This window comes from Echiichthys vipera (genome assembly GCF_963691815.1).
Source record: "Echiichthys vipera genome assembly, chromosome: 17".
Lineage (NCBI taxonomy): Eukaryota > Metazoa > Chordata > Actinopteri > Perciformes > Trachinidae > Echiichthys > Echiichthys vipera.
Genome location: NC_139842.1, coordinates 17346777 through 17407724, shown reverse-complemented (window position 1 = coordinate 17407724; position 60948 = coordinate 17346777). Strand labels below are relative to the sequence as shown.

General features: G+C 41.4%; 1 protein-coding gene across 1 annotated transcript; it reads right to left on the bottom strand.

Annotated features, from left to right (window-relative positions):
- Nucleotides 1-4882: 4882 nt before the first annotated feature.
- srcin1a (SRC kinase signaling inhibitor 1a) lies at nt 4883-36180 on the bottom strand (the record flags this gene model as incomplete). The annotated part of the gene is made up of 15 exons (XM_083931471.1): nt 4883-5148; nt 5879-6018; nt 6350-6611; nt 6770-7076; nt 8335-8482; nt 8803-8933; nt 9837-10012; nt 13684-13844; nt 16121-16248; nt 16667-16768; nt 17458-18281; nt 20033-20328; nt 21349-21544; nt 29392-29418; nt 35854-36180. 15 exons carry the CDS (start codon nt 36178-36180, stop codon nt 4963-4965), a joined length of 3411 nt encoding a protein of 1136 aa, XP_083787597.1. The 3' UTR covers nt 4883-4962.
- Nucleotides 36181-60948: the final 24768 nt, after the last annotated feature.

Genomic DNA, 60948 nt, shown 5'->3' with positions numbered 1-60948 from the left:
AATACAGAGGGGCTGCACTGCATGGCTAATCTGGAGACATTCTTGCTGGAGGTGTGTGAAGGTGCCACCACCTTTCTAACAAATCATGCTTCAAAAATAAGGACATCAAAAATGCCGGTAGATGTGGAAAAAAACGTTTCTTGATTTATAGCAGGCACAGGTCATTGACTCTCCTTGCCCCGGTTTCTTTTTTCAAAATGTTCACCATCTTCACTTTTAGGATTCTTACACTCCTCTTCTGTGCAAGTCTGTATTTTTAAATTCATGAAAAAAATGATGGTATGACCTTGGCTGCCACCACCGCAAAAGGCAAGAAGGAGAAAATACTGTATAGCCTGTCTACACAGGCGCTGCCAGATCAAGCATGCATTGGCCTTAACCGAACTAAATATAAAGATAATACCTGGTGCTGGCCCTGGATCTTCATGAAGTCCTCTCTTCTGCCACTTTTAATCTTGTCTGTGCTGTTCTGCTGCAGGTGCTTCAGTTTGGAGGCGGCTGAGGAGTGGAGCATCTTACCAACGCTTGAACTATTCCCTCCCTGAAAAGAGAGGAGAGACGTGTGAATCAGACCTTGGACACACAGAACATGCCCATACATTTCATTTCTCCTCTTCAGTGCCTTCAGTTTATGCATCACATACACATCAGACACACATCAACTTTGAACAGAGTTTGATTCCAGCAAGTCTCCCAAGACCAATGAGGCTTTTAAGATCAGAACTTGTAGCTGACACAACTCAACAATACACTTCACAGGGTTTCACCATCTATCAGTACAAAATGACAAAGACGAGAATATAGAAACACAGCATCAAAACTGACGTGGCGTAGCCTAGCCTCACCGCAGGATCCACGAGGCGGTGTGCTTAATGATCTTTCTTGCTGAGTTACTCTGTAGACTGTAATACTCACAAAACCAAATACACTTTCAGATAAATTCCCATCCAACTGTGCCTCTTCTGCACACACAGACATTTAGCTGAAAGGAAAGCTAATAAATGAACTGTAAATAATAGCCAATCCTTCTCAGTTATGGTAATTCTAAATTCTTCTTCTGAGCATATTCTTCCTTGATGTGAAGCTGAATTTTGAAATGCACACTTAAAATATACTGCATACTTAATGCTTTATTTAATATGCTAACTCAACTGTAATGGGTATTAAAAGGAGACTGCATGTGTGAATATGGCGCACAAGCAGCAAACGTTGGACAAGAGTAGGAGGAAGGGTCATGTTGAAACGTTGAATGTGGTTGTGGTTGAAGTTGGAGTGATGAAATATTGTGTGAAGACGCTGTAATCCTCAGCCTTGCCTATGGGAATGCACCCAGGCTCTACATCAGAGGGACGAAACTCACCATGACAGAGTGACTGTCAATTACGGTAGTCCTGCCCTGATTGAGGGCTACATACAGAGCAATAGGGAATACGACGCAAGCTGTCAAGACACCTCACAGATGTGGCAGCTGACACAGGAACGCAATACGTCTTTTGATTATCGTTAATCTTTTGTTTTGTTACGGTCAACTGGAGGTGAAGAAGGCTACTCTCAATGTCTGGTTATAGAGTTCAACTTGTGGTCATAATATATTAACAAGAAGTGTATTAGAAGCTACATTTGGCTTTCGCATAAGATATTTCTGTCCTCATACAGGTTCCGGAGTAGTAAGATTGACTTATAAAGTTGCTTGCTTCACATCTCTAAGTAATGACCTAAAATCTACTTCTGTCTGGGTTCTGGAAACACAAATTCACCAAGTAATTTTTGGTGTGTGTATGATAATGTGACACAGTAGATCAAATATGCCTTTAAGCTTGTTTCAATACAGCATGATGCACCTTGACACATCATTATTTTGTTTTAAACTACTTCTGTGGGAAAGACAGCTTATTTCAAGACAGATCTAGGGTGGGAAGGTTAAGATGATGAGGAGATAACAAGAAGAGAAAATGTAAGATATTTGCTTTATCTTTACATTTGTTTTTATTGTCCGTTTGGCGTAACAGATGGTGGAATTGCCCAGATTTATAGAGAGAGAAAACAGATGCTAAGATAGATCTATAAAGAAACAATTAACAACCCGTAGCTCAGCAGGATAGCAGCTCCGTCACTAATCACAGAAAAGACAATTAGGGAAGGAGTCTGTTGTCTGTCCCCTACTATGTATTTTTGATTTCAAATACAATTGGATGCTGATTTAGTCAGGGAGCAGCCATCAGAAGCTTGAAAGTGAAGCTCCAACAGTCACCCAGAGAGACGCAGTGAAGGAAGAAAATGAGAGCATGCTGCTTCAGAGCAGGAATCTGCACAGCAGGTGCAAGCAATGAACCTGGATTGATGCTGGGCTGAAAGAGGGCGGCTTGGGTGGTACCGGTGGCTTCTTGGTCTCTGTGGTCGGACAGCCAGTCATCTGTACAGGAGTGCTTTGGGCAGTCGTGTCACCGTAGAGCTGCTCTGCAGTTGGATGGCCACTGATCTCTATCAAGGTGTTCTCCAGCTCACGAATAGTCTCCTCCAAGCTGTCCAGCCTCCTGTAGGTGCTGTGTCGGATATCTTCTCTCTGGCTCTGGTTGGATTGTCTGTCGGCAGAGGTAGCTGACCCACTGGACTTAAGAGTGATGCTTACTGATTCCTGCTGTACCTCAGGAATCTTCGTTTCAGTGTTGGGCTGAAGTTTCAGCACTTTATCCCCTGTCTCTATCCCTCTCCTCAGAGCCTCCACCAGAGAGCTCTGCTGACCCAAATGGAGGGAGGATTTTATTCTGGGTTTGGGCACCATCTTGGATGACTCCAAAAGGGAATGCAGCAGCCTGTAGGCATCCCTGACTGTTTTTTCCTCTCTGAGGAGCACTAGGAGAGGTCGGACACTAAGCTGGACCTTAGGGACCTCATTAGTCTGCGGGGAGATGATCATTGTCTGCAGAGCTTCACCTCTAATCCTGCTGAGCTCCTGGGCCTCAATAGGAGACACCACCCTCACCTCCAGCTCTGTCAACAGAAGGGTAACTTCCTGTTTTAACTCTATGTCCTCCTTCGTACAACACTGCTCTCCCATTTGCTGAGGAGGGCTTCTAAATGAATCCCTTTCTTTTGAAAGTTTCGTCTGGTAGAGCGTGTGATGAACAGTGCAATCTCGTGATGGAGTCTCTTCTGCTGTGTCATTTGCTGAATCTCTGACAGGATCCTCTGAGGTGGTGGGCAAAGCTGGCAAACACTCTGTCAACACGATGTGGGGGACAGGAGACAAGCGTCTTCCCTATAAATGAGGAAAGCACTTGAGGTTTAAATTTAAACATACTGAACATGTCTTAGCTTCAGCACAATCCAACAACTTGCTGCATGAGATTGCAGCATACTCAAAAGAAAAAAAAGTGATCCAGAGAACTTCTAAACATAAGTAGCAGTATTTAAACATGTTTTGGCTCCTTATTGTTGTATCTGGTTTTAATTATGTGTGGTCTGTCCCATGCAGCTCTCTCTCAAGTCTAGAGCAGTCCAGTGAGACATACTAAGGCTCTCATACACAATAAAATCCAACAACGTCAACTGTAAGCCCAGTGCAGAAAACACAGAATGTCCCTCATGTGGTTGTGAAGGACATTCATACTGTATAAAGGAACTCAAAGTAAAGGTCTGTGTCCAAATGATGCTTCCTGAGACAAAATTGTTACTAAATAACACTATGGGTTTTTAATTTCATGCAAAGTTAAGTATTAAGTATTACGTGTTAAATATTCTAGCCACAACGACCATTTTAGCTTAACCTTTTAACTTATTTAGTTAACTGTTTTGGCTTTACAGTACAATTGCTTTATGGTTGAGTCTCTAAGCTATAATCAACATAGGAAGCTATATTTACAGGAAAGAAAACTCTGTACACTACCATCCTATCTACAAATGACAAAATGAGCAATCAGCTATTGAAGAAAGTTGAGCACCTAGCAGACGAAGGACCTGGATACTTTTCTCAGGAAGATCAAACCAGATCAGAATACTGATCTTATGTTCATAAAGTGTAGCGAAACATAACTGGATGTGTAAGTATGACACTTTCTGCTAAATTTATAAGCCTGTGATATGCTGACATACAGTATGTATACCTACCGGTTTTAAAGTTTTTCTGCCCCTGAGTGGCCAAAAAATGAATAATTCAACTTTAACTTCAAGTTGTGTGTGTACAAATGATCACACTGTCAAATGAGAACCTTCGGTATATGGTGCTTATACATGGTTGTTCAGTCTAAACACCAGTATTACACACATCGTTGCTTTGGTGTGTTTTGCATATTTTTTGGTTGGGATTCCAGAAACACAGCAAGACGAGTGGCGAATAAGATATTATTCTTAGAAACTATAGAGACAGAGGTTTAAGAGGGCAGCAATTCACAGCACTCAGGGTCAGCCAGAATATTACCTCAGTGCCCGGGGCCTTAGAGGGCCACAGGTCCAGTCTGCAGGGAGGTACACTTTTCCTGCTACGAGGGCTAACAGGAAGGGAGAGGGGAGTGGGAAGAGCGAGCCTGAGCGGGACTCTCTCAAACAGCTGGGGAGGGAAATGGGAGGTTCAAAGTGGTCGTAAATTGCGGGATAAAAACACAACTGCCTCTGAATAATCAAAAATCGTTTTTCATTGACTCCATGTTCCATCAAATTTCAGGCAGGCCATCTCAAACACAGTCCAAGCAGCAATCAGGGTCCATCTGTCTGGTTGTGATCTGTGAGCCCTGGGTGATGATGTGTGTGACTGAGCAGTGTGTGATCTTTGGGCTCTCCCAGTGCCAGGGGCAGGGGGGGACATATGGCACCTGCTGCTTGAACATGTGGTAATGTTGGTGATGAGCATGTCTGCTTGTGAGAATACGTGCATGCAAAAGTCAGCAGCAGATTGTGGACGAAACATAAATGATAAAAAGAGTGTCGTTTTCCAAGTCATTGAACAACGGTTTATTGAGTGTATAATCAACATAATGCACAACCCATGTTTGAGTTTACCTCCAATTCTGCAGCAATTTTCTCCTCCTCTCCTTCCTCCTTGTCCCCAGAGGCAAGTGTGGGGGGTGTAGACGCAGGGCGGGGGTTTTCAGACACAGCCCTCCTGAGTTTCACATGAGGCTTCTGGCCTTCAGTCTCTTCAGATTCAGACTTCTACAATTGCAAAAAAAGAAGGCTTTTAAAAGTTTTAACATATCTTAGGCTTACAGTGTCAACAAACACAAAAATATTCCTCAGGTCTACAAAACAATAGATTAGCACTGATAACCTTCTCTCTAAATGGGAAAAATAATCTGTTGATATTTACCTCTGAGAGAGATCTTTGAGAAATTAAACATTGTCAATTTGATGAATAATTGTTTTTAATTGCACAATCCCTACTTTATGCACATAAAATGTCGATGCACTTTGATGCACATTCATAATACAACTCAGATATTAAAGTGGGCCAGAATGATCTGGAACTGTGTTCCGGCACCAAAGTCAGTCTAACAGAAGTAGTGGTTTACTGGTTAAAAACAGGCTCGGTAGAGTACGGCATGCTAATGGTGCTGACGGATTCAGTGTTTTTGTGCTTTTAGCTGTGCTAAACCAGAAGAATGTTACATTAAAACAGAACAGATATACAGTTTTGCCCTCTTTGTTCTCCGTGAAGTTTGCTGGAAGTGATGCGCTATTCACACACAAGTCCTAATTTAGATGCGAAGGTGATTTATGTGATGTCCAAAAGTAACTGATGAACTCTAAAGAAACTTTAAAATGTTAAATTTGAGAATGGAATTTAGTGTGGTGGTGGAAGGAGTTTTAACAGGATTCTCCCACTTGCCGAATCCCCCTTTAACACTTGTTAGAACTGTACGCCTGTGAATTTCATCTGTCTTACTTTTATGCTTTTTCCAGGAATGAGGGGCTCTCCGCTGCGGCTGGTTATTCCTGGAGAAGATGGGAAACTGCGTCTAGGTGGTGGAGGAGGAGGAGACTTGGAGGGTTTCTCTGTGCGATACCGCGGCACTGTCAACTCGTCTGCAAAGAAACGAATTCAGGCAGGTTGAGAAAGGATTCATACAGTGACAGTGATTTTAGAGCTAGCTATGAGGCGTTTGCAGGCATTTATACTGTATCTCCAGTTTTCATGATTTTCATATTTTATTTAAGTTTAGGGAAAAAATGTTCTTAAGAAAATCTAATGACCTGCAGTTTACAAAACTAAAACTTATTTCATTTTAAAATGCCTACCCTGAAAACAAAACTGTATTTCTTAGCTCTTGAAAAGCTGACAATTTGAAGGGGCAAGGTTTTCGCTTGACAATGATGCATGATAATGATGTAGAATGAAGCACTGAACCCAACTCACCAGAGCCACGCCTCGATCCTCCCTCTTTCCCAGAGAGCTTGTGCTGGGGCTTGCTGACTCGGTGCTCTGCGATTCCTACCCCACTTTGGGGGTTCTGGGAAGAGGGTGTGTTGGTGGAGGGCTTGATCTGCTTGGCAGCAAAGTCCAGGTCGGGAATAGCTTTCAGTAACTCAGCCTGGGTCTCCTCCAGCAACCGGTTGATGTCCTGGGCGCTGTACTGGGTCAGACTGGCTCGCTTCTCCTCCCAGTCCCTCTCTGCTGCCTGTGAAGAGCAGAGATTTATCTAAACTAATCAAAAAACGCACAGCCAATGTGCTGTTGCAGTACTGCTGTGAACTATGTTGTGACATGATTTGTTATGCAGTCTAAGTGAGCAGTGAAAACAGAGGAAAGGTGAAAAGAAGCAAAAATAATTCCTACCAGTCGGACTTCCACAGACAAAGCTTTGTCAGCTAAAGCGCGGCGTTCCAGCTCCTCCAGGGCTTTGCCTTTGTGGGGAACAGGAGGATGATTGTCCTTGTGAGAGCCAGACAGGTTCCCGTGGACACGACTCAGGCTGGTGTGGGGGCTCCAGTTAGACAAGCTGTTGCCTCCCCCGAGGTCATTGATGGTGAGTGGAGGGCTGGTGGGGATGTCAAAGTCTGAAAACTTTCGCAAGTCGTCGTTGTGCTTTAATGAAGGACTAGAGTAGTCCTCCTGTTTCTTCCACACCCCCTCATTGGCTTGTCTGGAGGAAGATGAATGAATTAATCAACTCTCTGGAATGTAACACAAACTAAAACATGAATGATACGTGTCATGAAACGAAAACAATTGTTGCTCAAAGCCCAAAACATTAAAAACACTGTGAGGGGTGAAAACCTCTGCAAGAACTAAACCATTCTCCAATTATCTCTCTTTTACCCAAAAAGAAGAGAGAGAAATAATAATGTGATAAGCTCTTTTTGATCAGTGAGGTTAATTAAACTGGAGAGTTAGTTTTTTTTGGGCACAAGGCTGATTAGGCGATAGACGACAGAATGCTGAAGGGTACATTTTAAAAGTCCAAGTCCACACTTACCATAAAATTAAAAAGTATTTATTCATGTGGCTGAAAAGAGCCTTCATTAGGGTGGTAGGCAGAGAGCCAAGCGGTCACATAACGCTAGCTGCTTGAATGCATCCTTCAGGGCATCTTTTTTTTATGATTTCATCTCTCTGTCTCTGCCGGTTTTAAAAGCTTTGGCTTAAAACAATAAATGTTTAATGGCGGAAATCTCTGATCTGATTCAACAGCAATATCTAATCAATTTTCCTTGGTCCAAGGCCTGTCTGTCCACTACATTTTATGAAAATCCATAATGTTCTGCTGACACACAAACAAAGAGGGGTGAAAACATAATCCCTTTGGCAGAGGTACAAACGGAAAAGCCTTCCCTGAATTGATTACAATGGGTACGTTTCCCTGTCAGCTAATGTCGGTCATATTTCACTGTGTGTCACTATGTAAGAATTTGACCACAAATGCACTTTCATCAGCATTTATAAGATTTTATAGGACTTAAAAACTTTTCCATCTCCATATCAATGTAAGGACTAGGTAATAAAAAATTTTTTTACATTCTGCTCTTTTTAATCCAACAATAAAGCCTCTCTCGCATACAGTACAAACCTTAAATCACTAGTTTCGGGAACTTCTGACGGTAAGGGCAGACCCCAAAATTGTCAGACAAACTTAAGGAATGGCAACAAACTTGGTTGTTTATGACCAAGTTATGAACGGGCTATGTGACCATGGTGTAATCTGCATCATGTCCTGCCTCCTGCAAGCTCTACCCAGGCACCACCCTCGTGTAGATCAGTATACACGGAGTATTTACAGTAACTGAGAATGCTTCAGACACGGAGAATTTTCTGTTGTGTGCAACATGTATGAAAGAGAAACTTTGGAAAACGGCTAGAAAGGTACTGATGTACTGTTGCTCTCAGTCGAAGCAGGCTCATACTTGCGCATGGTGGCGAGGGTGTCAGTTACAGTCTTGCAGCGTTTTAACAGGGCATCAAGCCTGTGTGGCTCTTCTTTCAGGAATTTGACGGCCTCCACCTCCACCCTGAGCACCACCCGCATCTTACTCTGCAGGCCTGGGAACTGATCTGCAGGGAAAGAAGAGAAGTAACACAGGAAGCAAACCTTGTTCCTCCAAACAAATCAATTCCACTTGTGAAATGTGCTGAAAGCCTTTTGTGGTAATTAAACACAACATTTTTGAACTGCTGTAAATGGTAAGGGAGTTCATTAAGACTATGAGCAAACTGAGAGTGATTAAATGTTTGATTGGTTGTGGGTGACTAAAGGATACTCAGTTCTTTGGTGAGTAATTAGTGTTTTATAAACTGTCTGCCTGAGTTGAGTTAAAGACTGTTTTCTGTTTTGTGCCTGTGCACAGAATGTGAAATGTGCCAGCGTGACTCACTTTTCAGTTCTGTGAGTGTTTCCCCCAACTTTCTCAGAACGGTGGCCTTCTCCTCCAGCTCCTGCACTGTCACCAGCTTGTGGTTGACAGACGACTCCTTCTGGATCTCCTCCACTGACTTCTCCAGGTCGCTGAGATGGAACAGACAGAAGGCTGAACACCAGAGATTCCGCCGCTTCACTTAAATTGGACTGAATATTTATCTAAGAATTATGCTAGTTGGGTTTCAGGGGAAAAAATAACTTCAGCCAATAAACTGTCTCTCAGTTAATTGGCTGCGAGATCAACAGATCTGGACAGCTGAACTGGAGGAGTGTGGATCAGTCTTCAAAAGTTTAGAAACAACTGAGGTAAAAAGTGGAAAAGAGTCAAATCAGTTTGTTCAGCTCTAATATCCAGTAAGTGTCTGGTCTGGTCATAGGTGGTCATATGTCATATAAATCCGCCTTAAATTACGTAAGGAATGAAAGTTTAATGTATAATTAAGCAACAATAAATTGGCCATTAGCCAGACTGAATAACCAACATTGATTAGCAGAGATCAGCTAACAGTTCAACCAATTAGTCTGCAATCAAAATGCTGCTCAGAGTGAGATTCAGGAAGTCTTGTGCTGCTCACGGAGAGATCCAGGACTTATATCCACATATGAGACAGAAGCAACTTATCTGATTAATAAATCTTTGCTCCGGTTTTGCAGTCACTTCAATTAGTTGCTGGATCGTCTTATACCTCCGATCTTAATAAGCATCTTGCTCTATGCCGGGCTTAATTACAGTTACAATTTCATCCTATCACTGTGTCACCCTGTGAGTCATCTAATTATAAAACAGATATGAACTGTGTCATGTTTGAAGCGATTATGAAATCCGTGATAATCGTACACGGCATACTGTAACTGTCATTTTATATATCCCATATACAGAGGAGATCACTAATATTGGTACTGTGGAAGAATCATACTAACGTTAGGCTTATTATTGATTAAAAAACTCGAGATTTACGGAGGGGACATTATTCTTATCCTGTTACTCACTGGAGCTGCTGGATGATGAGCTCCTCCTCATTGAGGTACTTGAGTCTCTCCTCCTCCACCAGAAGGCGCTGTCTCTGCAGAGGATCCTCCTGCTTCCTTAGGGCGTCGGCCACGCGCACGTTAAGCTCCGCCTCTGTCCGCTTTAACAGAGTCCGCACTGAATCCTGGTTCTCCATCTGCACACACATTCAAATGCAATGTTAACACATAGTGCTCTCACGTCTGCAGTGCATGCTGTGCACTCAGCGACTACTTGGAAATGAATTGTATCAATGTTAGCCTCGCTTCCCTCATGAGCAGAGGTGGCCTAGGCTGCAGCCTACTGTAGGGGCCCCAAGTGTGCAGGGGCCCCAGATTGGCCAGACTATTTTAAACATTTTTAATTTACTACAATGGGGGAAAAACAATTGCTTTCTATTGGGGCCCTTAGAAACATTACAAAAAAATTAAGTCACTAATTGGATATATACGGGACATATTTACCCAATTAGCTTCCATCATGTGGCCGGGTTCATAAGTTTGTTGTCAAATCCCTCACTGTTACTGAGTATAGCGGCAAAATGTCAGAAAGGAAATGTGATAGCGGAGCACGAAAAAAGGAAAGCACAACGTCTGAAAGAACAACAGGACAAAGATCTACAAAAGAAAATTCCAATTTTGAATGTTGCAGACTCTTCTTCTGTTCTAGTGGGATTTTTCTGATAAAGCATGATTAATAACGTGGGGGGCCGAAACAAACAGTAGCCTAGGGGCCCATGACCACCTTAATCCAGCACTGCTTATGAAATAGCTTTTTGAGGTTGTGAAATTTGCTATCACTGCCACTGTGGCATAACAACAGGACAGCGTGGAGGAGAATTGCTGTCGCCTAGGCTTTTCAAAACAAAGACCTCAGGGATTTACAGCAACTATAGATTTGGTTTTGTTCTGTCTTATTAGGGGACAGGTGGTGGCCTCTTGTTTTACTACAAGACCTTCTCTGTCTTGTTATGCCAGAAGAACATTTAGCTCTATCCTTGACCGTGTATGTGTTTAAAAGTCATTGTTTGTGAGTGCAGCAAGTAGTTATCTCTGTGTAATGTGTGTGTGTTTGTGTATCAGCATATGCATGTAATGTTTCTCCTAACACAGACAGCCGAGATGCCCCGAGGAGAACAAAGGTTGTCCACGACAGACGCACTGAGCGTGAACTCAGCTCCCTCTCAGTGTTATAAATGGAATATTCTACAGGACTTCTGCATGTAATACAACTCCCTGAGATGAAGACACCTGGTAAGCAAGAAAAATGAATAATTGATCAGCCTCATGTTCCAGGAAGTGAAGCAAGACAACAATATATCACTAACATTTTCAATTTCTCAGTATTCCCCATTAAACTGCCAAAACTGATCCTGCGGATGCATCAGTCTAAATTCAGTGTATTTTAAAATATCCAGAAAAACCCATTTGTAGACTTTTTGTTTTCATTTTGCAAGTTGCCTGCCCCCCCCCCCCAAGTTGCCTGTCTCTTCTGCACGCTCCGTCTGTATAATTCATGAGCCACATGTAAAATTTAAGCTACTGGCCATCGCCATGGGCAACAATATGGGTCTGGGTGAAGAGGTCACACATGCAGGTAAACAGCAAAACTGTCCTCTCAGGGTACAGCACAGCCTTGGTTGTTTGGCTCCCAAAAAACCTTGCGAACAAATAGAAGCACTACACAAAAGGGATGTCACAATATGATTTCAAATCATGATTATTGTCAGAGGAGATATCACGGCTCGCACGATTATTAATCAGGGAATTTCTTATTGGACTCTATGGAAGTAAAAAGACACAAGATGTTTCCAATTTAAAACCCCAGTCCTTGTTTTACTGTATTTTTCACACAACATTCTTTTGGTCCTCCACATAAAACATGTAAGATAACTTTATATTACAAACAGAGGGTTCTGCATAGAACTGGAGTTACATACAGGTAACTACTACGTATTCCTGCAAGATTCATAAAGTAAACAATAACACATTGTGAACTACTCCAGGAGTGTTTAAACAGTTTTTTCTCAGCTTGGTAGCGTTACATTCATTCGTTAAAAAAATGTTTTTAATTGACTTGGACATTAACAGGTGTTAAAGGGGTGGGTTATTATCTCAAAGATGTTTCAGAATCAGAAATACTTCAATAATCCCAGAGGGAAATTGTTCGACAGCAGTCTTGGATGTGCATCTTCTACAACAACTCCCTCATCATTTGGTTAGATATCCAAAATGCTCCCACACTGCTGATTTAATGCTTTTTGGTGGAAATAAGGCTGTGTAAAGTGTACATCTTTACAGCTTTTCCTCTCAACGCTTCAGGTGAGTGGCAAGACTCAAAACAAACAAACTGCGCATGCATACGGTACATTACGTGAGGAGATTTCAGCTCACACACAAACTACTTGACTCGCGGGATTTATTTTCACAAGGCAACAATAGAAGAATCAAGACACCATAGATATTGCAGATTCTAAAATTCTTACCATTATGAATCTGTGATGTTATGTAACCGAGGTTACGGCAAAACCGGTTAGTCCCCACTTCCCTACTGCATACCCATCATCTATTGCTCCCATTACTCCTTCTTTCTCTTTTCCCCTGCAAGAGACTTCAATCCTCTCCTACTGCCTCTGAGAGCATTTAACTCATCATCTCTTCCTGCAGTAACCATGGCATCGCTGGCATCAGCGATAAATGGAATAAATGAGGACGTCATCTCCACATTTAATTTAACCCTTCTTTGTGGCATTTCATCTGATTCTGCATCCATTGTGGCATTCTGTGTCTCTGTAGAATACAATGCCACTGAGCTTGTATCTGCCACTCCTTCTCTCTCATTATTAATCCTCAAAAGATACAATGCCCTCAATGTGTCATGCAGTGCAGCTATGTGAACCTGCAGGTGTTATTTTACTGGAGGTATAGTACTGAAGTGTAGATCAAATAAACATCAAAGCCACTGCTCCTGCATACAGTACATGTGTGAACTATTGTATAGTATACATTTGACGTCATGGAAATGCTATTTAACGAATGCATGTAGACAATAGAAGAATTCAAATATTGGAGAGTAATTGAGATGTTTTCTACACTTTGTGGAACAAAAGCAAAAACATGTAGAGTGCATAATGTGGTCTAACATCCTGTATGACTTGCATGTCAACTGAAAATGATTCATCACAACCTTTTGGTACAGAAAGACCAGTTCGTTGAGCCCTCAGATCCTCTACTGCTTGCTTGCTAGAGAGCCATAACCCTACCCAAAAGAAAATTGGAGATGCATCTTTTTCCGGTTATGCTCCCAAATTTGTGGAACTCCTTACCTAAAAACATAAGAGATGTAGGCTCGGTCCAAACCTTTAAAGAAACTGTTAAAAACACATCGTTTTACCCTAGCCTTTTTAAAACACCGTCACAAATCATGTTTTGAACACCTAATCCCACCATTTTAAAGATATTTTATTCCTTTTAAGGCATTTTTTATTATATTTTCTTGTTTATTATATGATTTACTGAATAATATTAGCTACTTTTATGCAACCTTACTCATGTTTGCCGCCTATTTACAGTATATACGCATGTTTCATGTTTAATACTCTCAATGGCTGTCTTCTCTTCATGTTTTTAATGTAAACTTTGAGCTGTATTTTGTATTAAAGGTGCTCTACAAAAAGTTTTTTATTATTATTAAGACATCGAATGGCAGGGAAAAGTGGACACGTTATCAACACCATTATACAAATATTTCATACTATTTGCATGGTTAGATACCACTAATAGTAAATAAAACAGGCTCTTTAAGAAGTTATTTTCTCATTGGATGTACCTGTGTCTTGCGTAGCTGGCTGAGCTGTTTCCGCAGGTCTGTGGCGTTCTGCTGCAGGCCGTGCAGGTGGAGCTGCATCTGCAAGCGGTTGGCGCTGTTCACCGGGGTTGTGTTTGAAGGTGGCGGCGGCATCAGAGCTAGAGGTGCCGACGGTGTGTGAGCTGCCAATCACAGAGCAGGACATGGGGGGAGGGGGTCACCAAGAGGTGGTTGGGAAACAAATTGGTTAGTTTGTCGGGCTGTGCTCCGGGCAGATTTGCAGTCAGATAAGTATGACAGACAGTACAAACAACAAAAAACACACACACACACGACACACACACACACACACACACACACACACACACACACAGCATAAAGGACCAAAGAAATATGCATATATAGAAAATCTGGGCACACAGTGAAATAAATACAGTGTGTGAATGCAAAAAAAGTGTCATATTCACAAACCTCTAATAGCCCACAGGGAGAAGTGTGAGATTATGCTATTAGTAACCCATATAGAGGTGCAATTAGTCTATTCAGTAGTGACACACAGGGGGAAAACCATGCTCTTATCTGAACACAGGGCTTTGTGAGTATGGCCATTGACTCCCCCAGCTATTCTCTCTCTTGCACGCACGCGCGCACACAAACAGACACACACACTCTCATACACATTTACAAATGAAAGCCTAGTCTGTGACAAAAACAACCTTCTGAAATTCCCAAAGGTAATAACCAAGCAGAATTTCAAAAAGTAGAGACAGACAGAGCGAGGGGGGGTCCGCTCTCCGGGAAACCAGCCAGGAGGGAAACGTGAGGATAGACACCGCCAGCTACCCAGCAACACCACACACCCATACAGAGAGCAGAGAGCCATGAGGGATGTTTGATAGGAGAAATAAAAAGGGCGATAGAGTAAGAGATGGCAACTACCTTTCTTCTTCAGCCGTCCAGCTGGAATATAGAAAGAATGATGAGAGGGATGGTAGAGAGGGAGAGGAAAGTCTTTAGAGTTCATATTTTACAAAAATTATGATCCTGGAGAGTATTTTTATTCACTACACCCGAGAAAATGACTCTGGTTAGTCTTTTGGCGGGATATCAATTTGTGAGGAAGCTTCAAAGACTACTGTGTCCTTGCACTGGCCCTATGAAGGTCTGGCCACAGAAAAGGTTGTTTGTGCCAAAACTGCGTTACAAAATTATGGACATGGGAGAAAAAAAAAGCATAGAAAAAGAAGAATAGAAAGAAGAATGAAAACAGGAAGATTAAGGGGTTTCATTCAGAAAATAATTACGTTTGCACCGGCTACACCTGTTGGAAAACGATCAGCATTTCATAAATTCTATGCTGACAAGTAAAGTGGTTTAACACCTTTCAGCTCCAAGCTGTTAGAAGGTAAATATCCAAAGTGTCTTTCCCAAGCATGAACTCTATAAAGATTCTCCCGATTCTATAAAGTTTATTTGACCAAATTTATCATTAGCAGTGTTTTCAGATGAAGGAAGAATTATTTGGTATGAAACTCTTCTAAGTCAGTAGTTGGAGAAAGAAAAAGATAGTAAAAGAGAAGGGAAAAAAAGAGATGAATGGGTAAGAACCTTTTATAATTTACACTCACTTAGCTCAGTGAAGGTGCTGAAGCTGTCAATCAAACACTACCAGACTTAAATGGTTACACATCAGTCGGGTTATTTTTGCATTTCCACTGTCCTAAGTTGTGGATGGTGCCAATAGAACCGTTCCATTCGGTCCTGTTTTTTCGGTACCCCTCTGTTGAGATACACAGTGCACTGATCCAATACTATAAGGTGGAGCTAGAAACAGTGCAGTCCATGATTGGTGCAGACGTTTCTCTGCATAGTCGCAAAGAGGAAATACAGTGAGAGCTGGATGGATTAGTGACAAATGAAAAGGTTTTTCAGCTTGTTTCTCAGGGTGCCCATGGCTCTTACCATCCTGTAATAACCCTGCCTACATTTAATGTTGAACCCGAAATAAATCTAGCGTTACCTACAGATCTAAAGGTATCATACTAAGGGTGTCTGTATAGAAATGAGGCTTTAATCTGCTTACAAAAGAGCTCTGGTGAGGTCTGTTTGTGGTCTGAAAGCCAACAGAGCAGCCACTGATTTAAAACTGCCCAAACAATAAGTTACATGTTTACAGCTCTTGGTTCGTAAGTTAAAAATCAGTAAAAATAAAAAAATAGACAAGAACTAATGGGCAACAACTCTTTACTCTTATTTGGCATTGTGAGAGCATTGCCAAATTTAGATAAATAAGGAGGTCACCATAACTGTGTCCACTATCCTCTTAAAGTAGCATTGCATTGTTTTCAACATAATTAAACCTTTAAATAATTTCTAAATAGATCAGTGATGTTAGTAGCCAAAAGGCTGGTGTTACACGGTTTTGGTACACGGGTCACAACTACGCTGCTGTACTCACTTCCAGTTGCGGAGCCGTCGCTGTTGGTTTCGGTCTTCTCGCTGGAAGAAAAAGGTAATGGCCGTGAGAACTCCGTCCCTTGGTCCGGAGGGCAGCCCGCCATCATGCAGAGACGCAGCAGGCCGCATCTGAGGATCAACGGCCACAGGGCAAGGCAATTACAGTGCTAACGCTAACAGCACCACTACTGGACACTATCAGCAGTTTATCTTCTGGTAAATGAGCCCTTATTGTGTTCATGAAGCTGAAGTGCCACGATAACAATATTCCATGTAAATAAGGAACTTTAAGTCTATTGAAAGGCTATCATACACATCTATGTACTAGTGAATCAATAGATCAATAGCACTGGGCCCTGTAGCTAATGTTTAGTGCTCTGTACTTGTGCTCTCACACAAAGTCATGTACCACTTTACTGCTATGGAGCTGATAATGGCTCTGATAATAGCCCGCTGCTGTTCCTGTCAATAATGCTGCCTATGTATCTGACCTGGAGCTGTGTCTGTGAATTTCAGAGGGATAATGGGGGATAATGGAGAGTCTTACGTGCTGTCACTGTCTGGTGCTCTGGTCAGCACACTCTGGACCAGGCCAGTAAGGCTGGCTATCTGCTTCTCCATTGCCTCCATACGCTCCAGACGATGATCCCTGCAAAATTGAAAATTGACCAAAAAAACATATTTTTTTTGCTGAATAAAAAAGCAATATGCAGGCTAGAGGATTTTCAAAACTTAACTGATTTTAAAAACGTTGGAAACCACAGAAATACCAACAGATTTAACCGAATTCCCATATTTAAATTGTAACATACACTCTAGACAATCCAGTCAAGACGCCGGACCACACACATTTGGCATTTATACTAAAAGATTTCCATGTGGCGGCTCCGGGGACCTGGAATCTCACAAAAACTTTTGTTTTGGTATATTTTTGGCATCATTTGCCTTTATTTGACAGCACAGCTCAAGATTGACAGCCAAGGAGAGAGAGAGAGAGAAAGAGAGAGAGAGAGAGAGAGAGAGAGAGAGAGAGATAGAGAGAGAGAGAGAGAGAGAGAGAGAGAGAGAGAGAGAGAGAAGACACAACAAAGGGCCAAATGTCAGAGTCGAATGCAGGCTGCTGCAGGAAGGACCAGTTCTGAAACACTGGGTTTTAAATATCTACTTTTAATCATGTAGGTCACAATAAAAAAAAAAAATAAAAAAAAAATTGTGTGTTTGTGGTTTGAAACAACAAAACAGGAAACACATTAAAAATGTTGGCAGTTCAGAAGCTGATCGAGAAAAAGCGATTTAGGACATTCCTCCATGAAATTAATCACACAGACTTGTACTGACCTGCTGCTGTCAGGGTCCTGTCCAGGTATCGAAGAACCAAAACCAGGCGTGGCTCTGCCGCCTTCCCCTGGCCCGGCTGTCAGACACAGAGGCTCTGAACTGGAGCTGGGCCTCGACTTTGGGCTCTCCACAAACACGGAGGAGGAGGCCGAATCCTTACGAAAGGTCTGCCTGACAGGTGAGGCTCTGCTGGGTGAGCTGGAATACGAGTCCCTGTCCCTCAGCTGCATGTCAGGGATTTTCTGCGGGGATGAAGGCGGCATGCGAAAACCCATGCCCAGAGTGGCTGAGGAGTATGTGTCAGTGTAGAGCGAACCTCCAGGCTTGTAGAGGGAGTCCTCCAGGTCCCCTTGAAGAGCTGCGGCTGAGTAGGTGCTGAGCGAGCGCACAGAGCCCCGGCGGTACAGGCCAGTGGAAACAGGGAAGCTAAAGGGGTCTCCGATAGCAGCTAACGACTGGGTGGAAGCGATGCTGAGGCGGCCCTCGTGCATCAGGCTGTAAGGATCTGCATACAGCCCCTCGTTCTTCATCAATGCCATATTTTTTGCAGAAACTTCTTCATCAGGCTTGACATCGCGGCGCTCCAGGATTGCGCTGGGTGAGGGAGACAGGCCTGCGTTGGCATTGTGGCCGGCTGAAGGATGGTGGGGATGTCGGGGCTGTTCATGCTGAGAGTGGGACCCGGTAAAGGATGGAGGACGGCCGCCGCTGTAGGAAAGGCGTGAGCGCGATGGAGAGCCAGATGATGCCGAGGCCGTAGAGGAGGGGAGGGTGTTGAGGCGGCGAGTTGGGGAGGAGTCGCGAGAGGAGTACACCATCTCCCTCTGAAATGAACAAGCGGGAATGAGGGTTACCATGGAGACCTATGGATGAGAGCGCTGTGTTTCACATGAGAAGAGAAGATGACAAATTTCTCAGAAGACCAATTACACATCCAATTACAGAATTTACTCTCTATAAATGTTTTTGATTGCTTGTTGCTGTTATTTTTAATGAGGCCAATAAAAGAAAAAGAACTGTGCTGGCTATAATCCAAAGTTTTTGGGAGGTCACAGTTGTTGTTCACTGAATGTCTTTTCCGTGGAGAAAAGAAATGTCTCCACGTTATTGGCTGATCACAACATTACAACATTATTGTAACTGTGAATTGAATTGATCATTGTGTGTACACTGTAATGAATAGGCATTTGCATGAAAGGAACAAATAAATACATACATACAACAAGGGGGTAGTTCATACTAAACAACTGATAACTAAATATATATCTGTCAATATTTTTGTCTTTCTTCCTGTTAAACATGCACCAGTGCTGTCTTCTAAATACATCTCTGCCTCTATTTTCTTAATGCTGTGTTTTTTCTACACTTTTAAAAAAAGCAAAATACTCCCTGGTCACATAACTATTTTTGTTGCTTATAGGACATATTATACTCATTTTCACGTCATACTTATATTTTGGTTCCTACTAGAACATATTTACATGCTTTAACGATCCAAAACATATGATTTTTCTCATACTGTCTGTCTGAATATACCTCTATTCACCCTCTGTCTGAAAGTCTTCCGCATCTGCACTTCTTCTGCATCTTCTGAGCATCCTAGCTAACCTTGTCATGTGGCGCCATGTAATACACAGAAAACACTGGAGTGTGATTAATGAATTTGTGCTGCAGAGCTGTTATGGGGTCGCATAAACTGTAAGGATACAACTTAAACAAGCAAACAGAAAAAAACACACCTTAGGCCTCAAGTTGTGCCACAAGACAGCTCCAGATGCGACATGCAAAGGAGCAAGTTTACTGTAAGATACTTGTTAAGATGCAGCCAACATTTAGTCACAGTTGCCAGATTAAATGTGTTGTTTAAAATTATGCCTGTGTTTGTGTAAGTCTTTAAGTGTTTAAACTATAAATGTGCTTTAGAAATGTATGGGTGCTGGTCAGCTGTCTCTCTTCCTCCTTTCCTGTTTCTCGCACAGATAGGCACAAACAAGCATGTAAGAATGCATAAACATAAAACATGCAGCGCAGTACATGCACTCACAACATACACAGGCATAATCGTTTTTCACTGCCTGTTTGCATGGTTAATAGCAGTTGATTTCTCAGTATTGTGTGATTACTGCAGATGGTAAGCACGGTTATATATAAAATAATAATAAAAAAAAGGTCTCCCTCAGGCTTCCTTGATCTTCACTGAAGCGTAAATAGCTTAGGATGTTAAAATATGCTCATTTCACAGAGGAACATTGTTCTCTGGTGTCTGCACAGCAACAGATGGCCTACTTGAAGAAGAGAAAATACATTTCCAGGAGGAATACCTGTTAAAGTACTAACCCACATACACCGTAACAGCCTGTCAAAGTTAGCACTGAAATATAAAAAACACTATTACCTCGCCAAAGAATTATACTAGATAATATATATTATACTAGAGGCAGAGCATTATAGCGGTTCTCACTGACAGCGCACTTGTCAAACATCAGACTAGCAGGAGATCAGACGTCATTCTTTCTCTGGAACAACCCAGTTTGACCTCTTCACCTCCCCACTCCCACAGCTCCCGTCTCCTCACCCTCAGGTCTCCGTTAGACAGGTGTGCAGCAGCAGGGTAGGAAGCGTAGATGGGCTCTTTGCGGTAAATCTTGATGATGCTGCGGTCCTGGATGTCCCGGACATCCTCTAGCTCGTAGAAGACGTTGCGCGCCTCGTCCTTGATCAAGATGGCCGTGTTTGGTGACTTCAGCATACCAGCTGTCAACTTCTGAGGGAACATGTGCACAATGAGAGCGTGCAGTGTGTCCAGGCTGCTCAGCTCGTGGGTGATGTGAACCCGACGCGTCTCATCTCCGTACTGCAGGAACAGCACGCCTAAAATAGAGAGACAAGGGAGAGATGGTTGAGTCAAAAGGTGACGGCTTTTGTGGATGGAAAGAATAACTAACAATGGAATACTCAAAGTCAAATATTGTAGCAGTTTTTAGTGTTATCAATTGTGATCAAAATGTTCTGCTTCTTGGTATATGAGATCCAGATGATTATTTTGATCATCAGATATCAGCATGAATTCACAGCTGATGCAAAGGTGCACGTTTAAGGCAAGTGGTATTTTTGCTGCTACTTTTCTTTACAACTTTGACTTCCTAATAATAAAATTGCAGTAATGGATAGTAAATTACCCCCAAAACATTCCCACTTCATGGAAAACTTTGTCAGATGCTGCAACCCTTGATTTTAAAGGTAAAGATGCGTCTGACGCCTGACTAACCTGAATATTCATCTTCATACACCCGTGGGACAAACAAAAAGAACAAACAAAGCAAAGAAAGACCAGTGATTAAAAGTCAAGCAAAATAGGTGAGATATTGCAGACGAGTTGGGGAGAGAAGAAAACAAAGTGGTTAGTTAAAGAGACATGGAGGAGAGATTGGGAGCTTGTGATGCTGCTCAGCTGCTCTGATCTCATTCAAAAATGGCCTACATCAGTCACTGCCTCTGTAGTTTTTACAGCCACTAATCTCACTGTACCTAACGTAACACCTCTCCTTGGTCTAGACCAGCCTCACTAATCCGCTCTACACTCCCAAGGCCCCTTTGTAGTAAACCTATCCTCAAAACTGCTGTTTACTCTTGCACAAAAAGATATCCTGATTAACACAGGCGTGCAGTATTAAAGTCAAATACACCATAAAAATTACCTAGACTAAAATAGTATGTTTTAATAATTCCAGAGAAAATTAAACCAACAATACTTTTTATGATAAATGAGGTGAGAGAACACTTTCTCCCATTCAGTGTAAGCACAATGGTACACGACAAATTACGTAAATCTGATTCAAATCCAACCGGTATGTTTTGTCAGAGCCTGCCAGCAATACTTCAGATCTTAACCTGGAGATCGTAGCTTATTCTGGCTGGCAGAGCGGGACAGCGGCAGGCTCTGGCGAAAACGGTTCATCCGGTTGAACCCAATGGGGATGTCGGCTTCTGACATGGTCTCCAGGGATTCAGCTGAGGCAAAGGAGAGCTTGGCGGCCTGGTCGGCAAGCCCAGACTGGGTAGACTGGGAATGCCGTGGACTGCGGCTCTGCAGAGGGAGAAGAAGACATGGAGACACACATTCATTGACTGAGAGGTGAAATCAAGGCAGAGAGAATGGATTGGACAGGGCCGGCGGAGTAAACCCAACCGGAAAAGAGACAGTGAGCACACAATGAGACACCACACAATCAACCACATAACAAGATTAACGAGACCCTGACAATGGTTTAGCTACCAGCCATTCACTAAGAATCATCAGCGTCACAGTATCTGACAACAGCACAATATACAGTTGTTCTCAAGAGGCATAGCACTCCAGGGCATAAGCCTCAATGAATCACCTACGGTGGGCATGGAGCAAGTATAAGCCGGAAACTGTGCTCCAGCTCAGCATAAGTTATGTCATGTATTCTCGAATTTGCACACCTCCTGCACGCCTGGATCCAAACCAAACTGTCCCTGTGTTGCTACAAACTTTAAATGAGTGCTTGTGGGATGGGAGTACAAGCTCATGCAAATCCCAGGCTGTCACTGTTGGTTTATCCTGCTGGCCTATGCCCAGGCGTCTCTCATTGAGAGACTGTTAGTGCAGCTGGGGCTGAGCCCACTGAACTGGCTCCCTTATCCTCCACTGCTGTAGCGTCTCCTCCAGCTCAGAGGCTGCGGTAATGAGCTCCCAGAATGCTGTCTGCTTGTTGTTTGGATGGCAGAGGCAGATACGTTCTTAGCCACAGTACAGTATCTGTGTCCCCATCTTTGCACCTTGAACACATCCTTTCTGAGGACTTCCTTCTCTCGCTTTTCTACGTGAGACAAACTGCAGCATGGATCTCGATTTCCCATAACCCACGCAGGCATCTTCAAATTGATTGCTTTGTATGACCAACAGTCAAAGTACCAAAGTAATTCAGCTTACAAAGATATAAATCGGAGAATAAATACTGTAGGTATATTTCTATTAATGCAACCAGTCCAAAATTTTTGTTCACACCTGCAAAATGACATTCCCATCAGTGCTAATTAGTCTGGCTCAATGGAAGAACAGCGCTGGGATAGGCTGCTGAGAACGCTAACACACAGATAGGGGAAAAGGAGCAAGTGGAGGGATAAAGCCCAACATCTGGACATGCACCTCTCCAAGTCTTGCTGCTTGATAAATCAATACCAATTAATCGTGTAACTAATTCATCTGTAAGTTTAATGATTGTTGCTGATTTAACCTCAATCAAGCAATCAAATGATCAAGTTATCTTGCTACAGTAAACTAAAGTAAATGAGCCGTATCGACATGTAACTACTACTATAACTGGTTACAGTCTTTAAACTGACTACTATGCTATCATGTGCATATATAAGGCTACAAACCCCCATCATGACTGACAAAACGATCCTCACTTCTGTCACTATCATACATAATTCAGTAGGAAACACCCTCACACACAGGATGATAGTGGTGGTGTCCAGTGATAGTGGTGGCAGACAGTGTCTGAGCATACAGAGGGACGGTGATGCTGACAGATAACCCCCACCATGTTTTCTAATAGGGCCATTTATCTAAACTGTGACCACACTGAACAACAACAGCAGCACAGAGGAACAGCACGTACTGCAGTGTGTCATATTCTCACCAGCTACAGTTAGATATGAAAGACATTAGGAGGGTTAGACGCAGTACTGTTATTGCAGAATGAACTAGCTAAGTACTAAGGTTACAGGGTTGGATAGCATTTTATATTGTCTTCCTCTTAATGGATTATGTCCTCTTTGGATCCCTTCTTTTAATTCTGCGTAGATTTCACCACTTTTAGGAAGAAAAAGTTAACTTCATATTCAAAGGAATAGTTTGAAACTTCGCTTTCTTACCACAAAGACAAGATTAACACCTCTCTCATGTCTGTACAGTAAAGTTATATCAAGCAGTTGGTTAGCTTATCTTAGCAGAAATAATGGAAGCAGTCGGAAAACAGCTAGCCTGGCACTTTCCAAATATAAAAACAGACTATTTTGGGAGCAATAGACTTCCTGGAGTCTCTATAGGCAACCGGCAGAGACTCCAGCTAATTTAAATTTTTTACACGTAAGGCTTGAACAAACAATGATGTAAATTAGTTTGCTTTAGAGATGCTGCGTTCGTACCTTTGGACAGAGACAGACTACATCCTCCAAGCTAAGCTAACCGTCTGCCCACCGGAGCTTCATATTTACTGTACAGATATGAGAGTGGTATCAACCTCATCCTCTAACTCAATATTCTCATTTAATTCTCAGCAAATTAAAACTAAATCATTTCAAGACAGTCAGTGGGCTACATATTATCTTTTCAATGTTCATGTTGCTAAGTTGATAAAAGATTTGATGAGACATTTGTTTTACTCATCAAATTACAGGTATTTCCCCAACTTGGAACCGGGTCTGTAGTGGAACCAGCTGCCTGAGCCCAACACTATTATTCAGGAGAAGTAACACCCAGAGATGTATCTAGCATAGAATTGCAATAACAGCTTTCAGTATGAATGGGAATGTCTGAAAAGACCAAAGACATGTCAAAAGAGATTTATTCTGAGGGTATCTGTTCATGTTTTTCCTGCACGGCTGAGAGGGACTCATCTCGGTTTCAAAATCTTGAGTCATTCTACTGGTGCATGTGAGAATTTAATTTCAAGGTTAAACAACCTTGTTGTAGCTTTCTAAGAAAAGGACATGGGAATTGAAAACGGATGCTCCATGACTAAGCTTGTGTCTCACAGTGTTTGCAGACTAAAATTTAGATTTTCTGAACCAACTAAAAAAAAAAAAGGTACATGAATGAGTAATGTCCTACTCTCTCGACAACTTCTACAACTGTTGCTGAACAAGATAACGAAACCCTGCTGTATGAATGTGTGTTAGGTCACAGCAGCTGTTGTTATCTATGCTCTTAGTTAGCTTGCCTTGTTAGAACAGGCTACAAAGAATGACTTCCATATTGGTGGTTTATGTTGTATGAAATCTGAAAATATCTCTCGCAGTAATTTTGCATTGTAAATATTATATGCGAACATACCATCTGGTCATGCATCTGGTCCCGCTAGACATGCCAGTGTTATACATGATGGTGTTCACAGCCTCCTTGAGGAAAACCGGTTCTACCTTGGTAGACCCCCCCCCCCCCCCACCACCTTTTCTTTCAGAGTGATCCAGACTTTTTCAACAACACTCAATTACTGTCGAGAACTCTACACTGTTAAAAGGGCATGGCGGAAGAGAGGAACAAGTAGGGAACAGTATGATCTTACAGGCAAGAGAAGCGAACGAAGTGCAGCCTGACAACAGACCTTAGGCTGCAAACAGCATTAAACTCAATGCAACCACCCACAATGTTTTTTTTCTTGTTTCACACTCACATTTAACACATCCACACACACATAAATGCACTGGAATGCTCTGTTTTAAGGTCAAGTGATTGTAAATGGATTTTTATGGTTGAGAGTTCATATTTCATCCAACTCTATTTGAAAGTTCAATGTTGTCTTACTTAGTCTGCAAACTTCTTAACCTTAGACAATGGGCAACAGAGACCTTTTTTTTAGCTTCTCTTCAATATGAATGTCAATTTGATTTTGCAGTTCACCCACAGAATGTTTTGGTGAAAGATGCAAAGTAACAACAGGAGAACGAGTGTAAACATCTGTATATACCGCTTTGAGGCTTTTTAAATGTTGTAAGAAGTACACATTTAACCTATAAAGACAGCTAGGGGACGGCCGGTGGCACAGTGCTTAGAACAGTCGCCCCATGTAAAGAGGCTGAAGGTCCTCGAGGCAAGGGGCGTGGGTTCGACCCCGACCTGTGGTCCCTTGCTGCATGTCTCCCCCTCTCTCTCTCACTCCATTTCCTCTCTGTCCTATCTAATGAAAGGCTTGAAAACTGATAAGCTAGACTTTACCGTCCTAGTAGGATAGTTCCTTTGTGCATCACAGTATCTGCGATAAAAACAGACAACAAATACAGTATATTCATCCATTAACTGCACATGCCCATCTACATCAGATAAAGTGCACACATTACAATAAAAAATTGATGAACGATTAATTTTAGGCTGTTGTAAAAAAAGCTTCAAACTTCTCTTTCAGCCATCCTTACGTTCCACTCATAGTGGAAATGCACCAAGCAATGCTAGCTTTTTCTTGTTCTCTCAATGTTGTTGAGGATGCAGCCATCTTGTCCGAATCAACTTTTTGGAATTGTCAATGAACAAAGACATGACCAGAGGACCTGTCTTTACATTCGGTATGAACACCCACGCAGCGTGAGCATAGAAGTTGCAGGTTCTGACGATGCAGAAAGGCAAGTTGAAATATGTAGTGTGAGTCAACACAATAGACAATATTAAAATAAATGTGTAGTGCAAATTCAAAATGAGAGATTTCAGCAAAACATCAAGAAAAATAACAAATAGGGATAAATCCCTTTGCCTTAAAAAATGTATATACTAGCAAGTCCGTAACTGTCTGGGGTTGTGGTTTGGTAAGTGGTACTAAACATGAAAGTGCTGCAGTCAACAGGTAAGCTGACCGCACAATTGCTGCTGCTCGGCTCTTCTCTGATATCTTCCCTGAATGGAGCAGTTTCCCTTTTAAGCAATATGACATTGTGATTGACTTGAACGAAGAGAGAATATATGTCAACCAGAAATGTCAGAGACAGACTTGATGTGTGTGAAATGACAATAAAGTGTATGGCTCCAGGGTGTTACTTGACAGACAGGTGTTAATTGGTCAATATCACAATCCCCACACCTTAAGCACATCTCTTCCATTATTTGTTTCCCTTCAGCTTCTTTTCTTTCTCCTTCTAATGAGATCTTTCTCTTCCTCAAAAGCTTGCCTCCTGTTGTCTATTTTCTGCTCCTTCTTTCTTCCCCCCATCTCTCACTGATCAGGCAGAGGGCAAAGCCGCATTCCAGGTGCCTTGAATGTGCCGTTGCTGTCTGCATTTGAAGCTTCTGAGTCTGCATTTTCCCCCTCTACCTATTATAACTGGATTTTTTTTTCAACACAAAAGAAGTTTACAGCTCTCACTTTTAGAAAATGGAGAAAAAAACAGCTCCCTAGAATCGATTCGTCTCCCACATCATTTTGCCTCTACTTGCTCTTCTCCCATTATCATTATTTCTCTTCCCCATCCAACTCTCTGGACAATCTTCTGTCTGGACACACAACCCCAGAATCCCCTAGAGTCCATTCTCTTCATAATACCTGGAGTCATCAATGCGCGGTACAAATGCTTAGCCAAATTGCTGTGAATTGTGTGTCGGTTTGCTCAGAAGGAGAGGGAGAAGAATGTCCTTCCCTTCGAGACGGGGGATAATGGCTGAGATTACTGGAAGTGATTCTCTTTTTACCTTAGAAAAAAGAGAAACAGTAGCATGAAAGCATGGCGGGAATCAAGATATTGCAGACCTTTTGCTTTTAGATACTAGGGTCTTCAACCTCACAATAGGATGTATCACGATACATAATTCAATTCTGAATCACAAGGTACCAATATGATTGGGGATATTTAAGTTACAAACCAGTGTTGCTTAGATATAAAAGAGATTCTCGGAGAACGAATCCTGTCGGTTTTTCCCTCTTGCCAAAACTGAGCCTAACTTTGGACCGTTATTTAACCCCCTTTCAAGCTAGCGTGGTATGATCGGCACCTACGGCTTTCTCAGGTCTTCCAGTTTGATATGGTATGTTACCAAGAAGATATTTTCTATTCTTTTTATGAATCAGTACAAATAAAAAAATATTTTGAATCAGGAATTGTTTTTTTAAACCCAGCCCTATTAGATACTCATTTAACTGTGCATTGCTACATTGTCACCTCCATTGTTACAACCCTAACCCTAACCCATTTTTGTCAATAAAAGTGTGCATACATAATTCATTAGTCTGATAACATTCTTGGAATCCATATTTGTTTCACAGGTTAAAAATGAATTTAGTGCAATCCTGATTCAGTGTTTATTTTCAGTAGGCAGGCGAAAGAGAAGGGAAAAAGTCAAGTTTAGATTAGAGCAGGTGGGATGAGGGAGTGGGACGGGGCTTTCAGAAGCTTTACTGCAAAATGAAGCAGATGATGTGTCAACATAAAAGGTCTCAGCTAAAGTGATGAAAGCAAATGTCTTTAGATCTGTTACCACTTGGATCATTTTGGTTGTTTCATTCTACGTTTTATTACAGCTGCAGCACCTTGAGAAGCCAATAAATACATTGTAACTCTCACTCTCACTGTGTGATTAAACTTCCTCACAGGATGCACTTTTTTTGGCTGACAGAGCAACATCAAGTGTAAACTTACTGTGCGAAGAACTGTAAGGCAGCAAATATAAGAAACATAGTAGCATCTTTTTTTTTTTTTAGAGCTGCAACAATTATTTGGTTAGTCAACTTTTTTGGTAATCAATGAATAGTTTCAGCCACAAAATAATTATTTTCTTACAGCTTCTAAAGTGAGGATATTTTCTGTTTTTCTACAATACTATTACTAATAATAATTAACTTTATTTCTAAAGCACATTTCCTAACAAGGTTACAAAGTGCTTTTCAAGGAAAAAATCAGCTAAAAGTGAAGAACAACAATAACAGTAATAAATTAAAAATCAAAAAAAAAAAAAAAAAGTGAGATCATGAAATTATAAAACACTGGAGGATAAAAAATAGTAAAAAATATATCAAACGGCCAATGATGGATGATAAAACCCAGCAACATATTAAATATTAATAGATACCTTATGATAAAAGAAAGTTAAAAGAAGGGATCTCTGTTCAATGTCGTTGTAAAATGAATAGCTTCAGACTGTTGGTCGGAAAAAAGTAAAGAAATCCAAGGATGAATCGATATTAAAAATAATCGTTAATTGCAGCTCTGCTATTTTAAAGCTCAGCTTTTCAACATTTTCAGTGAAGCTGGAGATGGGTTTTGCAAATCACGTCCTGCAGACTTAAAATCATTTGGTCATGTTGTGTAACAGATTTATGTCATAGACAAGGCTCTAAATTCTATTTCATATCACTCTTGATAAGTACTTGTGGGAGTGAGGGATAAATTGCTTAGCCTTCCCTATGGGTCAGGGCATATGGCTATTGATATTCAGTGACCTTTCCAACCTGTCCAAATGATATTGTAAGCAGGGATTCAGGGAAGACTACACCGCAGATAAGCCCTGGGCTCCTGCCTCATACACACATCAATAAGTTCCTTAACTTGGTCTTTTTAGTTTATACACCTCCTTGCCTTCCTTTGTGCAGTGTAATGCCTCTACAAAATAAGACACATTTCAGTGCACATCAGCTAACAAATGGGCTCAACTTTAAATTCAGCATATGTGATAAACACTTTCAATACATCATGATACTGGCCTTCTCCTGTATATTTAGCCCATAATTCCTCTCTCAGACCTGTGGATGAAACATATTCTGCAGGCCAGCCATGACTCAAGCCTCTGTGCTGATGTCAAAGTATTATTTCAGTAATGCCTCAGTGGCACGTCTGAAATGTCTTCTTAATGTCTCAGTCAGTCTGAGTAATACTTCAGCGAGGTCACATGGCTTCTAACCATTAATGCAAGCTGTCTGAGGTATCATAAATCCACAGAGAATCGTCTTTTGCAGATTAAATGGAGCCGGAAAAGTTTAAGCTGTTGCCACCCCTGCCACCTACACACATCACAAACACATGCACTGCCCGCAGAGCTAAGAGATGCCAAGAGAGCTGGGTGTTGCAGAAGCCAGAGGACCAAGTAGATAGGCTGGTGATGCCCGAGGAGTTTGACATAATCACACACACACACACACACACACACACACATGGACAAGACAATGACAATGACAAACCCACAGGGACACTTTGACACGCAGCACTGACCTTAAAGCTCCAGTAGTTGGGCTGTTGCTGTGGAGTTCATGAAGGACGGAGGAGGGAATGGAGGGAGACAGATAAAGAAAAGTTAGATACTGACATTCCTAATAATAGTTCAAAAAGTTCACTGACATAAAGAAATGGTGCATGGAACAAGCTGGAGAGGAGATGCAGGGCTGCTTTAACACGAAAATGTGATCCAATCCAATGCCTCTTTCCCAATAAGCATAATGAGTTGCATTTCCTGAAATGTTTTCTTGTAATGAAATCCGCGGTTGATATATGAAACGCCTTAATATTGTTGACAGCTTCCTCTAATTTTAACCACAATCATTAAGTATGATTGGTGTTAATGCAGGGGGTGGTGGTGTTTTGCAGGTGTCGGATTACAGCACACCTGAAACAAGATTGCACTGTTTAGTGTAACTGGCAAAGGGGAGGAAATGAAAAGAGTGAAATCGAATCAAACAGAGGCCCACTCTGTTGTTCTGGTGTTGGCATTTCTCCCAGACTTCTCTACCACAGGCAAGGCACTGCTCTGTCTCCTCCTCACTCCTCTGCTGTCTCTTTCACTCTCAATCCACCTCCTGTGCTGTTTTCATTTGAAAATCGCCACATCACCTGCTTCCTTTTCACCTGCTCTCGAGGCTTTCACATGTTGGCCGAGACCTCAGGAAGTGAGCTTTCCATTAAAACAAAATTTCCCCTCAGTCCAAACCAGGCCAAGCCACTGATGGCCCAGAAATACCTCAAAAAGACATAGAAAATGAAAAAAAGACTAGGCAGAGTTCATGAATTTTAATTCTAAGCCAAACTCTTATTCTAGTACTTATTCTTATCTGCAGGCAATTTTCAGTCCATTCAGCCTGCCTTCTGCAGGAACCACATTATTCTCCGGGAGCAGGGATGAAAAAAAAAGTGACAGGCAAGTTCTGATTTATGATAGTTGATAGTTTTTCATCATCAGCCTTCCATTTTAATACTGTCTCAACAAAAGCCTATTATTATTTCAGTAAACACGAGCATTAGAGGGAGCGTTTTCAAATGATTATTACCTTAGTGTAATCTAATCTTTCACTAAATGTTCCCTCATTTGGCCCTGATGCCATTCTTTGCCAGTCTCTTTCACTGTATCCTCTTCTCTCCCCCTCCATTTCTTTCTCTTTTCTAAATTTACTGTAGTGCGACTTCATATACATATACCCATAGACTGTATAAAAGAGATGGGTGTAGCAACCGTGACGTTACCCTTTGGTTTGTGGTCTTTCGAATTGAAGCGTTGACTTTGGCATTTAGGCTGTCGCCGGCTTGTTTTTTAAAAACCCTTTGCTGTAAGCTAAACGTTATGGGGGAAACCGGCTGATGCGAGTCAATCGGCGGACCATTACCAGTGGGTGAGTGGGGAGCTCTGGGTGCTGGCTAACTAACGTTAGCCAGCACCCAGTACCTAATTTCCCCTCGGGGATAAATAAAGTTATCTATCTTAGCATGGTGCAACAGAATGCTGACATTTTTAGATGACCAAAACATTACAGATAACTTTACTGAAGTGAAGAGACATACTGTGAGAGAGGGTCAAAGATTTTGACACAGACAATACCAAAAATGAGTTCACAACTATTCCAATGTACACAGTGCAGTGGATACACATTACTAAGCCTCTATCCTTTTGCTAGCACGGCCTTTCAATCTCAAGGTAGCCACGCATCAAAGCATACCATGCCTTATGCTCTATTTAACTCTAAATGGGAGTATAATTTACAAAAGGAACAATAGTTGTATTGAAGAAAATGTAGAGCTAGAGATTAAGAACATAAACTAAATAGAAAACGGAAAATGTTTAATGAGGTAATAAATCTGAATTTTCTCATTGACTTCTTAACAATTGCCAAAAGTGTAATTGCCCCTGAAGAAGCATGTTTAGTTTAGGAAACTTGGCATCTCTTTTCAGACCTGAAAGCTACATCCATCTCTTTTATACAGTCTTTATTCTAACAGGAAATGACACACTGTCAATTAGACTTCCCAAAAGGACATCAAAAAGGGCTTTATTTTTTGTTTTCAGAATTGTTCCTGGAGCATTCTATAGCTGTTCTACCATCTACACGTGAGCAGCCCCCCTGTAACTTTGTTTTTTGCATCATGGGAGAATACAGCACATCAACAGGACACATAAAAATCAAGTATTAGTAAACATACTGAAAGTTTTGAGTATACTTAATATGTCACTATAGCAGTGTGAACACAATACATCTTAATGAAGCGCTAAAGCTGCTGCTGCTCAGCTAATGGGGCCGCTCACTGCATGTCTTTGCATGCCCCTGCTTCAGATGTCTTTGAATAAATGTAATGCAATAGCCCACTCAAAAATTAAGCAGATTTAGTATGCATACTAGAATCTTTGAGTACACTTACTTTTGTCACTTTTGCAGTGGGAATGCACCCCACACTCACACTGCTTATAATTAATGGTAGTAGTATTAGTGGAAAACTATTATGGAGATGAAGCACAACATAGTCATGGTATAATAATACTAATAGTTGGAATGACAACAATATTAGGACACCCCTAACAACTCTTCTAACTACTACGACATACTGTAAAAACTCAGTTGAATTAAAGGTAGTAGCTATTTCAGGGCATTTTGTTATTATTCTGTCCACCAAATAATGTTGCTGTGCCATTTAAATATTAAACAACAGTGCATATATCTGCATAGACTCGCTGGCAGTGAGACAAGTGGGACACTTAAAATGATATGGAGCATAATCTCCACCCACGCTTCTTTTTCCCCATAGCATATACATTTCTACCAACATATGTCAAAGCAATTATTATTAAAAGGCAGCTCTTTGATGTGAGGCTGAGGAGAATTTCTGTCTCGTAGCTACTTGTTCTATATTGCTGTCCTGCAGGATTATAGGATACAATTCTCCATTATGGGTTAATATGATGATGATGATGATAATAATAATAAACACATTTACAAAAAGCCCTGATGGTCCAAAAAAAGTGTCAAATAGGTTAAGTCTGTTTTTTCCACAGGACAATGAGGGACCTGAATAAAAGGAATTTCCTCTGAAGTGGTCAGAAAGCTAATTCTCAGTAACACACAGGGGTGAGAGGTCATGGGTAAAGTTGTTCACTTTCAGGGACAATATAATACATGAGGTGAGGTTGGTCTTGTGTTGGCCTTGACTACCTGATCATGTGTCATTTATTCTGTCAGTAAAGCGTCGTCCTTGACAATCTGTTGATCTGATAGGGGCTCAGGGGCACCATTGTTGCATCATAAATAATTGCTGATATGTTCAGACGTTAATGATTTTATTTCCCCACAAAGCTAAATGACTGAGGGTTGGCTTTTAATGGTGCAGAAATGATTTGTGGTCTTGTGTGTCTGTCTCTGCCAGTGTTTCTCTGATTGTTGCTTTAATGAGGCTTACTCACAGTTCTCAGGTAAAGCAAACACATTCATTCTCCACCGCGCTCGTGTTGTTTTAACCGTTGCTCCACTGACAACTGCAAATATATTGAACTTGGACTTTGAGTTGCAAATACTGCAATTAGGAGGGTGTGAGTGCAAACTCCAGAGAGCCTATTTCAATGCATGTTACCACCCCTTAACAATTATCCATCTGTGCAGACATTACGTTCAAGACATGTTTTATGTTGTCCATAGTTGTCACACTACCGTAACTCATTCAGAACTAATCCCAGATGATAGACGGAACTCTTGACTGAGGCTCTGCTACTAAGCTCTAATGTACACCTTGTCATTTTGAACCTCCTGTTGAATTAAATATACTGTGGTCCCCAAGGACAGTGATACTGATTGAGATTTCAGATTAAACTTTGGGCTGAGGGCTTAAATGCAGGTAAAGAAACCCTTGTATAAATTTACACACAGGCGTGTATGCTCAACTCAGAATTGGCCACAGAGCTTCAACAGATTGGACATAGCCTCGCAGAGTGTAGCGCTGCATTACCTGACCGGCATGTAAAGCAGGCTGCACTCACACCACCACCCCTTCTCCACCCCCCGTCTCTCTCTCTCATGTCGTCATCCTTTCTGCACCTCCGCCCCCACTTCTCAACCATTCTTACTCTTTCCCCTCTCAATCCTCCTCCTGTCTATTTGGGTGTCTCAACCTTACAGCAGCCTCTCTCCCTTGCTCTCTCTGCTTTAAAAACACCTACACTAGTCTGCATGGCAATTCAACGCTCACCCAGATGCACAAAATGCTCTGTGTAAGGTTTACAGTATAGCCCCTCAGCCTGCTGAGCATATGCAAACCGTCACCACAACAACCACAATAAACACAACAGGCGTAGAATCTAATCCCAGCTGGCACATCCTTATCCCCCCCATGTACATACACACACACATACACACACACATCTCTGCAACAGCCTCCAGCTTCCAGTTTCAAGCTTCCAGTCCCTCCTCACCTGCAGTGCACCTGTGCCTGTCCACCTCTCCAGTCATCCCAGGCTGTCTGTCAGGTGCAGTGAATCCTCATCGCGTTTTTGCCCGTCTCTCCCTCCCTCTGCTTCTCTAACCCTCCCTCCCTCTCCCTCGCTCAGTCTACCTCTCTCTCCCTCTCCCTCTCTGTCTCTCTCTCTGTCTTGCTCTCCAGTAGCACATGCGGCGGAAACTCTTTATTTAATTCATTACAACACCAGCCGATTAACTCCTTCGCAGATGGGTGGCTGGCTCCTGCTGGTGCTGGCTAATTGAGCAGCGGGCTGCTTGACTGGCTCCTGCGCTCCTCTCCAGCTCCTCCTTCCCTCCCTCCCTCCCTCCTCGCTGTCCATGCTCTGCACATTCACGAGATGACAAGAAATCTTGGGCTCTTCTGCTTCCTCCCCCGTGCAGTGAAAATACCCTGTCACTTTAGGATGTGTCCACTCTCCTGGCTACTGCTTCAATTTCTTTCTTTTCTTTTTTTTTTACTATCTGCCTCATTATTCCTCTATCCCTCCTGTCTTTATCATCGTACAATTCCTGCTTCTCTACACAACCTGACCTTTGCAACGCGATATCCCTGCTTTCAATTTATGGGAGAGGTTGCCACGGCAACTATGGACTCCACCTGCCTGTCACGCGCCCTCCATTGCTGCTCGCTCACTCACTCCCTCTCCCTTTCATTCTCTCCCCTCTCCCCTGATGTGCTTTCCTGTTGCGCTATTACACTGAATTCACCCCATTTTTTCACACAGTAGTGGTGCTCACACAAAGCGAGGGTGTGATTATGCACAGTGCAGTATGCGAATGTGCGTAATTGAGAAAGCTGTTAAGGCTTTGAAACTGGTCAAAGTATAAACTGCATTTGGAGGGAAAGAAGAATTAATCAAAATAAATATGTTTATGTATGTGACTTCCCATCTTCCTTCACAACCTCAACAGTGCATAAAGTCTGTAAAGTTCTGCAGGTTCTGGCAGCAGAGAAACAAAGAAGCTTGGCTGTGACAGTTAAATGAGGACCTCTAATAGCACAGTTAAAAGGCTGACTGACAGCCTTCCCTTACATATTTCTGATTGTTTCAGTGCCTGACGATACATATGACTATAACCAAACCGGTAAAAAAGTATGAAACATTTCCCCATTAAAATGTCTAAAAACAACAAGACAAATGTTCGATATTTTGTTGAGTTGTGTATTTATCCTAAATATTTCTAAAAACTAGACTTCTAGAAATCTTTCATTTTATTTGAGGTAACGGTCGATTACATTTGGTCGCAGGTCAATGGCAGCATATCCCCTTTGTACATGCATCAGCGTTGTGGTTGTCATAAATTGACTTTTATTCAGTTTTACGCCAAATTTTTAATGATACACGTTTATATTTATTATACATATTTTAACCGGATGAAGAATTTTAGTCATTTGATGCTATAATCTTATGTCATCAGAGAAACAAGCTGAGAAAACATTAGAGCAAATATTGGCAGCAGCTCCGTTTGCAGCCCCTCCACCGACAAATGGAACAGTGTAGGAGGAACACTGATTTTTAACGTGAAACTGTTAAATTCAATATTTTTACCGGTTTTAATCATTTAGCCTGTTTGTTTTGGAGAAGGGGGGAATTCCGTGGATAATTTAGCTTCCAGTAAAAACGTCTTAAATAAAGAACATCGGAGAAATCCTAACCGCTAGAGCCTAACTGCAATGAGTGTATTGGTGGTGAAGACAACAACGTCCATGATCCCACGCCACTTGACAACGTCATTAAACTGCATTTTCTGTTATTGTTTTGATTCAGAGAGCACTGCTGGAAGAAAATAACATATTGTAGTGTGTACGTGTTCTTTCTGTCTCTACATGTGACGTAATTTTTCTGTCAAAAAATTGACAATATTGACAATTTTGCCAAGAAACCCACATAATGAATGTGTCAGATGTTGTGAAAGATGTGAAAGTTTTTTAGGGTAAAAAATCCTCATGCGGCGGTGGACTGCGTACCTGTTCTCGTGCGGACCGCTCTGACGTACCCCTCATGCTGGCGTGGGAGGGTGAGGGAGATGGTGGGGTGTGGTGTTGGCTGTGGTGTGGATGCTGCAACTGCTGCTGCTGCTGCTGGTACTTGCTCTTCAGGTGATCCATGAAGGCGTCCCTCTTGCGTTCCATGTCGGCCTTATGCAGGTTGGTCAGGGCCTCCAGGCTCTGTGCGGCGCTGACCGTGTGACGGTGCTCCGACGTGTGCACCAGGCCCACATTGGAGAAGCGGCGTGCACTGTTCCCCAGGGTCCTGTACTCTCGCGGATACTCCAAGTCATCCGTCGAGATCATGTGACTGCCACCACGCTCGGGATCTGAGGGACAGACAGAAGAGCGGAAGGGAGGATAAAGGAAAGGAAGAAAAGAAGGAACGACGGAAAGTGTGCAAGAGAGGTGAATCACCACCCACACAAGCATGCAAGAAAGATTTCAGGGTGGAGACGTACATACACACAGAGCAGGCACACGGGTGGAATCAAATGGGGCAGAGGGAATGAGAAGGAAAATAAGGCACAGAGGGGACAAGAGAGAGAAGGAAAAAGAGAGGGAGAGACAGAGGAATTGGATGGGATGTTAGACTATTTGCCACCAGGATGGAGCGGTTCCCTGCAGAATTATTGATTTCAAGTTCTGAAGGGAAGAAAAATGAGAAAAGTAACATGCTTCCACAATAGATCAAAGGAAAAGGCTTAAACTGAATTGGTCTTGCTGGATATTCCATTGTGATATGGCTGCTTGTCACTTTAAGTGGCTTTCATTGTTTTCTTAGGAAACAGAGAAAAACAAAGTAGTGAAAATTGAGTTGACTGAAAGTCAGTTGGGAACATGAAGGAACACTTTTTTCAATTACAGTATGCCCTTGTTCTCGCTATTTCTCCCTGACTCTTGTCCATCGATCTGAACTTTCATTCCATCCCTTGACACCATCTGCCACTTTTTCTACATATTCTCACTGTCTCTTGTCTTGAGGTTACAAATTCCACTGTCCATTTTTGAGGAGGCACATCACTGACAGTCTTTGGCCTTTTATCAGCGCTCTAACTGACAGACAACACAGCCCAGAGTGAAAGGCACACAGGAAGGGAAGGGTGACAGCCGATAGGAGATGGCATGGTTACACACAAAAAATATATATGACTGTAAAAATGAATGAACTTAAAGAGTGATAAACGAGCATGGAGCCATTTGCCCGGTGAGTTACCTTGCTTAGGAAAACAGGCCCCGGCGTTGGCTAGAAGAGAAACATGCTAAGGGTTAATTTGTGTGTTTGTGCACAGATATGCAAGCAAACACGCCAGGACACGTCACATGAACATCAGAAAAGAACTATCATGAAATAATAGCACTTTATCTGAATAACAATTAGTTAATGCATTATATATGCATTAAAATGTATTCATAAGGATTAACATATGGTGAAATGGATTGCTATGAATACTAAAAGGGTCTTACATTAACATATCATGCATTTTTACACAGAAATAGTTCATTGTTTATGTTTCTTAAAATTCTGAGTCATTTATTCATATTTGACCAAATAGCTCCGTAACTTCAATACTTTAAGCCAGTGGAAAAATAACAAAATCAGAGATGGATAATAAAAGCTAAAAAAAAATGGTGAAACTAGAAGTACAAAAAGTGCTGAGGCTTAATAGGGCTGAATGAAGTGGACCACCTGTACATTAAAGGCTCATCAGCAGCATTAGGAAGAGCTGAGTGAGTAAGCAGCAGAGGAAGGTTCCTCAGGAGCAACAAATGGACTGTTAATGAACACAGAAGAAGACAGGAGGAAGCTGGCCAGATGGAGGCCCAACAGCTCTGCAACGCTCTCCAGTGGACAAACCTTTAACACGGAGGAGACCTGTAAAGGGCAAAAGGTCTACGGTCATCCCAACACAGCCTCAATCAAACCACACGCCCATCGAGAACCCGTTGCTCACTCTAGTCATCCTCGGAGAGATATCACACTCAAAGTGTGAGCCACTGTTTCAACACCATGCCCTTACATGCACCACATTATTAAGTGCTGATAAACTGAGCAGGGGTGAGGCGAAATGGACTGACCTCCTGGCTAATAGCATTAGCATTGAGCTCTCTGCTAACACAAAGGCTGCCGGCAATATTCATCTGGCCCCCGTCGTAGCCTCCCAGATCACCGGTTTACACTTCATTAGGCTGGGGCTTATTGTGCATCAGCTAACAAGGAACTGACTCACGGGCCCCATTACAATGGCTGGCAAAACTGTACCTATGTACTAAGGCTTATTATTGTGACTGAGCATCCACAACGACAGTAAAAAGCTGAGTAGGCTATGCTGCCTCTAGATAAATATAAAGCTGTGAAGCGAATGAAACACTACATCACCAAGCAATATTGCTAACATTTACATTTTTTTCCGAAACATTTGTTTCCTAACAAGTTAATGGGTGGCAAAAAAGAAATGAACTCATTTTTAAAAAAAGATTTGCATCTCTTTCTTTTGTAATCCAACCTAAAAACTTTCCAAACTGCAGTTTGTGGATATACTTTCCAAAGCTGTATACAAAGCCCTCATCTGGCACACAGCGGGAGTAAAAGTTGTGTGGGCAGGAGAGTAAGAATAGAATATGGAAACAGGTTATTCATATTTACTTTCGTCATTCACAGCCAATATGTTTCCACATAAGATGGCATACAATAGCCCTGACAGGCAAAACAATCTGTGCAAGCCCACGCAACACCAGCATCATTTAAACCTACATAAAAGAGCCTTGATGGGATGTGTTTCTGGGGACCGCTCAATCACAAGAAAAGCAATGTCTGTCAGCAAGTCTGGGTCTGACTCTGCAGCAGGCCAAATTGTAACTACAAAGACTGAGAGTCTTCAGGAAAAGATGCAGCAGGATGATGGCTAACGAAATAACAGAAGACCTGAATGACAACGGAGTCCGCAACCAGAACCGATAAGATCTGTGAGGCCAGCCAATGAGACCCGGGCTGCACTGCCAAGATAGAGAGCACAGTCAAGAGCATTAACCTGCCTAAATAAAAAGCCAGCTGCGGTGCAGCCTTGAGAGATAAGACAAGACAAACAGGCAAGGAGAAATTACCTGCATGGAGAAAAAGATACTATAAGGGAAAAACAAAGTCTAAAAACCCATACAGCCGGATTTAGGCAGTCCAACAATTGGTCTTTTCTGGGTTTATGCAAGATAGATTTAGCTAAGACCTCCTTTCATCAGGGGAGGTTGGTTCACACTGAGAATGATCTAAGGCTGGCTGATACTGTGTGGTCAAAACCTTCTATCCCTATATTAGGTAATTTCATATCTAGATAAAGAAAAATATCACAATATAGTTTTCTGGTAATTCAATAAAAAGTCTTTATGAAGTAACCACATGGTAAGCCCATTTTTGTATACTCCTGTGTGAATTAAGTACTTGACTAATAAATATTTTCTTTATCTGTTAAGAACTGTTGTGCAAAATAAACATAATGCCCAAGGATCAGAACTTCTTTGTTTTGACCTGCCAACTTGGCAGTGCCAAGGGACTACAGATGAATACAGAATTAGGTTCAAATATAACCTGGTACATTGCATCAAATGTACACAGTCCCTTAAATAAACAAAAAAAAGATTGGCAATATGTTTGTCCACTTTACAGCCCTAACATGATAAGAAAACTGAGAAATGGAGTTTTATGGAGTGGCAGTAGTTCAGCCCATAGGGACTTGGCTTTGCAGATTCAAGTCCCCATACGGACCAAGTATGGAGCATTTACTAGGAGCTGGAGAGGTGCCAGTCACGTCTGCAGTGCTGCAGAGTTACCCTTGAGCAAGGCACTAAACCCCAGACTGCTCTGAGCGCTTTCCCCCCACTCTGACATCTCTCCATTGGATGCATGTACTGTAAAAAGGTCATGCATATTTGTATTTCCGGCCTGTCTGTGTGGGTAATATGATAACAGAGTGAAACTATTTAATTTCTTTCTTTTGGACTATAAAGGAATGCTTTCTTTGTTTTTGTTTTTCTATTTTCATAGTGCGATAAACAGCATTCTTGTGTTCTGAGTTTCACTGAGCCACATTCTCAACTTTTCACGTTTCGAGTCACCAGTCTTCGCCGCCTTCGGCAGGTTATTTATATATGTAGGGAAATTCAGACATCAGGCATTTGGCAACAGCAATTATCATACATGCATAATAATATTCTATATCATCACAGCCACATTCTGGACCACATTCTTCAAAAAGGGAAAGGTGTTTGTTTGTTTTTCCCTTTACAGTCACATGCTGAATTGGACTTTCAAATCATATGCATGGACATATGGTATGGAGCATCAGGAGGTGAGGAGGAAAGTGGATTGGGTTTGCTTTGATGGCAGGCGGTGGTTGTAGCTTTACATTTTGGGCATGTTAAACAAGTAGGTCAGAGGGAGTGCAGGGTGTTAGAGAGGCTTAATAAGAAAGCTGCAGACTTCACTTCCTAAATAGCGCAATTGAAATTCCCAGATACTTCAAACATTTTGACTCTATACTTGTTTGTCAAATATGCAGCTATACCTCGGGGCTTAGTTTTACCCTTGTATTAATGCTGTACTTGAAAAGGCCTGTAGTAGTAATATTATACTCAGCATATACTTTCTGTCCAAAACAGCAAATGTTTACCTTTGAGTAGGGCTGTTGTTGAGTAAAGAAAAAACATCATATGATTATGTGAGTAATGAGTTTCTCTACAAAGAATTACTTTTTAAATCTTGTGTTTATCAGACATGTGCTCATACTGTACGTTTCTTCAAAATAAGTCATTCAGCATGATACAATTGCCTGAAGAAATCTTTTTATTGAACCACACAAAATGATATGTACATTTTAACTTCTCTAAAATTGAATTATATTAACATATATTCACACATCTAAGGATTGTGTTTTGAGAACTGAACAGTGTAAAAAAAAATGGTAATTGTAAAATAATAACAATAATTGAATAAAACAAATTAGATGGGGAGAAAAAAAAATAAAAAGTGTGTATATAACAAATAAAAAAGACATTCTCTGATCATTGGCTTCTTTCTATGATAGTTATTATTATTATTGAGGACAAGACAAAGACTAAGAGGGGGCAGAACTACATTTGAGAAGGTGAAATATGAGATGCCTTTAAAATTCTATTGTAAAAATAGCTGGCCATTAATTTTCTATTGATCGACTAATCATTTAATAGACTAAATGTTTGAGCTGTAATAAAAAAAAGTTTCTGTAAAGTATGTTCCCACACGGCAGACAGGTTGTATTAATATTGTCTGGCACATACAGTACAGAACAAGGTCTTCTCTAGCTGTGATTTAAATAGTCTCGACTGTGAGCTGCTTAGACACCAGGGAAAAGAAGTGGCATCAGTGAATGAGTAAACAAGAAGGTAATAAATCTAATATTAAGGTATTTTGCGTTTAATAAAGTCCCTGAAACAGAACTCTCAGTCCAGAACATCAAGTCGAGTGTGTTTGTTCTTCACATTTGCCGATATAATTATCGAGATGAAAGCAATACACTTTATTTTCATAAAAAGAAACTTTGTAGTAATGAATGTGCATGCCACCAAATTCTTAAAGAAAGGCAATTTTTTGTATTGAAATAATATAGTACTGACAATACATTACCCTTTCATTTTCTTTAAGTAAATTACTGGGATGTGTGTTTCACAGCTCTTTTGAATTAACGTGGCAACATGCATTTCTATATTTCACAGACACATAAATTATCCGTTCAAATATACTTTGTAATTCATGTGCACTGAGAATTGACATAAATAAAATATATGTGTTATTCATTTGTTCATTTGTTCATTTATTCACATGGAGGGAATATAGAGGGGAAATAGGAAGACATTGATTTTAGCCTCTCTGTGGTTCTGTGGCTGATTTCTTCAATAATTTATATATATATATATATATATATATATATATATATATATATATTCATTTCCTTTGGTCTGTTGTCTCTTGGGCTGCAGTTATCGATTACTTTATTTTTAAATAGTTAGTGCTTAATTAAAGATCAATAGTATATATAAATATAAAAAAAAATAAGACATCTCTCTTATAATTAACGCCAAATTGGTTTCCTTTTTAGAAGAAAAAACATTTTTATGGCTTAAATTGCATTCAATTATTTCATCTGTCAAAAAAGACAAACCCATAGTGCAAGTACCATATTCAAGCATTGTCTTATATGTGTTTCACTGTGTATTCTAATTTGAATCTTTTGATATCTCACAACTCAATATGAGTTTGATTCATGGGGTCACAGCTATCTATCTATTACCCATTCAAAATCAATTCCCAGTTCGAAACGTAGGTATGGTAGTATCAGGATCCACTCCAGTCCGCAGGGCGCTTATAAAGGGGAGGGGGGTGGGGGGTGTGTGTGTGACAAAAGTGTATCTAAAATTATGGAACTTTTGCGGCGTGTCGCTTTTATGTCCCAACTGACAAGCTAACGTTGCTGTAAATATGCAAAGTATTCTGACAATGCACTGCTGTGTTGTTGTTTACATGACCCTGTATAAAATGATCTATAATAAAAAACACGAGAGCTAGAGCATTCATTTGAGCGCATCTAAAAACTTTAAAAATATACATAGTTGAAATAACTTAAAGTGTGTTAAGAAAAATTTTGTCCATGTGTGTACATTTATAAATCTTTTTTTAAATCAATAATTTAATTTGGTAAAACTTGATGAAAAAACATGATTTGACCTTGTATTTTTTTTGTACATTTCTGACACAATTTCAATACTTTTATCAATTATTGTGGTTTAATGACTTAGATAACCGTTTAACTCCTGTCCGCAGTGATGGACCATTTCTTTTGCAGTTAGATTAGCAATACTGAAGTGTGAGTGAAATAGGTGGTGTTATAATGGTGTCCTTGGTCCTCAGACTTGAAATAAAATGATTTTCAGGGAAACTTTGTAACAACAGTGGTCTCTCCAATAGCGTCATTGAACTAAAGAAATGCTATGTCCTCTGGTTTAATTCTTGAGTGTAACATGTATGCTATCTATCTAGGTTATTACGTGGAAAATAAAGTTTTTTGGAAGTTGTGAATCGATTCATAATCCTAGAAGAAAATAATTTTAAATCTCAAACAGTTCTACTGTATAACTGAACCAAACCTTATTTATTTAGCCTATTGATTCTTATGACTCCTCTTTTATTCTTCCACGCTGAATCATGTTATAAAAAGAGAGCCAGTTTCTCTGACAGTGCACTGTCCTCCCCAGAAGGTCTGTCGTTGTGCAGATGGTTGGGGAAGGCAAGGCAAGGCTCTTCCCTCTGATACACAGCCTAATTTACTGCAAGCATGGCAGGGCTCCTTGTGGGATGCCGGCCGTGACAGCACATGGTGGATCGACCAGATGAATATTAACCAGAGAAGAAAGAGGGAAGAGGTAAAAATCGAGTAGAAGTGGGTGAAAACAGCAAACTGCTAATCCGGCACTTCTATTAAGGCTACAGGCAACAGGAAATGAGCCAATCAGCAAGGCCTACAGCTGTTGGCAATTGTAACTCTCTTCGCTCTAGTGGGAACCGTTAAAATAAATAACTCGAAGGAGAGAGGGGCATGGGAGGATTAAATGTAACCTTCTAAAAAAATACCCTAATCAGGCCTTTTAAACTCCCTGCAGGTCACAAATCAAAAACCAACTAGATTTTTCACTACATGTGAAACATGTAGTTTCACATGTGTTAAACCTTAAAATGACAGCTTTGCCATACCACCCATAGCCCAATGAGGTTAGTTAGACAGCCTGTAAGATTAACACTCTGAAACCAGCTCATGTGCAGCTGTTGACTCTCTATGATGTTGCTACAATGACTCTCCCTACTGTATGATTACTAATCCTGTAAAAAGGACTGGCAAGTGACTCCCGTCTTGACTGCAAGCTTCCATACAGACCTTTAAATTTACTCCACCAAATTGTAGACATTCAGATTTCAATGAATAGCCAGCAAAAAAAAAGAGACTCTGAACTTGAAAGAGAAACATTTGTTTCTATTTCTCTTATCTCAGCTCTTTCACTGCTTGTGCTTGCCCTCCACTTAAAACAACGAGGCTCCAGGTAGAAAGATTATAAACCAGCAGGCATGTGCACTTTTTTTCTTCTCCATTAAAGTGATCTCTGAAAACTTCAAGGCATTGCTGTGCCAGGAGAAGAGAGTTAAAAGGAGTGAAATTGACGGTTGGGCAGTGAGAGCAATAATCTGAAGAAGCTCAAAGCCTGCATGTCCATGCTGCTGGGCGTAGTAACAGGCAGAGATATTCAGAAGGCTCACGTAAACTGACAAAGACAACTGCAATCTGTTGCTTCGCACAAAGTGATTGCAACGCCCCATTCATCATTAAAACAGGTACAATAAGAAGTGACATGCCCATCTTTTCACCTATTGCTCTCCTCTGTCTATCCATTTTCTGCCTCTCTCCCACCCACTTACCCTTCCACTGGCAAACTTAGTTTCCATGGGCAACGCTGGGGAATACTGTGGAGGCAGCAAAGTTAAAATTGCAGCAGTAATGTGGATCCAGCAAAGCACCTGTTAATACACAAAGGCACGCACTCAGACAAATCGAGCATGCTACGGTTCTAAGGCAACATCTCTGGGGCTGAAAGCAAGAATGTGTGTCTATTCAACTGGAGGGTAAATGCAAGAGATGATATATAAATATGACACAGAGGGGAGTGGTATGGTGGCGGGTGGAGGTAGCAAGCATAATGCACCCCTTTGTTTCACTTGTCATGGTGGTAAATGCCGGCTGTCTTTTGATGGGATAACAGAAGCCCAGCAGCAGGTGAAAGAGCCTCTTAATTACAGCCTCTTGTTGAACCAGGCCAGTCAACGCACTACTGCCACTGGGTGTGAGGAAGACACTCCAGCCACACCTCATTACACCACTGCTGCGCACTTTACCTCACTGGGGAGGCAGATGCCACCTCCAACAAGATGGTAGATGGAAACAGACGGAGAGTAATAGAGTTTAAGAGATGGTACTGTAAATGGAAAACAAGGTGTTTTGAGAGCATGGCTTCATGCCTGCCTGCATACAGAGCTACTTCAAATAGGTGCTCCTCCTCTGACAGTGGTGCCTGGACCTCTGATCTCCACAGGGTGCAACATTGACTGGTAGTCAAAGGTGGCAGATGCCTTAGTCAAAGACCTGCACTGCATGGAGAGGGATGCAGTGCTGCATAAATCAAACTTTAGCTTTTTCAAAGCACCACAACAGTGTTCTTCTTAGAGTCCTTAATGCTTACATTTCAAATTATTTCATCATGGAATTAGCGCCTCGGGGTTGCATGCCTCTGCCAACCAGTCAGGTTACAGTTTATCCATAGATAAAATATGTAGTGTAGGCATTGCAGGAATTTAGTGAACAACACAGGAGATCTATACAATAACCATAGTTTCAAGATTAGTGTCATCAATTCAGTATCTGACCAAATGTCTCCCAACAGAACACAAAACACAGGTCACAAAACACTAAAATGTCACAGTGACCTTGACCTTTAACCTCCAATATCATATCAGTTCATCCATAGTCAAAGTGGACTCTCGCCGGCACAGGGGCATAAAAATCAATGTGTTAGTTTTCAGTTGTATAGTCCGAGTCTACACCACATTATGTTGCAACAAATTACCAAACTTTGACCAAAAATAAAAGCAGACATTCTCCTTAGGATTGATAATTGAATTGAATGAAAATAGGTTTCAAGATTCTGAAAGTAGATTTTTACAACACACACGACAATGACTGAAAACCAATCTGAAGCCAGGGAAATAGACAGAAAACCTTAGAGAACTATTGTATTATTTGGAATTTAGAAGTAGGTAGAGCCACTAGGTATAGGATCGCACATGCATCGTTTAGATGATCATGTATGAAAGGATCTAAAATAAAAACCATAATACTTAGAGCATGCATTCTTTCTGCAGTACAAAGCAACAGCTGCTGTCTGTCGGCTGTTGTAGGTTATACAGATTTTAGGGATATGAAATATATGAAGATACTCCAACAAATGACATTACAATAAGCAAAAATACCAACGTAGGCACTGATGGAACATTTAATATTGGTTAGGAAGTGCTAATGAAATAGGTGGTGTTATAATGGTGACATATTTTCTAGACTGAAGCCACTTTTTCATTTCGTTATCTAATCATTGGTCCAAACGTTGCTAATATTATAGCCCATAAACTAAAGTGGAGGTGTTACATTCTGTAGTATTAGTATGAATGACAGAGCCTGTAGACTCCTAGGAACTATGTCAAGTGCCCAGCGAGCTTTCAAGCTAATTTCAATGGATTCAGAAGTGCAGCACGATGCCATGCACTGCTGGGCGACTGAGCTAAGTGTCAAAGCAGCAACAAATCAAAGCATAATAGACTGATTTTTGCTGTTGTGGAACACCGTCACCTGTTGCACCATCTAACTGTTTTTTCTTGTCCTCCTAAAATTAACACACTAAACTATGACAACCATGAACCTGTATTTTATAAATGAATTATGTCAAAAGTATTGATAACATCAATCATATTGTTACAAATGTGTTGGTATGCGTTCAGTGATTTGTCCACCACTGTGTGCAGGTTGTTAATAAAGGAGGAAATCCTATGTGTGCCTTTTTTTTTCTCTTTATACCAGTGACGTGCAGTCAGGGGAGGCAGGTGAGGCTGTGCCTCCCCTGTCATCATGAGAGGAAAAAGAAACAAAATAATAAAATAACACACCAAAATAACACACCAAAATCATAGTCCAGAGGACTTAATTTATTAAGAACCACACCATTTTAATGCATCTTCATCGACGCTAATTTGAAATTATAAATGCTGTATTTTCAATTACTGTCAAATGCCACACTGCAGGAGTTTGGGGTTATTTTTCCCATCAGTACATTTTACTATTTACAATGTTATTCAGTAGACAAAAAACCACACCTGAATATTACATTCCTTTTCTAAAGTATAAAAGAAGTAATTTATTCGGACCAAACAAAACATAGAAGCTATTGTAAATCTTAATAATTGAATCATTTTTGAAGATGAGCAAATTAGTTACATTCTTAACTGAAGGAAAGAGACTTGAGGAAAGAGAAAAGAAGGACAGAGAGCAAGGGTGGAAAAGCCAGACTTTCCTGAGGGTTGAACGTGACTGCTTATCATGTAAACAGGCCAGCTCTGTCGGAGGCAGGATAAAAACACTCGTCCACTCAGAATCTGCCAGCTGTTCTTTTTTATCTTGCTCTTACATCGCCACACATCTCCCTCAGAACACAAATAAACCACACTGAAAGCACTGCCAAATGAAAGGAAAGATGCAGACACATTTAAGGCAATAAAGCTACTGGACTGCACTGCCTCGCCTGACAGACAAGAGGAGCTACCATTAATAAAAAATCTAAAGCGGGCAGAGAAACACTCAGGGGGAGGTCACTGGTAATACAGATACCCCTGTGATGGCTGCCAAGGACTCCATACTAAATCACTCAGGACTAATAGGTCATTATCTGCCCCATAGGCCCTGTAACAGCACACACACACACACACACACACATATATGCATGCTGGTGGATAAAATGCTGCAAAGCACTCACTAACTGAAATAAGATTGATGGGGTCAAATTTGGTGGAGAAGCTAAGGAGAAAAGAAAATCTTAGGACACAAATGAAAGATTTAGGAAGCCTTCTCTATCTGAGCTGATAGACAGAGCACATGCATATTCATGAGATGAGCGGGGTTATTATTAGGGAGGGGGCAACACCAGAGGAAGAAGGCGTTAAGGGAGTTCTAAATCTTTTCACAATTTCTGTGTTCCTGCTTTGTGTGTGTACAGTAGGAGTATGTCCTGAAATACACATTGCAGACATGGTGTGAAAAGTAATTAAAATGCATCCTCACAGCTGCACCATTCTGCATGTTTTATATTAACGATGAATCAAATTAGTACATGTAAGGTGAAAGGGGTGAAAGTAGTGATGAACCCACTGAGAGTTATCACCCAACTCTACAGCTCGTTTAGTTCTTTTAGTACCCATAAATTTACAGTTATGGATCAGACTAGACATTAGTATTCTTTTTTTAACATGTTCCAAATTTCTTCTTGTGTCTTATGTGTGAAAATAGGCAGTTTAATTACCCAAATTAAGCGTCAGGTCTACAAGTTTTAGGTAATGTCAGGGTTGTTTCCGTCAGCTTGTTGTTCTTCTGTCCCCCAAAAACATCTATACAGCTTAAATATACCACTAAAAGCACTATGAAGCAATGTTTTATGTTGTGTTTGTTATGATTCCTGCCAATAGTTTCACATTATTCTACTGATCTGCAGTACAGGTGGCAATAAAGCGTCATGATCAAGAACAAAAGGCAAGGAAGAAGAAGATTGCTTGCAAGTAAACAGTAACGTCAACAATAAAAAGAAAAATTAATGCAGATGTTTGTTAGACCATGAGGATACACCCAATGAGGTCTGGTGAGTAAAACTAAATGTCTCCACAGGGTATCTTTAAGTAAAAGCAAATACACTTTGACAGTAGTGCTCACTACATCAAGACCAATCACACAGTTATTGTTAAGATATTAAATATATATTTTTATGTAAATAAAAGACGGTAATGCCACTCTGTAACTTCAAGAACATTCTCAAATCATTCTTATTGCCTTGTGGTTACTTTCACTAGGTTTGCACATTGTATAGTGTCTGATTTTTTTTTTTATTCATGCATCTGTCTGTCCTGTCTGTTAAATTGTTTCTGCAGCTTCATTTAACCGTTAAGAGGGCATTGCTATTAAAGAGCATGCATGCTAAGTCAACCTGTACAAATAAAGGTGGAATAAATATATAATATATATAAGTTTTACTTTTGAAATGTATGAAATAAAAGAAAAAGTAATAAAAAACAGGAGTGATTGAGCGTCAAATTCCTAAAAGCCTATTTAATTACAGTAGGACAGTATTTCTTGTTGCTGTACATAACCGATTGCTGGCTCATTAAGCCGGCTCCGGACATGTCAGAGCCCCTTTACTGTTTCTTGCCTCCAAAGGCCAATATACTGACAGCATAAGGCTGATTATACAACACATGTTGCCAAGACTGTCAGTAGAAAACCAGAGGTGTCAACACTTCCCAACTATATGAAGGAGAGTGAGAGCTAGGAGGGCCTTTTAACAATACTGCGGGAACGAACTTTAAAGTTTTAAATCTCTGAAAACGCTCCCTTGGGTGAATCCAGCGGGTCCATAATGAGTAGAGGTGTGAAATTAGAGAGATGTAACAATAACAAAAAAACAAGGCTGGAAGCGTTAAGTGTTTTTCTTCCAGTGGGGAAAATGAATCTTCTTTTGCTGTGACAGACAGAGTGGATATAATAGATTCAATTAATTACCAGAGTATCAAGAGCTGTAAAAAGGTTACCCCCCTCCCCCCAACAAAAAAAAATCACATTGAAGATTTAAGATGTCACAGTCACAACAACTATTATGAAACACTATGATACAGTTAAAATTCCCCCTCCAATAACAAAAGTGTGAGCTTGTCAGATCTGTGGGACCAAATTATAATCTTAAGGTTTAGAGGCCGACTACCAACACTGACGGCCTTTTTGTGTATTATATATTTATTAATGTATCTAATATTGAATCAACCCCTATGATTTGGCCGGTTCCACCAAAGAAACAAACAGCACTACAGGAGAAATGCAAGGTAATTGCAAACGGGATCTGATGTTTTTTTGTTGTTGTTCGTGGGTCTAATTAAAAACTTAAGCACCAAAACAAGATTATTATTTTTCTAATATCAGTTCAGCAAAAAACGATTTGTGCTGCTAAGATTGGGAGCCTAAGGTTTCCTAATGATCGTGTAATGATGTGTAATTTGCAGTAAATCTTGTCATCGCAGCTGGTTAAATAAGGGGAATTCAGCTGCTGTTGCTGCTGATGGAGCAGCACTGTTAAGGTTACTTCTTTGACGAGGCAGGATTACTGAGCTGGCTCTGACATATAGTTCGTTGCCTCCACTCTAAGGCAGACCTGCTGCCAAGCCTCCTGTAGTATTAGCACGGTGCCAATCTCATTCTAGACAGAGCCAACGGGCTAACCTAACAAGCACTCGCCCACAGGAACACATCTGTTGTCAGATTAGTTAGGCTCTGGCCATGGGTTATCAATCAAAGTGGTGAATTACATTACAAACTGAAATTCATTCATCACTTACATCAGCTGATTAAACGATTTACCAGAACAGATGCTGGCAGAAGCAATGCAGAGGTGGCGAAAGACTGGGGAATGTTAAAGAGAGGACGTATTCGGCTCAACTGACCAAAGAATGTGTTCGCCAAACAGAAGCAACTGTGGGCGTTGAAAAATGAGTTTCGAGTTCATCGACAGCTATGACAGAAGTTGGATGTATTTTACTCAGCAGCATTATCATTCAATGGGCTTAGAAAACTAACAAGTGTCATTGTACTTGATATTTCATCTAAGGACTAGCCTTGATATTCAACTTAACTAAATGACAGCTTTTATGGTCGTGTCGGCATAAAATGACATTCAGTGGCATGTTTGGTTGGAGATAGGCGTGCAGAGGTAGCTAGGGGCTAGGTGATTAGCACCGAAAGACATGCAGCACAAGCTGATGCCCTGCCAACCAGGGCAAACATGAAGACCTCAGTAAGAGTGGCAAAGGTTGACTAATGAGCACCAATTGGGATGATACTTCATGAAGACAGAAGTCCCTTTCACACAAGCACTGCAAACTGGAAATTATCTAGGCATTGCCCAGCAGAGCGGAAGAAAACAAACATCAGAGGGTGAAGAAGGGTGATTTACACAAAGATGCCAACCAAAATATCTAATAGGAGAGACAACGAGATTCAGGGACTTTGGTCAGGGCCGATGTTGAAATCATCAAATTCAAGGGAACAGCAAGAGACTCGGTTGTTTATGACCAAATTACAAACTGGCTACGTGGCCACAATGTAATTTGCATTATGTCTAGCACGCTCTACCTAGGCACCACCTAGCCTAAACTGAGTATTTCCAGTAAGAGAGAACGTGTCTGACACAACAGATCTCCTGTCCTGTTCTTCATGTGTGAAAGGGAAAAACCAGACAATGTCTGGACCTGATTCATTGGGCACTGTCTGGGGTTCATATGAGAAAACAGCTACAGACATTGAATGACCTTAATAGCCTCAGAAGAAGCATGAACTGTTAAAAGCAAAACACAGCTACTTAAGCACAATTGTCCTCATCAGTACAGGGGTTTCTTACCCTTGGAAAAAAAAGCTGGGTACATACAATTAGTCTCTCTTGTCTGCTACCTAAAGAAGGAGACACTCACACAGTCACAGAAGTGCTGTCTTTAAATAATGAGAATAAGGGGAGCAATTTTCCTCTTTGTTTAATTCTTATACTGACTTTTTTTAATTAAAAGAGGAGGAGGGAAAAATTTCAGAGAAACTAAAAGAAAAGGGGATCAATCAAAACGAGTCTGATTAGCTGAGATAAGCATGACAGCGGTTGCCTACAGACAGGTTGCCCTGGAAACAGGTCAGCTGTTCCACAAAGCTGTGTGCAGCCCATCACACACAAACACACATATTTGTCCGACAAGCATAAAGTGTAAGGTTGCACAAGCACGATGGTGAGGAGACAGAACCAGTGAGAGACACAGCACAAGCAGGGTGGTGGAGTTTACAAGTTGTCGAGTCAACATGGCACAGATCTGTGTAATGATGCTGATAGTCATGTGTCACAGTACAAACTGCTTTCTGTCAACTGGCATCAGACATAAGTGTCAGACAAGTGGAAAATCAAGCTGCCTCGCAGAAAATGTCTTTAGTGTAGAGGGCTGTAAAGTTAATAGAATCAACATTAAATTCCTCTTTCATTTTCAAATCATGTTTTTGAAGTAATGTTCCTTTGTTAACACTAAACCTAGATCTAAGAGGACAGTAAGATCAGATAATACACACAAACAGTGTCACAAATACAAGCACACCATCTGTATTTGAAGTGAAAACTGTGACACAAATGAGAACTGAAATCCCATATCCAGCATTCAAAGTCTGTTTGGGAGGGTTCATGATCCCAGAGGGAGTGGGGGAGATGAGCAGCACACAGCAGTCCCTAGTGGGGGGTTAAAGTAATTGCTTGTTTCATCCGTCTCCAGAGGACATCACAAAGTGGGCTGCAGAGTAGCTCAATAAAAAACCTGCAGCTCCACCTTCTGCCACACATCCCATCATCCTCTGCTCCCTGCCTGTTTATCTCCCTTAAAAGGGAGGGCAAGAAAATACCAAAATGTGAAAGACTTTTACATAATGGTGTGGCCCTCTAGGGTCAGAATGCCAGAGAATATTAATTATATTATACTTCATCATATTATTGAGGAATACTGTAAATTAAATGATTCTATTATGTATGTTTTGACGTGTTTTTGTTTTATAATCCCTATGCCTTTATTGGCAGTGTGAAATCGTCCTTGGGGGGCACCTGGTGGCTCATTGGTTAGAGCAGCTGCACCACATACAGAGGCTAAAAGTTCCAGCTGTTCCATCTAAATAAAGGGCAAAAACATATATTTTAATAAAGAAGCCAGAAATCGACCATGTGTTGATATATCGCCAAAAAAATTCACGACAAAAAAAGGTTGGAAAAAAAAATGTACATGCCAAATAATCACACAAAAAAGACCTTTAGTCTCATGTTTCAAAACAAATGAAAAAGCAAACTTACGCCGTGGTTATGACCGTATTAGCTAATATTAGCATGAAGAAAATGGAACCTTCAGGGCTGGACATTAACAATGAGTTAGTTGGCTGAGGAGAAACTTATGTCGTTATTGTCTGCAAAATGGTAACGTTAAAAACGTTGAACGAGCAGCCGCAGAGAGCTAACATCGGGTACATTATTAAAGGGGAATTTGGATTATCATAATAACACACTAGCTAACATTAAACTCCATGTAAATAACATTGACACCTAACGTTTCAACCAAATTGTGATGGCTAGCAGTGGCTAAATCAAAACAACTCACCCAAATCAATTTTATCCACAGTCCCAAGCTTGATATACCAGCAATTAAGCCAATTATCATGATGCGATTTATGGAGGTTCTTACTTAAAGGCATGTTTTGTGATCCCTGTGGGCATTTCAGTTTTAACAACAGCATTAGGCTTTTGCTCAATTTCAAGTGTTTTGTTGCTGCGAGCAGCTTCTTTCAGAAGGGCATCTGGGACACATTTCCCATGATAAATCATTTGTTTTGTGGTATTTCTTTTATTCAGTTTCACTTATAGTATTCAGAGACGGCATTCTGACTTTTATGCATTCTGCACCATTAATATATGTCCTTGGTTGTGCTTGTGAAATGTCTTACTGCATTACTGTGTAATCATGACTCAAAGAAATAAGTTCCATTTGAACATAATTTCTCTCCCTCTAATGTGCATCACTGGCGGTCCTACTACACACCACGTAGTCCAGACACTAATGGCCATGAAGTGTGTGTCTGAGATGCAGTCTTTTTTCATTCACTCATCACATGTCCATTGATCTTTGTGCACATGTATCAAATGTATCGGCTCATTCTGCCAACACTGCATTCTCCTCCTCCTCCTCCTTCCTGTCAGGCATCTTTCCCTCTTTATCTTGTCTCCTGACGCCGTATGTGTTTTGAGCGTCTCATTTGGGTTGGTGCGCAGGGGGATGAAGGGGCGGGGCGGCAGTACAGATGGATGCGTGGGTTTCTGTGGTGATGTAGTGTAGGTGAGCAGCCAGTTGGCACAAAAGAGGAGGAGGAGATGACAAGTTAGACGTTAACAAGCTGTCACTGCCAACACAACACAGCGGCCCAATGGAACAAACAAAAACAGCAAAGACAACCTCCTGACAAGTCTGGTGTTACAAACAACAACCAAGCCGGCTCAGTACGCTCTGTTCCACCCACAGGAGAGGTACAAAGCACAGGTCAGGCTTGGACAAGTTAAATGAAAATGATTGTGTTAAGAGGAAAATAAAACCTATACATGCTTCTTGGCGAAAGTTAGAAAAAAGCTAAAACTTTGTGTCACCTTCCAGAATAACCTCAATGTCTCGGCTCTCTCCAAAAAGACTTGCCACAGCAAGACAAGGATTAGCGGATGTTGCTACCACCACTTTTCTTTAACTGCAGCAGTCAAAATCGATCAAACCATAAACACAGAGGAGTTCAAATGTATCCTGGGACTCTTTGGTTACTTTGTATTTTACTTCAGTGATATGCTTCCCTTGATCGATTTAAACAAAAGCATTTAAACATCAAGAAAGGTTTGATCAAAATGCTTTTTATTATTCCATAATTGATACGTCACTTGCAGTCTCTAAAGGCTACATTTATGAATCCCTCCCATCCCTCCTGGTTTATTTTTAGGTGCATGCTTGTACTGTATTGTCTGCTGGGATCCGTAGCTATGGGGCTTTGATGTGGACATGCTAACGTTTCCTGGTCACTGATACTCAGAGCACCAACTAACATTTACCCAAGTTAAAATGGAATTTATGATGAGTCCTAAGGGCAATATTGAATGATTTCCTTCAATCTTCAGGCCTCATGCTGCCAATCACAGCCACAAAAAAACAGCCTCTCTGGACTCACCGAAATAGACTGGCTATCATGTCTTTGGAGCTATAGTAGGACTCCTGTGGGGGCCTATAGCTCTTTAACAAGTGAGCAGCACCATTTAATAAAAACAGAGACATCAAGAAATGTGTCTATTAGTGACTGTCCCTCCCCTTTCTTCTTGAGACCTGCTGGTTCAATAGAACTGAAATCTGACAATTGTTAAGTGTTCTGCCCCAGAGCCCCAGAGCACTTGGCAGAGACGCCAATGGCTAATCCAGTAAGCACTAGCACTGACTCACAACTAGCTGAGAGACAGTGAGGTTGACAACAGAAAGCCCAGAGGAAAAATGGGAATACAGACGTTGGCAGAAAGAGGTTAATGAAGAGGAGAAAAATTGATGGTTTAAGGTGAAAACCCTAAGGGAGGCCAAGGAGAAGTGGAACATGAAAGAAGTTTGGATGCAGGAGAATGGGGTGAGAAGGAAAGGAACCTAAGGAAGAAGTGGGGCCAGTTGAGCGATGTGAGAAGAAGGAGCGGCGTGGAGAAAGCCAGGGTGTGCAGGGTGTCCATTTGTCACCCAGTGACTCATTAGAGATTGTGAGTGGAAGTCTGGTTATAATAGGCTTTGGAGCCTCTGTGTGACAGGAGGGAGTCTAGGGTTTGGTGGCAGGACATCAATCCCAAAAGAGAACTCCCAGAAGACTGACAGATGGACAAACAGACAAATCCCCCCAAAACAAGCACGGCATTTTATAAGTCAGCAACCCCCATCTACTGCCTCTCTCACTCCCGCCTATTTGACTCTGCCCTGACTCTTCTTTATGTGCACTTAACACCAAAATGACCTTGAGTTATCCTTTGAGTTAACTTTTTTCCATCCCTGCTTCTTTTTGGCCGCCTTTTCACTTTCTCTCCGACTTCTGACTGTGGAGCTCTTCATGCTTCGCTAGACACTTTTTGAGATATTTCCAGTTTATGCTTAAAAGCTTGACAGTCACTCACGGCATGTTCTCTCCAACTTCTTTGTCTCTTTTAGGCTTGCTCTGCTCTTATTTGCATCCAATCCTTACAGCCATGAAAAAGGCAACACTCTTACTGCCTTTAATTAGAAAGGAAAACCTAACCACGGTCATCTGCAGACATCTGGTGCTTTTCTCTTTCTGACCTGCTGCTCACCCTCTGGCCAGTTGGAGCAGATGTGCACAAATGCTCCATTTTCTCCGTCTATAGATGGCACTTCTAGCGACCACTTAGCCCTTGCCACATCCTTCCAAACACAGACTATTTCAAGTTCCGCAAATCCAGTCTCCCTTAGCATCAGCATGGATCCTCCAAAACCTATGTTGCCCAGGTGCCCCCCTGCTGACCTCAGCATGGCCCTTTGGCCCCCGCTGTAGATCATCGATCATAAAGCTGTCGCTAAGCCCAGAAAATGAATGAAGGAGGCTCAGAGCCATGACTCAGTCATGACCTGACCAATAGCTGTTTTAAAGTGATAGATTATTACTAATGACTGGTTCGATGATTCCTTCGGGTCCCGAGTGTGTTATCAAGTGTAATCAAGTGACATCGGGTTTGGCCCGGTAAATCAGAATCCATATATTCATAAATTTAAAACACCTGTGACAAAAGTAATAATGCGAGTGTGCAGCCATTATTATAACAAGAGTAACTCATTACGCTGCAGATCGAATTACTAAGGATCTCTAAAGAGAGAGAAATCACCCCAGCTTTACATTGTTTTGTTAGTGAGTTGCAGTTTATTGTTTAGCCGCAAATTGACTGTTTTGGTTCACTCTCATTGCTGCCATAATGTAATTTAAGCCCACAGCAGGCAGCTGTCTTCAGCAAGGAATCTCTAAAAACACACTGTACTCTACCTGCTCAGACAGACACATAGTTAGTGACTAGCTGGTGAACAAAGTGGAGCCTTTAGCAGCTACAGAGACAGATATGTCCCTCTGGAGTTGCTAGAGACCAAAAACAGAACACAAAGACACGACTGAGTTTGTATAAAAACAACATGAAATAATGAAAAATTAACAGGTCAAAATATTGTATTTTTGAGTTTTCAAAGTACAGTGGATTTGTGTTTTGTTGTAATTCTGAGGATGAAAGATTGTAATAATTAAGGCTATCCAAGCAAAGGTTTTATCTTAACAAATAATCTTAATTCCAATAATTCCCTGTTTAAGAAAGGTTGGTTTTCCTTTGAGTTGTTTTAGACACTAGAGATTTACATTTAGACGTTCCTTCTTTTTATGTGGCATAATGTTTAGCAGCTTATAGCAAACAAATCCTTGAGTGGGTTCATGGACACAAAGTTTTCTTTGACAGAAGAGTGAAATAGCGATTTGAAGGCCAGTCCTTCCTCATGTGAATCTGCTTGTGCTGCAATCTATTCTAAAGAACAACAGCATGTGTGTGTGTGTGTGTATATGTGTGGTGGCTGAAGAAAAACAATTTTTCAAGAAAATTGCCATTGCTGATAGATTCCAAGTACAGCCTGAACACTCGTGGTGAGAACACATCCCTGCAGAGAGCTAATGCCAGAGGTCGACTGTTCGTATCGTGCCAATGTGACTGCACGGGAAATAGAAAATATATCAAAGGGAAACCTGACTTTGAGGGTAAGATGGAGCTCTCAGAACTACTGCCACAGCTCTTCATCGTCTCCTCTCTCTTCACGACCAATTGCACCCTCACATCTCGCTTCTCTTCTTCACGGTATAGTGACAAACAGTGCATATCCGGAGTTTCAAGTCCAACCCATGCCTGGAGGAAAATGAGGCCAAGCAAAGAGGCATCTCTTAAAGTAAATCCTTCCTTCTTATGACACAAATGACAACATAAACTGTGCTTTGGTGCACAATCATTTGTACTGGATTTGACTTTATTTGTACAGCATGTGTTGAGAAGCTATCTCAAGCAGCTTACTACAGTAGGTGTGGGAATATCTAGCTGATCATCAGAAAATTAAGCACTAACATCTTTGTTAATCAATTCATACTCATGTAGCAAGGAAAAATCGCAAGCATTCATTGTTTCAATGTCAGAAATGACTTCTTTTTACCATTTTTTTTATCATTGTAGACTAAATATCTTTCAAATGTTTTTTTGGATAAACAAGGGGAACATTTACTGTAGGATGACAGTAAGTAAGGAAATACACACACACACACAAACACACACACACTCACATCTACATATCATCTTTGATCCATAACAGAGCATACATGGTACTCATAGCGTCAGCCATTCACTTCTGATCTTCCACTGCTTATTCTCTAGCTGTCTTGAATCATTTAAACTCATTTCATGAAGACAAAAGAGTGGAGGTTTGTTAAGAGGTGGATGAAGAAAGTCGTTTATGCAGGGAGAATTCCCCTTGTTTCAATCTCTGAAAGTCGTGTGAGTGTGTGTCAGATGGTTTGACTCTGTGAACCCTGTGTTCCCCTGGCATTGATCTTAAATGCACGCACGCACGCACGCACGTACATACACGCATGCACACGCACACACAAACACACACACACGCACACACACACACACACAACAAACACACATTAACTTCCTATTCTGTGATGAGATCGAACTGAGGGCATGATGAATAAATAATGGCTTAAGCTCTGGAGGTTCACTTGACTAATTAACCATGGGGGGGAAGCTTCTTCTAAAGCAGCAACAATTCAAGGGAGTAAGAAAAGGCCAAGCACAGTAAATCAAGGATCACTGCACAGGCTTCATACATGCCGACAGATGCACAATTGACACACACACACACACACACACACACTCTGATGCACACATATACACGATTCATACACGCGCATCCCTAATTTGCAATTCAGTGCTGTGAAGGGAAAGACGAAAGAGGGGAGGAGAGGTGTTGGCCTCTATTGACTCAAAACCTCAAAACCCTGTGGGCTAATGAGAACTCAAACACAAAAGCACACACAAAAGCACCCATACGCACACCCATTACTGTCATATTGCTGTGTCGGAGTGTGAAGGCGATGTGTTAGTTTCTCACCACAGTCCTCTTCACCCAAGGTTATAATGAAGAAATATCTAGCGAGAGAAATTCCAGCTGTAAAGTCAGTGTCCTTGTCGTTCTGTGAGCATTGTGGTCACCCGACAACACACACACACACACACACACACACATGCTGTCACTGAGGTAATCAGAGTGTTATGATTATGAAGAATAACCAGTCTAGCTGGCCCAGCTGTCCTGCTAACATCATCCAACTAGTTCACCCAGATCATACACTGTCACTAAATATGAGCAGACAGCAGAGGGACAGAAAAATGAAAATGAGGCTTATTTTGATACAAGAGCAGCAACACTGTCTAACTTAGGGCTTTTATTTTGACATGCTGACATCTCCTTGGAAACAGATGTGTTCTATATACAGCGTATAACAGGAGCCGACGCAGAGAAGCTAAACAGCAAACACAAATAAGCTTCAACAGCATCAAAAACATTTTTTCGCTTTCGCAAACATCATATGAATCAGCGTGGCAGCAGGAGAAGCAACAAATAGAAATCAAATGAACTAAAAGTGACTGGCTACAAATGGCTTAAAAAGTCCCAGAGGGTGCATAGGAAGCCATAACAGAGTTTGTAAAGAAGCTTGTCACGAATGAGGCGGCATCAGCAGCAGCAGCAGCTTGAGTCCTGGAGGAGCCACCAAGCTCCACAGCCTTTGAACATACAGGATGCAGGCAGAGGCAGACAGCAGAGCTACGTGACTCTAATGACAACAACTACAATCACACAAATATACAAACACATACATCCAGAGAGCCCCTCAGTTCTGCAGGTTATCAAGATTAAATACCAAAAGCATCCACTGAAATACATCAACAAAAAGGATGACTTAAAAAATAAGTAAGAGGGGAAAAAAAGCCAAAATCAAACAGGACTTAGGCATACAAATAAGAGAAGATGGGGGAACCACTCCAAACGCCCACCTGAGGGTTTCCCAGCATCCTCCATCTGCGCTCCTGTCAGCCCTCAATCCCTCACTATCGTTTAGGTCACTCCATCACTCCACAAATCTCCTCCTTCATCCCCAGCCGTAGCCACCTCACTGGGACACTGGCTTAGACAGAATATTGTATATAAAAAAAAATCAAATAGAGGGAAGGCAGGGAGGGACAAAGAGATTGTGAAAGAGGTGGGAGAGAGGAGGAGTATGGAGAGAAACACAGCAAGGGAGTGAGAGAGAAGTAAGGCTGCCAGTTCTGAACATCGTCTCTTTGCTCTAGTTCTGATTTTGTGTCCCTGGCTGTCTCTCTCACTCGCCTCTCTCTCCCTCCATTTCCCTCATTATGTCCATCTGAGTGGTCGTGCCGAGCTGGCAGGGGGAAACATGGCTCGCTGTGGCCTTAAAACACCTTTCAGAGCGGCCACCTCCTGCTGGCCACTGACTGTAGACCTGTGTACTCTGATTTTGTGCTGGAGGCCATGGATTGAGCAGGACTGTGTTTGTGTGTGACTGTCCTGTCAGCCAGCCAGAGCTGCAGATTACTGACGCTCTGCTGGCACGTCCCACTTCATCCTTCTCTCCTGTCACCCCGGCAACACCTCAGCTCCTCTGCCTGCTCCCCCCCCCCCCCCACTCATCATCCTCCCCTCCTCCATCTGCCTACCTACCCACCTCATTCTCTCGACGTAACCTGAGAAATAGTCTTTAAATTTAATTTCATCCATCTCCGAAATCTATACCAGCAGAGCTAAATCCATGTAGCCCACAGGAATAGGATTGTCAGTCTCTGCATCTCGAGCCGCTCTAATAAAAAGAGCCCCATCAAAGTAGTGTATATACACAAGGCCCCCAGGGTGCTTCCTTGCTCAGATAAAGATGGCCAATCAGAGGCTGAGGAGGCGAGAGGAGTGGTGCGGTAATTAACACCAGTGGGCCTGGGCTTAGGTCCATGTCAACACTCAGCAAATCTCACACTGACCAAGAACCACGATTAAAATCCGAGGTGTAGGAAGGCGAAGGCTCTGCTTTCTGCTCCTGTGAGTGATAATGTTTAATTAACATGTTAGCTTCAGTCCAGATCTCAGGCTTTTAGAAAAAGTAGAGAGAGGTCAAGGCAGCCCTCAAGGTGAAGACCACCTACAGAGAGTATCGCAAGGAATCTCTACACTGGGAGAATGTGCTTTGAGTGAGCAAGTGTGTTTGTGTTTCTCTGGCTACAGCCACAAAATTGTTTTCATTTTAAAACTGCATTTCAAAACAAAAAAATCTCCATCCGCACGAGAAATTTACCACCTTGTCAGAGATAATCTTCATCCATACTAAAATGCATATGCAATGTTCTGTGCAAAAAACTTTATTCCATCACAACGTAGCCTGAGGAAGATCCTGTAGATTGAATCGTTGCTTTTTATGTAAAAGA